General features: G+C 31.6%; 5 protein-coding genes, 1 non-coding gene and 1 pseudogene across 12 annotated transcripts in view; 3 read left to right on the forward strand and 4 right to left on the reverse strand.

Moving 5' to 3' along the window:
• Positions 1-581: 581 nt before the first annotated feature.
• On the reverse strand, positions 582-3518 carry LOC142556187 (protein-L-isoaspartate O-methyltransferase 1-like; annotated as a pseudogene).
• Positions 3519-3777: 259 nt separating this feature from the next.
• Positions 3778-3849, forward strand: TRNAT-UGU (transfer RNA threonine (anticodon UGU)). The gene has a single exon. It is a non-coding gene; the product is annotated as a tRNA-Thr (tRNA).
• A 632-nt stretch (positions 3850-4481) lies between these two features.
• On the forward strand, positions 4482-7240 carry LOC142556188 (pentatricopeptide repeat-containing protein At5g50280, chloroplastic). Its single transcript, XM_075667508.1, has 2 exons — positions 4482-5318; positions 5606-7240. The coding sequence occupies exons 1-2, from the start codon at positions 4528-4530 to the stop codon at positions 6915-6917; spliced, it is 2103 nt and encodes a 700-aa protein (XP_075523623.1). The 5' UTR covers positions 4482-4527; the 3' UTR covers positions 6918-7240.
• A 1240-nt stretch (positions 7241-8480) lies between these two features.
• On the reverse strand, positions 8481-15021 carry LOC142556189 (uncharacterized). Of its 6 annotated transcripts, none has more exons than XR_012822539.1 (12): positions 14837-15021; positions 14641-14737; positions 14441-14540; positions 13873-13959; positions 13249-13380; positions 11975-12125; positions 11724-11798; positions 11552-11611; positions 9196-9260; positions 8981-9071; positions 8608-8807; positions 8481-8567 (listed from the first exon to the last, which is right to left on the reverse strand). XR_012822539.1 is itself a non-coding variant. In XM_075667509.1 (11 exons), the coding sequence occupies exons 1-11, from the start codon at positions 14945-14947 to the stop codon at positions 8766-8768; spliced, it is 1077 nt and encodes a 358-aa protein (XP_075523624.1). In that variant the 5' UTR covers positions 14948-15020; the 3' UTR covers positions 8583-8765. The 6 variants fall into 6 exon arrangements, 2 of the variants coding, with proteins under 2 accessions (XP_075523624.1, XP_075523625.1); XR_012822536.1 differs by having other exon boundaries at positions 13873-14022; positions 14441-14543; positions 14837-15020; XR_012822538.1 differs by having other exon boundaries at positions 8482-8567; positions 14441-14543.
• A 568-nt stretch (positions 15022-15589) lies between these two features.
• LOC142556190 (putative arabinose 5-phosphate isomerase) lies at positions 15590-18018 on the reverse strand. Its single transcript, XM_075667512.1, has 3 exons — positions 17285-18018; positions 16430-16653; positions 15590-16043 (listed from the first exon to the last, which is right to left on the reverse strand). Exons 1-3 carry the CDS (start codon positions 17933-17935, stop codon positions 15887-15889), a joined length of 1032 nt encoding a protein of 343 aa, XP_075523627.1. The 5' UTR covers positions 17936-18018; the 3' UTR covers positions 15590-15886.
• A 14461-nt stretch (positions 18019-32479) lies between these two features.
• LOC142556191 (homeobox-leucine zipper protein HDG11-like) lies at positions 32480-36903 on the reverse strand. Of its 2 annotated transcripts, none has more exons than XM_075667514.1 (10): positions 36216-36903; positions 35883-36000; positions 35587-35775; positions 35014-35490; positions 34701-34802; positions 34374-34586; positions 34089-34272; positions 33696-33952; positions 33528-33617; positions 32480-33391 (listed from the first exon to the last, which is right to left on the reverse strand). In XM_075667514.1, the coding sequence occupies exons 1-10, from the start codon at positions 36335-36337 to the stop codon at positions 32975-32977; spliced, it is 2169 nt and encodes a 722-aa protein (XP_075523629.1). In that variant the 5' UTR covers positions 36338-36903; the 3' UTR covers positions 32480-32974. The 2 variants fall into 2 exon arrangements, with proteins under 2 accessions (XP_075523629.1, XP_075523628.1); XM_075667513.1 differs by having other exon boundaries at positions 34077-34272; positions 36216-36901.
• Positions 36904-61747: 24844 nt separating this feature from the next.
• Positions 61748-69381, forward strand: part of LOC142556192 (protein argonaute 1B-like) — an 8305-nt gene continuing 671 nt past the window's right edge. The window contains exons 1-20 of the mRNA XM_075667515.1: positions 61748-61927; positions 62807-63459; positions 63556-63764; positions 63855-64004; positions 64085-64218; positions 64364-64473; positions 64846-64952; positions 65511-65649; positions 65726-65842; positions 66120-66227; positions 66311-66382; positions 67316-67438; positions 67513-67678; positions 67790-68049; positions 68138-68280; positions 68413-68475; positions 68559-68622; positions 68731-68866; positions 68982-69055; positions 69347-69381. The exon at positions 69347-69381 is cut by the window's right edge and continues 60 nt beyond it. Of these exons, the coding sequence (XP_075523630.1) occupies positions 62815-63459; positions 63556-63764; positions 63855-64004; positions 64085-64218; positions 64364-64473; positions 64846-64952; positions 65511-65649; positions 65726-65842; positions 66120-66227; positions 66311-66382; positions 67316-67438; positions 67513-67678; positions 67790-68049; positions 68138-68280; positions 68413-68475; positions 68559-68622; positions 68731-68866; positions 68982-69055; positions 69347-69381 (2855 nt within the window). The 5' untranslated portion in view covers positions 61748-61927; positions 62807-62814. The remainder of the gene's footprint in view (positions 61928-62806; positions 63460-63555; positions 63765-63854; positions 64005-64084; positions 64219-64363; positions 64474-64845; positions 64953-65510; positions 65650-65725; positions 65843-66119; positions 66228-66310; positions 66383-67315; positions 67439-67512; positions 67679-67789; positions 68050-68137; positions 68281-68412; positions 68476-68558; positions 68623-68730; positions 68867-68981; positions 69056-69346) is intronic.

Here is a 69381-nt window from a genome sequence, read left to right on the forward strand (position 1 = left end):
TAGCACACTTCTAACAACCTGTTTTCTACAATAAGCCAACAACTAATACTATCAATCTTTCACAAAGCCAACAACTCAACACAGTAAGAAATTACGTGAAGAAGCGGTGGAATTGACAGAACAATAAATTCCATTATCGACTAGCACTACGATGCAGGTGTTAGGTGTCTTTTTGGCACGTTGGGATCACCTCAAAGCCAAAAAAAAGGAAGGAAGGAACACCTTTAATAACAAGGGACAGTTCAAGATTAAATAAAATTGACTGTAAGGGGCGTTACGATACCGAAAGTTTCATGTTTCAGTCAAAGAAGATTGTTTTGTTACCTACAAAGGAGTGTACCGGTTAAAAATCACAAGGCTTGTCAATGAAATACAACGAGTTTACTCTGACAGCCAATATCATTTGCTATAATCAACGACTAAAGTTTTCAAGCAATTCTCAGCTAACTCAAATCTTTAATTCTTTACTTCTAATGTAAGAATTTCATTTGAGAGCGAATCAGACTGCATCTCAGCGTTGTTAAAAATATATCTTTTGAATGATCAAAACAGAAAAAAGCAAAAAAGAATTAGCCATTCACTGACCCGAATAACAGATACCACGGTTTTCATTAAAGACACAAGCTGCTTATGTGTGTGTATGCACAAAAAACATTACAATTTACAGTGTTGCAACAAAGCATACAACACTTTTCTATACACACAACTAGGTAGAAGATTCAAACGAGTTTACCTTATTATTTACATTATTGGGACGCTCAGATATGAAAAATACCAACTAGTCCCCCCTCAATTGAGCTTCTCGGCTTGTCAGTGGCACATACCGTACAGAAGTTTCGCTTCCGGACGCTGAGTGAGCCGTCCATATTTTTGTCCACGACTTTCAAATCCTGGAAGACGTTCCCAACAGGGATCACCAATCTTCCTCCTGGCTTCAATTGTTCAATAAGTGCTTCTGGAATTTCAGATGCAGCTGCTCCAACGTGAATCGCATCGTATGGGGCAAACTGGGGCCAGCCCAGTCTTCCATCTGTCGGCAATGAAAATTGTGTAACTCGTGAACATATTTTTTTTGAGAAGAAAACTCAGTGAACATATTGAACATCTGGTAGAGCTAACATGATTTTTTTGGCACTGAATTGATTTCGGAAATAAGTTGACTAGATGACTTAATAATCTAGGTAGTGAGAAATCCAAAACCCAAAGCGGTAGACGGAGGGACAACTCAAATTTTGATTTTTCAATTAGGGGCTCGCTCCTGCTTGCTTCACCCTGCATAGATGTAGCATTTAACTCCAAAAGCAAATGGCCTCTACCGTGTAAAAAATCGGGTTTTTTTACCATGATGATCATCAAGTTCCTTTTCTTTCAAGCACATTTCATTCTTCAAATTGAAAGCTTTTGTTTAACATTCTAGTTAAATCTTTTATTAAGTGCTGCAAGATATGTTGCTTATAAAAATGACACATCAAGTTACCAGATGTCAGCTGTCTTCTAAATATGTTAGGCAACAAACACAGTCACAAAGCACATGAAACCATTTTCCTCAGAAAATGCCTAAAAACTAAACAAAACAACCCTTGAATGCACAATTGCCAATTTGCAATGGAAATGAAATAGCAATCAACAACATACCGCCAGCATGCAAGGATAAGATTCCTTCTTTCTGTAGCTGGGCAGCAGCACTCATTTGGATATTTACAATAGAGGAGTCAACCAGCTCAGGAATATGTTCCACTCCAACAGCACGACCTTGTGGCCCAACCATGACTGCAAAGCATGCAGTCAAATACCCAGTGCCTGCAAGCAAAGATGTTTCAGGACATGCAAATCTGAAAGTACTCAATTCCGGAAGCCAAAAATTGCATCGAATAAAAGATTCTTTTTGCCAAATTCGCCACAGGAAAAACATAATATATAATAGAAACAGAGTCAATAGACGAGTTTTTAAACCGTTATATTTTTATTATTGCCGGTGTAAATCAATTTAATTACATGGAATGGATGCGCTGCAATGTGATAGTCAGAGACCAGCTATACGAATACGAAACTTCCCAATATTTAAGGATAAGGTAATATATATTCACCTGAGCCCACATCCAAAGCGTGCATGCCAGGTTTCAAATTGTTTTCCAACAATTCAAGGCATGCGGCATGCATATGCGGGGCAGAAATAGTAACATTGTAACCTATCTGCACGGGACTGTCAACATATGGTGGTGTACCTTCAGGAACAAACAATGCCCGGTCTATACTTTTCATTACTTCAGCTATTTTCTTTGATTTTATCACTCCATATCTCTGCAAATGATCCAGCATTTCATTATTCTTATTGATACAACTTCCAGTCCAGATCCGCTGCTTAGAAACATAAAACAACATTGAGATAAGATGTGACCGGACCATCCTTCTCATTAATATCTGTCACCAAGTGAACAGGAAACTAAAAAAAAAATCACACTATAATTTTCTTAAGACATAATTCTAGAATTCAGTCAATCATTGAATGGAAAATAGCTACTCAAAGAACTCATTCAGCGATAAATTCTCAAATATAACCTCAGGAAAAAACACAGAAGCTAAACCATCTTCCTTACCAAGATAAGATTACCATTCTAACAAATCCTACAAAAGCCATTGCACACAATGAGGTATTTGGTCGAGAAAATATACTTTATCCTCGACATCGTGTCAGCAGATTAATTTTGTTCATTAGACCATATCACAAGGAACACTGCACCGGCCACCTAATATTTCCCGTGAATACCACCTGCAATATGATCTGAATCTGATGAAGCCAGGAAGGGTCATTCTCCCCTTTCTGAAGAGAGAGGATATGATAGAGCACCCTTCCACATCCCATTCAACTGATAAAGCTTCCATTCATATACTAGTTGAATTCAACTTTTTACTGCATAACCAAGACTAATTTTGAATCTCTTCACGGGTTAGTTATCCAACATAAACATTTCCTACGGCAGGAAAAAACTCAATCCAGCTTCAGTACAATCAATATATTCTAAATCAGATATTTCCATGAAAAGTTTTCAGTAGTGTCAGTCACTTCAAGCCAAAAAGCAGTGCCAACAAGGCAATATACATGATCCTACTGACAGAGAAATGAAAAAACTCCGGTAAAATTACGATGTCCCACGTTAAAAAACTGAGGCAAAATCCACTAGATAAAATAGTACCTCCATGCGGGAAAAGAGAGAGTTCCCCGTGAAGTGAGGATTGAGCAAGCGGCAGCCAGAGGATATGGTGGAGGTGTTGAGGACGGCGACCGGCGGCGGAGAGAGTTCACGTGTACGGCGGCGGTGGTGGAGGAGAGGAGTGAGGTAGAAGGAGGATAGCTTAATAGGCGCACGATAGCGGCAACCCCAAGCTATTATTAGCGAGTGTGACGTGGAATGCATATTTTGTCGCTCACCGCCTGCTTCCTGCCTCTCTGTCAAGCTTCCACTTGCTTCTGGCGCCGCCACACAACCGCGTGTGGAAGCCCAATTGTTGGTACTTGGGCCAGCTGCTCTCCAATATATTGGACACCATGCCTGATTTCTTAATTGGGCCAAGAAAATTTAAAATCATTTATCGAGTTGGCCCATGGCCTTTAGCCCAACACCACCAAGTTGGCTTTTCCCAGAGCATGTGGAAATTATTCACATTCCTATTTCTATATGTAGATCCCGAGTATAATCTCTACAAAATGGAGGATAACAACATAATAAAATAATTAAACATTTCTTAAATTTTAAATTAGGACAAAAGTTTGTATCAGCCCCTATAGCTCAGTGGTAGAGCGCCAGTCTTGTAAACTGGAGGTCTGTAGTTCGATCCTGCATGGGGGCAGATCGCTTTTCTGTATTTTCATTTTAATACTTAATTCACTAGCACTTAAATTTATTGTTTTAAATTTAAATGCTTTTGTATTTTATAGTATTTGAAACTTGAACTCGATCTGTGAGAAAATTAAATTGTAATCTTTGCATTGATTGGTTTGAAGCTTTTCGCCTCGAGTGTTGGAAGCTTCCTTGCGTTTGCTCAAAATAAAGGCTACATTTGATCAGAAGATCCGCCATAGACAAGTGTATCAGTGGCCACCTTCAAATCGTACGAACGCAGCTCAATCGCCCTTCTCAAAATCCCTTCCACGAATATCGCATGTAGCATTTTTTTCTCACATATTCAACTATGATCCGTACAATCGATGATTTACGAGTCAAAGTGAATTCACATTTCCGAACCAAAGTCATGTTCTTCAGATGAATCATATGCCAGATTTTAAACATATTGTTCATTGTATTAACTTTCCGGGTCGAAACCGTATTTTTTAGTAGATCAGTAATCTGGTACATAGATTATTGTCTATAGCTTAATTCATTCGGTCATTCAATCAGTATACATAGACCATGGCTCTAGGTCCAATCTCAAGAACCAATCAATTTAGATATTTAAACGAAAAAAGATAGAATTGCGGGTCGTTCTTATGCTGTATATATTTGTTTAATTCTTTTTACCTTCTGCATCATGGCTACTTCTTCTTTTCGCTCCTTCACTTCTTCGCTCTACTCTCCCAACCATAAAAAAATACCCCAACACTTCCAGATTCTGAAACTACCCGAAAGCTCAAGAAACAGATTGAAGTTTGACATCTCCTCTGCCGCCACCCAAACCCCTAACTCCTCCATTTTCCTCCCTTTTCTACAAAACCCAGGAATAAAACCCCAGCAAGATGATGATAATATTGAAAAAATAAACGACCCGATTCTCAAATTCTTTAAGTCCCGAACTTCAGACCCTGACCCGACTCCAGAAGGCAGAATTACCTTCCAGAAGAACCGGAAAAGTTCCTGGCACTTGTCCTCCGCATTTGATAACATCGATTCTGATTCCGATAGTGAAACCCATCAATTATCCGTTCCTCACAGTGAACAAACTTCACCAGAAGTGGAGGGGGTTGTCGGGGAAATTTTGGGTATTGCGAGGGCGTTACCGCTGAACGTTACGCTAGGAGAGGCACTGGAAAGATGTGATTTTGGTGGGAAAATAGGGCCAGAGGAGTGTGTGGAGGTAATAAGATTATTGGGTGAAGATGGTGATGTGATGGGTTGTTTGTATTTTTTTGAATGGATGGGAATGACTGAGCCTTGTTTAGTTTCTCCTCGGGCATGTTCGGTTTTCTTTCCTATACTTGGGAGAGCGGGGAAGGGGGACGAGTTGTTGACAGTGTTCAAGAACTTGCCTTTTGATCAAAACAAGCGATTTAGAGATGTACTTGTTTACAATGCTGCTATTTCGGGCCTTTTGTTTTGTGGAAGGTATCGAATTTTGACTGATTTAGGATAGTTGAAATTTGCCGTTCGTAGTTCTAGTGCTATTCAGCAGTTTTATCGATTGCTTTTCTTCATTCATTTTCTATTTTCTAGCAGCATCAATGTCTTATCTGCTCGTAATGTTCACATATGTGTAATCATCAAAGCATTTATGTGCATTTGAATTTAGACTTATTTAGGATGTAATCAATAAAAACATTTGTGTATATAAGGTTGATCATGCTTTTATGGCGAGGTAACGTGTTATTTATTATGTGCTGCCATTTTCAAAGGTATGAGGACGCATGGAAAGTGTTCGAGTCAATGGAAACAAGTAACATAAGACCTGATCCTGTGACTTGTTCTATAATGATTACAATCATGAGGAAGGATGGTTGTAGTGCCAAAAATACATGGGAATTCTTTGAAAAGATGAGTGGAAAGGGAGTCAAATGGAGTTTGGAAGTTCTCGGGGCTCTAATCAAATCATTCTGTGACGAGGGGCTAAAGAAAGAAGCTCTTATAGTCCAATCTGAAATGGAGAAAAAGGGTATTTTGCCTAATGCTATTGTTTATAATACAATAATGGATGCTTATAGTAAATCTAACCAGGTTGAAGAGGCGGAATGTCTTTTTGCTGAGATGAAGACAAAGGGAATAGCACCAACTGCTGCCACGTACAACATATTGATGGATGCCTATAGTAAAAGATCGCAACCTGAGATTGTTGAAAAATTACTTCAGGAGATGGAAGCTGGTGGGCTAGAGCCAAATGTGAGGTCATATACGTGCCTGATTAGTGCTTATGGGATGAAAATGAGCGACATGGCTGCGGATGCATTTTTGAGGATGAAGAAAATTGGTATAAAGCCCACCTCTCATTCTTATACAGCCCTTATCCATGCTTACGCAGTAGATGGATGGCATGAGAAATCTTTTATGGCTTTTGAAAATATGTTGAAGGATGGAATAAAACCTTCTGTCGAGACGTATACTGCTCTGTTGGATGCGTTTAGACGTGCTGGAGACACTGATAGTCTGATGAAAATTTGGAAGATGATGATTAAGGATAAAGTGGGAGGGACACAAGTTACTTTTAACACTCTTCTTGATGGATTTGCGAAGCAAGGTCATTATGTCGAAGCAAGAGATGTAATATGCGAGTTTGGAAAGCTTGGTTTTCAACCGACCGTGTTGACGTATAACATGCTGATAAATGCATATGCAAGGGGAATGCAAGAATCAAAGTTACCACAGCTGTTGAAAGAGATGTCTGCTCTTAGTCTGAAACCAGATTCTATTACTTATTCCACCATGATTTATGCCTATATTCGAGTCCGTGATTTCAAGAGGGCATTCTTTTATCATAAACAGATGGTAAAAAATGGTCAGGTACCTGATGCCAAATCATATCAGAAGCTCAGGGCAATTCTGGATGTGAAAGCTAAGATAAAGAATAGGAAGGATAAGAGCGCTCTAATGGGTATTATAAAAAGTAGCATGGGCTTGTTGAAAGAGAAGAAAAAAGGGAAGAAGGATGAATTTTGGAAGAGCAGAAAGAACCGGTCGAGAACTCCTGGCTCTGCTCAGGCTTCACGGCGATAATTTGTTAGAGTGCTTATAAATTCTTTGATGAGAGGATGTGGAATGCAGTGAAATAAGTCATGTCCTTCTAGCTACTGAGCATGTCTCTTGCACTGTACGCAGTTCATGTGAATTGGTAAAATTTAGATGTATTTGCATGTGAATGTTCTGGAACTTGCATAAATTCTTATTATGCCATAACACTAGCTACCAACTTTTTAGTATGTTGTGCATTCTTTCTATTTCTGCAGTTAATATCTTAACACAACTTTCAACCTCGAATTTACCTCAGCCATTGATAAAGGTATTCTTAGCTATTTTAGATGTAGTTTAGCTTCAAGCTACAGATTCCAATCGCATATTTACGTATTTCCACTTTTAGACATATGTAATGAACGCAAGAATTGTGCTTAAAGTTCTCTTTTACTGAAACAGACTAGCATTGTTATACTTACATCTCTTGAGGCACGAAAAATTTACGAAATGTCGAAAAATATAAATAATGATTGTCGAATACCTGAATTAGTTGTTGACTTGGATACAACAAACTGAGGACTAAAATTATAATTCATACAGATGGTAAAGTAAACTACTTTTTCACAACGTATAACGAGCGAGCACAACTAAACCTCAAGGATTGCAAAATCTTCTTTTACCTTTGGAACATTTCTTGGACTCCAATCTTGTTGTTTTCATCATGATCGTAAATTTTAGTCGAAAACCTCTCTTTTTCTATTGCCTTCTGCATGATCTCCATTTGAAATGCTCGGTTTCTGCATGATCTCCAAAATTTATATATGGTACTCGATCATCTAATATGTATAAAATTTAAAATATATGTAACGTATATTATAGTATTACAATTATATTACATATCAATAAATACAACTAAAATATATTTTGATATATCGATAAAAATATAATAAAATAAATATATATCACCGGAGTTAAAACGTATTGTTTTGAAACACATTGATTAAGTTTTATCTCTTCTCTAAATTTTGCTAACGGGCTCTTATGAAAGTTTACTAAATGTTATTTTGATAATTGGCTCCTTCACGACATAAAATTTTGAAACCGAACATTATATATACAAGTTTATGTGCATGGTTTTTGAATGATGAAAAGTATGCTTGATTTATAAATAAAGATAGTTGTAGGGTTGATTTATATTTGGTACTTATGGAATTTTTTGTGGGATAAAAGTGAAATTTGTTTGGAAGTCTCTGCTAATTGGGCAAATGGTGGATGGATTTGGGAAGGATTGCTAATATTACACTATTGTCACAAGTTTTGAAGTACTTTTTACATACAACATAAATTAGAACAACTAAATCTCAAAGACACAAAAATCACAACGAAAGTTATACATTGTTTTTTACATTACAAACTTACCCAAAAGATATTTTTTTAAAATTATAGTGCATTTATTTTGTAATTTAAAAAATAATTATAATTGTGCGTATAACTTTCATTGTACATATACTCGTAACTCAATAAATGCAAATGTTTGGGAGCTAGAGATGAAATTATTTCGATCGGGAGATTGTCTACGTGTCCTGATGTGATAGGTCGAGGTACTCCTTCACTTACTCTGATTTCCAATGTAATTATTCCAGATTTGCAGTTATATATTTCCTTCTCGTTCAAAAAAAAAAAAAAATACTACTACTCAAAAAATAAAAATAAAAACAAAAACTACTTGTATAACATTTCAAGCATTTTGTACATTCAGCAGTCATCTTCAAATTATGCCCATGACAATGGATATGCATATGCTCAATTCTTGTGCCATTACAACCACAATCAAAGATCAACCTTCTCCACGAAATAATAGGGGAGGAACGTCGGAGTAACACCGACCCCGTCTCACATCATTTCAGAAGTTTTATGGGAGCGGTAGATTCGAATCTGGAATAGGTAACAACATAAGTTCATAAAACAAAAAAATGTTGAAGAATCCTCGTATGGATAAATTAAGGGATGTTAAAAGCTTGGAGGTCTAGAATCAATAATGATTTCACAGCGATCTGAGATTGTGAAAACGACGAATTAAAAAAACAAGAAGCATCATTAGACATTACTTGAGCAAATGCGTATATGGCTCGCAAAATCCTGGAGTAATCAGTTCCAAGCATCTGAATGACAACATCTGCCAGAAGGGTACCCCACATCCTACACAAGTTGAAAACGGATGCAAGAGATGGACATAAAACAAAGAAAAATTGTATGCTGTATGATGAGATAATATTATGAAGAACCATGAAGGAAATAGATTTTCATAGAGCATGGATCATACAGTAGGCCAAGTAACTGAGCAATGCCTCTGATCCCCAAATACCGACTGGCTGCAACTTTAAGTCCCTGTTAAGCGCGCTCGGTATAAGAAAACACAATAATCAATCTTATTTTGCAGCTATAGATAATGGCATATCCATAAGATAGTAATTTAGAAATATATATATATATATATACTAGGAATGATCACGTGCGATGCACGTGGGTGATTAATAATGAAAAATATAATAACGAGATTTAGATAAATTTTAAAATCGTTTGAATAACATCTTGTTTATGAGTATTTATTCATCTAAATATATCAAACACAATAAATAAAAATACACAATGACGATGAATCAAATATATTCAATTATTTATATAACATTTTTCAATTTGCATGATTATAACATAATGACAGCTCTCTCAAATTAACAAATATATTTTTCAACCAGATATCATTCACAATGAAAAACAATAAAAATAAAGTTAAGAGAATAGTAAATTTTACTAAAACCAAAATTACAATGTATTTAAATGGAGTGCATATAGTGATTGTCAAATAAAATTCTCTTAATTAACTAAATTATCATAATGATGTTAAAATAAAACCCCTAAACTTGTTATTAAGTTAAATATCAATTGTATTTTTGCTAACTTTTAACTCCTTGCGAATTTTGTTTTTCTTTTTCTTTTTTTAGAATAGATATTACGCATCAACTCAATTACTCAAATATTTTAAACAGTATAGTAGCTCAATCGTCATGATTCGATCGATGTATCAAACAAAGACAATTATTGCACTCCAACAATATCAATAATTACACTAATTGCAATATATGAGAATCGATCTCATGACTTTGACTCTTATATATACCAATTGTAAGATCATGCATTTGCCGCTTTACCAAAAGTTATAAACGGGGTAATGATCCAACATTAACTAAAATCTTTTAAAATCGTAAAACAACTCAAACGTAACATTTGGATTGTTATACCTTACATAAACAATTATTGCACCTAACAAATATGATATAGTTGTTATTTTACATTCTAGAAATCATTTTTCTAAATCAAATTTATTCTCACTAATCAAATAATTTCATCGAACACAAAGTAGTTTTAATTACTAATAATAATTTAAACACAAATATTAATTGTTAGGATAACCACTCTATGTCAGCACCTATGCTTCATTAAGTTGCAATCATAGTAATAATTCACAATGAAATGGTAAACATAACTTAGTTAATTTAATAAATGAGTAATATTAAATAACAATTTTGTTATTTTGAAATGTGAAAAATAGTTTTATATATATAAATTCATCATATATAATGATAAATTAATTAATATGTAGAAAAAAGAAAAAATTGTTTTTTATGTATGTAATTTCATCACATACAATTAGAAATTAATTAATAGGTTGAAAAGAACAAACAAGATAACAAATCAATATATTATATATGATGATTTCGTAATAGAATAATGCTAATATAATCATACTTTGTATTATGTTTAGAACGCAATTGAAAATTGATAACAAAATATATAATAATAGAAATTTTAATTTTAAAAACATTATTATCTAAACAAACAAGATAACAAATCAATATATTATATATGATGATTTCGTAATAGAATAATGCTAATATAATCATACTTTGTATTGTGTTTAGAACGCAATTTAAAATTGATAACAAAATATATAATAATAGAAACTTTAATTTTAAAAATATTAAAATTATTGAGTAACTATTTATTTAATTATTACTTAAATCAATTTATAAAATAAAAGAAAAGATAAGATATAAATATTAAATATTCATTAGCAACCATGAAGAAATACACTAATTTTAGTAAAAAAAAATTAGTTAGCAACAAAGAAAAATTATGGGTAAATTGATAAATTCAATATGCATTAATATCCAAAGACATTTAAGATAGACAATAAATTATAAAAGAACTCATCAAAAAAATTATTGATTTAATTTGCTACATTAAATGAACAAGGATATATTGGAAAATTCACAATTAGAAGTCATATATTTATATGTATGTTAGATATATCTAAGCACCCGGGGTCGTTGATGAAGAATTATATTTCTACATTACATGAGCTGGTTTTCTAATGGCCAATACCATAGTTATAATGGGCGCGTAAAAAAAGTCTGGGTCAAAGGATGCCATACAAATTCTTTTCATCGAGGAGATTAGATTTAGGAAAAACACAAAATTCATTTCAAATATCATAATATTATCTCATGTAAAAAGAGCCACCAAGAAAGAAATGCCCCAGACCAAAGGACCAAAATGGGAAGTTACATTTAATTGAAGTAGCACTTGATCAACGATTTTAAAAAAATCAGAAATCGAACCTGTCTGGCAGCCAGCAACGCTATTCCAGATTCTAGGTTAATTGTTGCCAACTGCCCGCCCTGAAAAGAAAAAACTAAATGCAATATTCAGAACCTAAATCAAGGAAATCTTCAACTATTGCATCCCAGAAATGTAACTGGCAAACTAACAGAAAGAGCTCTCAATATGAACCTTTTTAATAACTTCTTTCTTTACTTGATATTTAGCAGCTTCCAAAAATAACTTTCCAGATAACCTCCCAGCCAACTGCGATAGCATGGAAACTGAGTCAGTGTTAAAAATATAAACACTGCATAAAAACAAATAAAACTATTTAAACAGTTTCTCTAAAGTAAGCATCCCACCACTCTGAAGACTAAAATGAGTCAATATATAACACACATTAACACAAAAATAAGAGAAAACAATGGAAACTACAAAACCTTTAATATCAACGAGCGGAGTTCTGTTGCACCTATTCCTAGAGCTGCAAGCTTCTGTAACTTCCATTGGTTGAGTCCCATTTCCAGATTATTTAAGCCATCAGAATTCGTTGGGCTACCGTTTGTGCTAGGAAAACTTCCCGGTCCTTCACTAGGGAAAGTAAGGATGCATAAAGTTGAGAAGTTGGGGATTTCAATTACAAGCGCACATATATTTTCCAATAAATGTACACATAAATATTTGTACACATGTAAAGATAATGTTGCAGCAAAACTTATATAGAACATTTGCATCAAGATTTCAGAATGAGAGAATAAGCACTGGTTCCAAAAGTTTTAAGGTACTGTCAGAAGTCATCAGGAGGAGAAGAACTAAGGAAAAGGGGCACGTAAGGCATGAAGGCGGAAGACAGGTGATGCTGGTTACTAGGTACTACAAAGTTAATTCTTCTCCAATATAGACATTGAAGCAATATTTTCTAAAAGTTTCACAGTTCCCATATAAACATCTGTAGAATGTTGCATATGACAGGCTACATGCTCACTTTTTGCTTGGACATAAAAGTAACAGGAAAAAAATGGATCTATCAGTTCACACAAAAATATACATGAAATAGAAAAAGAAGTGTATTGAAAAACTCAAACAGGAAGTTCCAGAGGGACAAAGTGGTATCAAGATTAGACTACCAAAATATCAACATGATAAAAAGCCAAATTACCCACAATGCAACCTAACAAGAAGTGAGAGAGAGAGTGGACAATTTGCATAATTCAAGACTAAAGAAGACAAAACATGGCGAAGCACTGCAGATTTTCAGTTAAACAGATGACATTCCCAATTTTATGAATGATACGATAAAGTATTAACGACAAGACTAGAGAGCTCATTGTGGGTTGAATAGGAGATCCTAACAACCTATTAAAAAAATTAAGATTACAGATGTTAAGGACATGCCTAAAATGAAAAGGTTGTCAAAAGCCTTAAAGGTTAACAGATTTATATAGATTTTCTCCATTTAAGACAGCTTTATGAGTAACTCGAACGAGGTCGATGTGTTAACTACTTTAATTTGCAGATTCCAAAATTTGCAAAGAATCAAAACCATAAAACAGAATAAGCATAACCATTTATAGTATACTGGTTCCGCAAAAACTAATCTACGATAACATATTACCTTCAGGGTTGATCAGTTAGCAAAACAATGAAGCACTGCTGATCCACACTGGGCACTGTGACTTCAGGACAAAAAAAAAAGAAAAGAGAAAAGTTGTACCTTGAGTATTCTTGAAAGAGATGAAGAAAAATTTCAACTTCTAGGTCTTCAGCTAACAATTTGGTTGAGCAAGGTATGTTTAATTTTTTCCTCAATTCAAGCAACACGTTTCTATATGATGGTCTCCAACCCCTGTCATCAAATAAAACCAACCAGATCTTAATTTGGCTCTTGAACCATAAATGTTAAATAGAAATAAATCTATTCACGAAACATGAAAGATAATGCTGCCCAGATCTAACCATCGGCTTTTCCTTTTAAAGAAGTGGGACTAAAGAAACAGCTTTGCTTTTAATAAGTTTCCCAAAGGGTTCTAGATATAATCAATGGAAGATTTAATTTTATTTCTTCATACTAGCACTAATAACATGAGAGGTGCTCAGCTAGGGGCACATTTGATGTAGAATGAGAATACAGAAGTGGAAGATAGATGGAAGAAGAGGAGAATGAAAGACAGAAAGAGAAAAGGGGACGAGGGGAAAAAAACTTTCGACAGAATAAAAGAGCTTAACTGTCGAGAAAACGGTTCAATTCAACTCCTCAGAAAAACTTTGTCCATACTTGATGGAAACAGTTTCATAAGCATCTCATTATAAATAAATACTAACAACTAGATGGTACAACCTCAGAGTTGACCTTGCATCAGCTGCAAGAAACAAAAACCTATCTTCGAGCATTGAAATAAAATTTTCCCTTTCGTCTGGGTCTTCACTGATCATAACATAGTCAACCTCAGCTTTTTTTGTGATTGATTTCAACAAAGGACTGAAATAACTGCGATGAAACACACAGAGGCCACAGAAATCGAATAAGGTAAGTATTGTTGCCATGGAAATTCTCAAACAGCCAAATTATGGTAATATACAAGCTACAATAGCATAAAAAAATATTATGCATCACCAAGCATGTTTAAAGAAAGACAACCAAGGGTAAGCATAAAAATAAGATACAACAAAATGATGTGACCATTAAATGTCTCCCAAATAGAATGTATCACATGCTAACATCCTGCGATTTCAACATACTCTTAAGGCAAAATGTTATTAAGGAAAATCAAAGTTGAAGTCTAAATCTTGTTACATTTCAGATAGTCAGGATCTTTAGGTCAAGAACATTATTGAACAGAATCTCTAAACACTGCGAGTATAAAACTAATGAAGTCTACAAGAGGAAAAAAAATAGGGATGATCACCTGGGTCCAAACAAAATTCTTTCAAGTTCATATAATTCGGAATCAGTGGCCAGTTCAAGTACAGAACGAAGCTCCGGATCGTAAGCATTTCTTGCACTAACTTCTGTCAGCAAATCAATCATGCACATAAGAAAATCCAACCAATAAGATTAATCTATAAGAAGATTGAGGTTATCAGCAGAGTTATATCGATTCGCAACCCATGTAGTGTGTTGAAATTGAAGCATGAGGACGCCTTAACAAGATTCTTAAAGTTGGCCCACGATTTGTATCACTCCTAAGTGACTTGAGAAAGAACTGAGAAAAATAACATCAAATCAATATCAAAAAGAAAATGAGTGCAGTGTGTTTGCATCGAGGAAAGAGGCATGAAAAAAATTTTGCTGAAAAGCTTACTGGCGAATTGAAAATGGAAGAAAGGTTGTGTTGAAGGGAGAGTAAGGATTGGTAGGTAGGCGGGAGAGAAGAGACTGGCGGCACAGTAGCCACCGTCGGCGGCAAAGACATTTGAAGGCACTCTCAACACACCATTCCCTCAGTCGGGGAGAGGGGTGGCAGAGAGCAGCAAGATGTCAAGGTCCAGTCCAGTTCATGATTTAATTAGGTGTCCTTTTCTAAAATTTTATTTTATTTGTGGTACATGTTTCTTTAACATCAAAATGTTATCTTCCTCTATTTTAAAAAAATAAAAAGTAGTATCTTTCAACTTTCAAAAAGAAAATGGTATCTTCCAAAATCTTTGCTAATTAATTATAAAATTTCCAAGATAAAATTTCCCTTTTTTAATTTGTACGTAATCAAAAATTACGAAGTCAATTTACATAAATATGTCCACAAATAAATTGAATAGCATGTAATCGAGTGCACATAAATTATAACTCAAGAAAGCAACAATATTTCAGACTATCTCCGGCTAATGTAACAGTTTACCAACCATGACTAATACAATAATTTACAAATCAGATCAATTATGAATATAAAAATAATTTTGGATATTATTTTTTGAACGTTTGAATCGGAAATGATGGAGAATTTCGATAAAACTAATATTTTTATCGTTGAGTCAGTGATCAGAAAAAACGGTAAAAAAAAAGATCACAGTTGATTGTCTTTAGGCAACCCAAATTAATGAAACTATGAACAAGAAAATAAATAAACACAGGTTGATGATATAAACATTTTTACATAGATGAGCGACTATAAGGAGTCATCTTCTTCCAAGTGTAGCTTACACAGCTCACATAGAGCAAATGATATGTACAAAATAACGAAATGCTGCAACATTCATATTAAAGAATTTCATTACACATAAGAACAGATTATCTAGAAATAACAAACTACCATAAAGCAAAGGGAAAAAAATTAAAAGACTGGAGAGTACATGGTCCAAAAATCACACGGGCATAGACAGACGACGTCGATCAAGACAAAATGGCCGTGCAGGAATCACAAGCCGGCAGAGACAAGACCGTGCAAAGTAACGATACCAATCAAGACATTATGGTCACTGATGACGGGCAAGAAATGCACAGGCGAGGGGGGAGACTCCATCTTCTGCATTGCTACTATGGCCATTGCATCTGGACTAATTGTCCTCGGGTTCCTGTAACACCGACTAAAGATGTTAATTCCATTCACAATAGATACACAACAGAAATGTTTCGAACCTTGAGGTTTATTAAAGATATGGATCTTGAGCTATGGGAAAGAACACCTTTTAAGTCACAGCCAATGGTTTGATGCTAGTATGAAAATACACAAATTTTAAAATACTTGGTCGCACAAAATATAAAGATACAGCGTGAAAATAACAAGCAGCTTAAGAATTAAAACCCTTTTTATCTACTGAGGTTTTTTATGATACCAATCTACGTCTATAGTCACCATATCAAAACTACTTCTTCCAACCTAAGTTCGCACAACTTAAGATCAACTCGTTGATAGTAGCATGATAAAATAGGAACCACAATGTGAAAAAAACTGTTTTACCTGTTGCACATCTCTCCCACTGTGAGCTTGAAGATTCCCTCACCACTGGCATTCAATGTGCGACGCAGATCTCCATCAGTAAACGTACCGAGCAGATGATAATCGTCATCTATAACAAGAAGGCATCCACAACCTTTGCTGCTTAGCTCAACCAGCTGATCCATTATCAGATCCCGTTCCCTGCATATTGGTAGCTCTTCTCTCTTCTTCATAAGATCCTTCACCTACAACACAAAGTGAGCAATTTAAGTAGGTACCAAAAATAAAATGATGTGTCTCATATCTTTAGAATAATTAGTTCTCTAGCGACTTTTTATCATACTTAAACTTTACACCTTCACTAAGAATATCCAATTTTCTCGAAAAAAAAAAACACATGTTCACCCAGATTAAGAAACAGCCCATAAAGCACAACATACGGCCAGAGAACTCGATCCAAGTTCCTTCATTTCACAAGATCAAACTAAATCAACCAACAAACACCTCAAGACATACTTGGAGTGCATTTGGATAGAAAGGTCATTATAAAAAATGCTTCTTGTTGTTTAGGTGAGATTAGGGAATTGGAAATTAGGCATTTTAGAAAAGCCTGGAAATAGAGCTTTCGGTGCTTGCGCTTTTCTTCAAAAAGATTTAAGCTTTTTGTTTAAAAAAGATATTGATTAACTGTCACATCCGCACTCGAAACTTTTAAAGATATTCTAATATACTGCGGTTAACAAATCATTATCCAATCAGTTAATTTCGTATCCAAGCTACAACCACTCCGCCGACAATTTTCATCCAAACCTACTTTCAACAGAACAGCTCCGCAATATGAAACCAAAAGAAAAGATAATAAGATAAAAAATTCACCTTGAAAATCAAAGTCTTCCCAATTCTTCCGGCAGGATGATTCGCCGCATACTCTTCTTTGCTCAAATTCCTGGCTCCCATCAAAGCAATCGCAACAGTATCCCCAAAAACCATCTGGATAGCCGTCGATGTAACGGGCGCTAGATCGAACGGGCACAATTCACGCTGCAGAGGTAAATGCACGTTCAGATCACACAATCCTACGAGCCCATTTGGCCTCACCGACGTAACAGATATCAAGTACACTCCCTTGGCCTTAACGCAAGGCACGAGCTTCAACAACTCCTCAGAATTCCCGCTTTTGCTGAAGAGGACCAATAAATCTTGGGAGGATAAAATGCCGATATCCCCGTGAAGCGCGTCCACGGGGGATAAAAACCCGGATCTGATCCCGAGAGAAATCAAGGTCTGCGAGATCTTTTGTGCAACAAAGCCGGATTTCCCAACCCCGGAGAAGAAAATGGTGCCCTTGGAATCAAGAAGAGTTTGCGTGAATGTGAGGGTTTGGGATAGATCGAGGTTTTGAAAGAAATGGTTGAGGTAATTTTGCTGGGATTTGAAGAGATTAAGCAAATGGGCTTGGTCCAATGTGGTTAGCTTCTCTCTATTCTGGTCTTCAAGGTTGGAAAATGGCGGAGAAAGAGACCCCATTTTCGCTCTCTGTGACGCCAATTCTTCGCTTCGGACAAGAGAGGAAAGTGGTTACTCACACGGTTTCGCGGGAGTTGGTTTTGTGGGAGTTGGTTAATTTTTAATTATATACTAGTTCAGAGTTCATTTGATTTATATTTAAATGAATAAATAGGGACTATACTGTAATTTTGATATATAAATTAAAAAAATAAAAAGAATAAAAAAATGACTTAGTGAGAATTGAACCTATAACCTTAAAATTCAAAAAACAATGACTCTATCGGCTGAACCTACATATAACTTGCATTAAAATTTGAACATTTTATTAATATATATAATTATTAAAACAGACCATGACACCAAAATTAGTTACTCTAAATATCTCACACTTAATAAAATAGTATAGATGTGTATATATATATGTTATTTTAAATAATACGAAATATATTTTTAGAGTAAAGTCTTAAAACGGAGATAATAGCGATTTAATATATATATATATATATATATATATATATATAAACTCGATTACAATTTGTTAATAACTCTTTTATTGTATCTAACGAGTCTGGCTCGAATTCGATTTTTTTTTCGAATTCATTAAACAAGCTAGTAAAATAAGTTCATTTTCAATTTCATTGAGTATTTTTAATCAAAAGACAACTAATATATGAAAAGTTAAAGAGTGACTTCTCATTTTACGAGCCTGATATTTTTAAGCTCGAGCTCTGTTCCACAAAATTATCGAACTCAAGCTCGATTCGATAACCTTAATGAATGATATGAACAAATTCTTTAATCGAACTGAAATTCGAATAGCTCGCGGACAGCTTAATTCGTTATATCCCTAGAGATATAGTTTGGAGCCTTGTTTTTTTTTTTTTTATTGTTTTGACACAAAAATGTATTTATATCATAATAAAATTGTATTTATGAGAAATGATCCAACTTGAGTTTAAAATATATTGTAAGACATCAAGCTATTTTAAATTTCCCAATCCTGCGTATTTTCTAATCCATAACTATGTAAATAAAAACAATATGTAAAGTATTAAAAACCAATAAATTGATTTGAATATATGATTAACAAAACCAATAACTTGGATTTGTTTTCGAACCAAGATCGAAAAGTGGTAGTTGATCACTGGCTAAACCGATTGACTCAGCTGCCAGAAGCCTCTCAACCCACGTCAGTCAACCCCTAATCCACTATGTACTTGTAAAAATTGAAATGTACTTGTAAAAATTGTACCTAAAAAAACACAGAGAAAAATATTTCTTTTAAATTATTATTGTGTGATTAATGAGTTATTGATTTTGGTAGGGAAGGCGAAGGCCAGCAGCATATATTATGTGAGTTCATGTTTTTTTAAGAATTTCGGTTGGATTCATATGCCTAGCTGATTCTCTCTCAGAGCTTTGATGCTTCAGAACTCGGGCACCTCCATGTTATAATCTCTAGATTTTTTACAATAAAATTATTTAATACAAGTTGTGGTTTTGGAAACTAGACCTCTATAATTTATATATATAAAATTTCCAACCTCTCCCATCATCATGAAAATTTTAGTAATATGGAATGGGCTCGAGATAGTTGAGAAGGAGCCCAGATTTAAACATGTTTACTCCACTAAATTGGGAACCGGGCCCTTTTCAAACACAAATATATAAAACATAGTTAATTTTCATCACACAATTTGATGTGGGCCAGTGAGCGAAGATGCCTCCCGTTATCCCCAACCTTAGAATAGTGCAAACACAGCCACCGCCACCGGCTTCTGGCTCGGTTGGCATGTTGTGTTGTTTCGCCTTCGAGACTTACTCCACCTCCATTTGTAATTTTTTTTTAAAAAGTGTAAACATACGAACAAATAGCATGAATATGTCGATTATTGACTCGGTGCAGATCAAGTATGATATATCATATCTAATATTTATTAATATTATTTGATTTCCAAATTATTTTATTCTAAATTTTATGGTGCATTTGAATCGAGTTAAATAACTTTTTATTTTTTTTTATATAAACACAGCTTCATCTCCTGCTTATTTACACTATAGTTGCACTAATCACAATAAATCTCCAATATTTATGATTAGTACTACAATTATAATGTCAATAAGGAGGAGGAGATATATTTAAAATTCTTTTGTTTAAGTTATTTAAACAACAAAAATACATTCAAAAGCACCAACAAACCCTTCCTATTTGATAAAAAGGATCTCATGATCTTGAATCGATTTTATCTGAGATCGCAAATCCCAAGTTTGTTTATGAAGAGCGGATCTAATTGTATTATTGTTTAGAATTGATTTTTTTATGTGTAATACTGTTAAGATTAGAACTTGAGCTTAAGTCAATCCCAAAAGCTAGCTCAAGGAGGGTGGATTGTACAGGACCATATATACAACTCTCAGTAATTTTATCAAACCGATGTGGGACAACTAACACACCATCTCACGCCTAGGAATGAACATCTGGAGCATAAAGTTTACAAATGACACAACTATGTGCAGAACGGGTGACCCAACTATAGGCAGTCCAACACATATCGATCGAACATGTGCTCTCATACCATGTTAAGATTAAATTTGGATCTAACTCAACTCCAAAATCTAGCTCAAGACGGGAGGATTGTCCAGGACCATATATACAACTCCCATTATTTTATTCAACCAATATGAGACAACTAACAAATACTAATTGATATAGCCTCATTGGTTAGTGTTTTTTCAACTCTCTCAAATGAAATATATTCCAAACATATATGACATGGTTCGACAGTGATATTTTTATATATTTTTTCAGACTTTGTAAGGCCAAATATTCATGGGTGACCGATAGCAAATGGTTCAATTCAAATACACAAGAGTAATTTTAGCCTTAAAAAAATAGTTTGTCCATACCGACTGAAATTTCTTTTCTAAAAAGATGAATGTGAACTTTAAATATGTCCCCTCATGAATTGTTAACCTATACCTAGCACTCAAAATCTATAAAATAAAAAATTACCATGCACTGATTATATATATTATGTTTATCATGTTTTTTTTTGTTTCAGCCTGGAAATCATCTACATGTGCAGCTACTACATATTTGTTTGATAGATATTACCCTGGATATGTTGGACACGTACACAAAACCGCAGCAATAGAAACAGTAAGTCGAGGCAAGGAATTTCCTTTCTCCGCAAGACGAAATTGTCCGTATCAAAGTGCTATACGTTGCAAGCATTCGTCCCCAAGATACAACGACTTCAATCAAGAGAATGCAGCACTACAAACTCTTGAACACAGCGAACACCAAAATATGTAGAGCTTTGAAGTATTTTTCGAAAATGATGCAGCAATATGAGAAGAGGAGATGAAGCAAAAAATTCAGCAGCCTTGGAAGATGGTTGGATAGATGATCATGGGTTGCGTTGAAGAGACACGTTTCTCCAGACCGGATGCTTAGAAGAGACACAATTTTAGTCAAGGGATACAATGGTTGAGCCAAAACCAGCCAAGAACAGATGCGTGATTACCAAGGGACGCGCATGTTTTTTTCTGAAACAGTGCAGCGCACGCAGCCGCGCGACAACACGCGCGGCAGCGCGCAAGGTACTGTATCTTGTGTGCTGCGCGGACAGTAAGGTGCCCTGTTCTGTCTCCGCGCGCCCAGCTCTGTCCGAGTGCACCATGCACCCTGTTGTGCATTCTTGTTGAGTAAAATTTAAATTCCAAATAAATTTGGTCTAAAAAGATTAACATTGGTCAAAGACCTCACCTCACCGCGCCTAGCTTGGGCGGGCGCGTGCGCATGTGTTTAATACACCGAGACATAGCTTACTAGCGACTTCTTCCCGTCTAAAAACTTCTGGTACCCCTTGGGGCCCAAACCCCTTGCTTAAACTAGAAGTTTATAAGGGAGACTTCATATTGTTATTTTCTCAATGTGGGACAACAACTACCACTCCCTTTTCTATTTACAACTCTTCTTAGTCATTTATCCAACACTATTTAACTACTTTGTTAAGATAATGACATGGCATGCACTAGAGTCTGCAGAATACCGTTAGTGGTCTCTTTCAGTCATAGATCTTGCTTCTACGTACCTTTTACCCAACCTATAACTATTATGTGTTGCATGCAAATTATATAATATGAATCTTTTATTAATTCACACAATATTTACATACTTTTTCATATACTAGATAAATGCACGTACGTTGCACGTTGAGAAATAGAGATAATTTGTCTATGATAATTTTATTTAAATGTGTTTAAATTATTTTTGAAATAAGAATAACTTTTAATAGATAAATATTTAATTATTTAGTTACAAATGAAATGATCATCACATTTTCTTGTCTTTGATTTGAAGACCTCTTGAAATTTTTTGTGTCCATCGATTTTTATCTTCTTATCTTTTTTTTGTACTCGGCAATTGGTTCTTCATCTCGAATCTATATTTCATCTTCGTCTTCATGGATCTTCATGTTTTTGTTGATATTTATTTCATTTGATTTTTCTACCTTTGGTGGTACATAGCTTTGTTTAGTTGGCTTGATAATCTTTCGAGATCTCCGTTTCTTGATATTGACATTTGTTGTTGGATAATTGACATGTATCTCAATAGATTCTGCCACAATTTTTAACACTTCATCACGTTTTTCCAATGAATTATCTAACTTGAACAAGAATGTGTGGAGCTTGGAGCTTGGTTGATTTAACGAATCTTTATATGGGTTATTTGGTAAATTCTGCATTGAAAATTTTTATTGTTAGATGCAATATTTATGTAGATATAAAATCATTTGTTTGTTTTATCTTATACTTGGTCATGAATTTGAATAAAATTTTCAATAGAACATCCAACAAAAGACGCTGCAACTTTTCCAAATAATGTTATTATTGCCATCTCATTCTCATCTTCAATTGTGATTGTTATTCTATACTTGTAACATAATGAAGTAAAGTAATGAACACCTTTTTTTTAGTGTGATCTAAAACTTGGGTTGGGTATTGGTAATTAGTTTTACATAAAAACGATTTGATTTCATTTTTATTCCTCTTTTTCTATCCATTTGATGTATATAAGAGTAATTATTACACATAAAATTAATTTAAACTCATTTTGATTCTTTTGAAGTGTTTTCTTGTGGTACCAAACAATTATTTGTGTTTGTCATGCATAGGATTTTACAATTTGGAAAATTGACAGTCACGTCAATGCAATCCTCATTATATTCACCATATGCTTAATATAGGGCTTTGCATGGTAAATCATAATTATAAGAAATAAATAATGCGTCGTAGGTAACAAATATAAATTTTGACATAAAGATTAAGCAACATTCGAACTAAAAGATAAATCTTTCACTATCATTCAGATTTGTTAGGTTAAACATGCGAGAAGTGAAGGTAGTATTGGGATTAGTGAACTTCTATGAAGTTTTAGTGAGTTAAGCTGCAGACATTGTGTCGTTTATTTTAAATTTCATTAAAGTTATTTAAAAAAGCTGTAAATTTCATTCCAAAAATGAAATTTCATTTTTCTTCAATTATTATAAAATTCATTAATACCTGAAAACGAACAAAAAAAGACATGTATTTATTAATATTATTTAACGAAAATAAGGAAATATATGTAAATTCACACAATTTTATTAGAGTTTTCAAATTTATTAATCGTGTATTATTTACGTTATTTATGGATGTTAATTTACTCAAATTTAAAATAAAAATTTCATAAAAACTCCTACGAGGCTATTTCACGAGAACATGTCTCATGTCCTACACTAATCATGAAAAATCATTGTTTTTCACTCTGAAAATTGACTGGTTGGCTATCTGAAGGATATATTCATGAGATCGGCTCACATAAGTCCAATTCAAAAATTGGTGAACTATAAAAATTCATTAAAAAAAAGAGAAGTCAAACAAAAAGAATTATTTTTAAAATAAGGATATAATTCATTCTGTGAAAATATATTGTAAATTTTATTATTCTTCTATTCATTTTAAATTATATTACAGATATATTTTTTAAAACAAATAAAGTATAAATTCCATTTCAAAAAATGATGGCTAAATTTCATTTTGCTCAATTTTATTTAGAATTAATTGATAGTTGGGAAAAAAACAAACAATAGAATATGTATTTATTATTATTATTTTAAATTTTATTAAAGATATTTTTTTTAAATGATGTGTAAATTTCATTTCAAAAAATGAATGTTTAATTTAAATTTAATTCTAAAAACTGGTGGTTAAATTTTATTTTTCTTCAATTTATTTTAAAATATATTAAATAATAGATGGAAAAAAACAAACAAGCGAAGATAAGTATATTAATTATTATTATTTATGTTATTCATAGATGTTAATTTATTTAAGTTAAAATAAAATTGACACAGAAACTCCTATGAGGTTGTTTCACGAGTGAATTTTGTGAAATATGTCTCATATCTGACTTGAATCGTGAAAAAAATTATTTTTCACCCCTGAAATAACTGGGTCAGCCCCTCTCAGGACTATATAACAATGAAACTGTTTCACATAAAACCTAATAAAAATTGGAGAATTATAAAATTTTGAACAATAATGTAAACTTCATTTTTATTCGATTTATTTTAAAATTTCTTAATTAATAAAAAATAGAAATCAAACAAAAATGCAAATTTCATTATTCTTTTATTTACTTTAAATTTCATTAAAGATATATATATATATATATATATATATATATATTTAAAAATATATTGTAAATTTTATTTCAAAAAATGAAAGATAAATTTAAATTTTATTTCAAAAAATGGTGGCTAAATTTCATTTTTCTTCAATTTATTTTAGAAGTCATTATTAGCTGATAGAAAATAAAAAAAATATTTATTAATATTATCGTTTTGAATTTCAATAAAGATATGTTTTTTTTTAATGGAGTACAAATTTCATCAAAAAAAAATGGAGATTCAAAAAATGAAAGATAAATTTAAATTTTATTCCAAAAAAGGGTGGTTAAATTTCATTTTTCTTTAATTTATTTTAGAAGTCATTAATAGCTGATAGAAAATAAACAAAAAAATATTTATTAATATTATCGTTTCGAATTTCATTAAAGATATGTTTTTTTTTTAAATGGAGTACAAATTTCATCACAAAAAATGAAGACTAAAATTCATTTCTCTTCAATTTATTTTAAATTCCATTAATTAATAGATGAAAAACAAGAAAAACAAAAAAAAATAAAAAATGGAGTGCAAATTTTTACTGAAGAATGAAGGCTGATGCTAAATTTTATTTTTCTTCAATTTTGTTTAGATTCCATTAATTAATAAATGAAAACAGAACAAACAAAGCGATATATATTAATGAATATTATTTAATGAAGATAAGAACATATATGTATATTCACAATTCAAACTCATATATTTATAGTAGTAATAAATATTATTTAATAAAGATAAGGACATATATGTAAATTCACAATTCAAACTCATATATTTATAATAATAATAATAATAATAATAATAATAGATAGATAGATAATAGATTGAATTTCATTATAGATATAAATTTTTTTAAAAAAAATAGATTGCAAATTCCATCACAAAAGAAGAATGCTAAATTTTATTTTACTTCAATTTAGTTTAGATTTCATTAATTAATAGATGAAAACGTGCGGAAAAAATAAGGTTCTCGGGTTATCGTGCGCACATCCAGCTCCGGCTACTTAGTCTTCGGCACCTTCGATATACTGATCAATATGCTCACATGCATCAATCACAGCTAGTGAGTCTAAAGACTCAACACCTGTAACTTAATAACAAATACATATATATAACATGCAACAATGACAATTACTGTACTCAACATACATTTCATGATCTTAGCATAAGGGTAAACATGTCGTAAAATAGCATAACATGTCAAAACATCACATCATAACATCATATACTTGTTCATTTTCTTTAATCAAATTCAACTCGTTAGTTGTGACTTTCGTATTAGTTATATCGTATCAGTTCTATCGTGAAATTTTAAAAATAGAGGACAAATTTCATTATAACAAAAAATAACGCTAAATTCCATTCATCTTCAGTTTATTTTAAATTTCATTAATTAATAGATGAAAAACATGGCAAACAAAAAAAATTAAAAATGGATTGTGTAAATTAAAAAAAAAATTAAACATGTATTAATTATTATTATTAAATGAAGGTAAGGACATTTATGTGAATATATTGGAAAAGACTAAAATTCATTTCTCTTCAATTTATTTTAAATTTCATTAATTAATTGATTAAAAACATGAAAAACAAAAAAAAAATAAAAAATGGAGTGTGTAAATTCACCAAAAAAAAATAAACATGTATTAATTATTATTATTAAATGAAGGTCAGGACATTTATGTAAATTCACAATTCACATTCATATATAGATATAGATATATATAGATTTTCTTTAATCGAATTCAACTCGTTAGTCGTGACTTTCGTATTAGCTATATCGTATCAGTTCTATCGTAAAATTTTAAAAATAGAGTGCGAATTTCATTACAACAAAAAATAAGGCTAAATTTCATTCATCTTCAGTTTATTTTAAATTTCATTAATTAATAGATTGAAAAATACTAAAATTCATTTCTATTCAATTTATTTTAAATTTCATTAATTAATAGATGAAAAACATAGAAAACAAAAAAATAATAATTAAAAATGGAGTGTGTAAATTCACATTAATTAATAGATTGGAAAAGACTAAATTTAATTTCTCTTCAATTTATTTTAAATTTCATTAATTAATAGATGAAAAACATGGAAAACCAAAAAATAAAAATAAGAAATGGAGTGTGTAAATTCACAAAAAAAATAAATAAATAAACATGTATTAATTATTATTATTAAATGAAGGTAAGGACATTTATGTAAATTCACATTCATATATAGATATAGATATATATATATATATATATTTTCTTTAATCGAATTTAACTTGTTAGTTGTGACTTTTGTATTAGCTATATCGTATCAGTTATATCGTAAAATTTAAAAAATAGAGTGCAAATTTCATTACAACAAAAAATAATGCTAAATTTCATTCATATTCAGTTTATTTTAAATTTCATTAATTAATAGAATGGAAAATACTAAAATTCATTTCTCGTCAATTTATTTTAAATTTCATTAATTAATTAATAGAAGAAAAACATGGAAAACAAAATAAAAATAAAAATGGAGTGTGTAAATTCACATTAATTAATAGATTGAAAAAGACTAAAATTCATTTATCTTCAATTTATTTTAAATTTCATTAATTAATATATGAAAAACATGGAAACCAAAAAAAAAAAATGGAGTGTGTAAATTCACAAAAAAATAAAAAAATTAAAAATAGAATGTGTAAATTCACATTAATTAATAGATTAGAAAAGACTAAAATTCATTTCTCTTCAATTTATTTTAAATTTTATTAATTAATAGATGAAGAACATGAAAACTAAAAAAAAATTAAAAATGAAGTGTGTAAATTCACAAAAAATAAAAAAATCACATTAATTAATAGATTGGAAAAGACTAAAATTCATTTATCTTCAATTTAAATTTCATTAATTAATTGATGAAAAACATGGAAACCAAAAAAAATTAAAAATTAAAAATGGAGTGTGTAAATTCACAAAAAAATAAAAAAAATAAACATGTATTAATTATTATTATTAAATGAATGTAAGGACATTGATGTAAATTCACAATTCACATTTTCACATTAATTAATAGATTGAAAAAGACTAAAATTCATTTCTCTTCAATTTATTTTAAATATCATTAATTAATATATGAAAAACATGGAAACCAAAAAAAAATGGAGTGTGTAAATTCACAAAAAAAAAATAAAAAAATTAAAAATAGAATGTGTAAATTCACATTAATTAATAGATTAGAAAAGACTAAAATTCATTTCTCTTCAATTTATTTTAAATTTCATTAATTAATAGATGAAAAACATGGAAACCAAAAAAAAAATTAAAAATGGAGTGTGTAAATTCACAAAAAATAAAAAAAAAAATCACATTAATTAATAGATTGGAAAAGACTAAAATTCATTTATCTTCAATTTAAATTTCATTAATTAATAGATGAAAAACATGGAAACCAAAAAAAAATTAAAAATTAAAAATGGAGTGTGTAAATTCACAAAAAAATAAAAAAAATAAACATGTATTAATTATTATTATTAAATGAATGTAAGGAGATTGATATAAATTCACAATTCACACTCATTATAAACATGTATTAATGATAATTATTAAATGAATGTAAGGACATTGATGTAAATTCACAATTCACACTCATATATTTATATAGACTAGGTAAAGACACGTGCGACGCACGTGAAAATACATTTCTATTATCAATAATTGTTGTTAAAGAAATGAGATCAGAAGAGATTAATTTACAAAAAATTATATATTAATGATTTCATGCTATATTAGTCGATAGAAAATGAGTAATGCTACATGTACAACCAAATTTGTACAATAATTCTTACAATTCAAAAAAATCAATACAGAAATTTCATTTATCAAAATCTCATGATAAATTAAATATTAAAATCTCATTAGATAATAATAAAATCTCACGATATAATTGTTGTAAATATCGCAGTACGATATATTGGTTGTACCTTTAGCATTATCCGTAGGAAATTCAATGTAATATAATTTGTACTACATGTATTATAAAATGAGTGCAAAAGATATTTGTTTAAATATTTTATGTGTTATAAATCTAAGGTTATTCTTGAATGGAAGGATTTCAATACATTCAAATGTATTTTTGTTATTTAGAGAAGTAACATCATAAACTTCAAATCCACTCATTTCATGTTTATATAGTAGTATTTCATGTTAATTATGATATTATTTAAGTACACCCAATAATAATGTTATTTCAGTATTCTACAAGTTATATTTATTTTTTGTAAATATTTTAACTTAATCTACAAGCAAATAAAATCAATGAATTTTGGTTATTCTATCTTCTAGACAACTGACAAAATATGATTTAATTAATATTTTATTATATTTATCAAAAAGTGTTCAACTCTTAATGATATAACATATTTATGCAATATGTTATTTAAATACAAAAATTCAAAATTACGATAACATATTTTTTTTATATTTCATACTATATTATTGGAAGTATTAAATTTGTATATATTAATTTTTTTCCGAGAAACTACTTGCATATATAACTCATTCAAAAGATTATAGATTTACAAAATAAAACAAATTATATTCAATTTAATATTTTGTGAAAAATATATGTTCACTAAGCAAATAAAAACAAATAAATTTGACCTTTCTTATTATCAATTATAACTCATAAGGAGAAATATTGAGCAATAATGAATAATTTTTGTAAAGATTTATTCATAATAATTTTAAAAATTTACCTTCAAAGATATGTCATTTCAGATTACATAAATCTATAATTGATTTACTTATATCCATCCTTTATAAAAATACATCTTCGTCAATTGCAAGATCATCAAAGAAGTAATTGTTATAGTTTCTGATCTTTACAAAGACGAAAAATAGTTAAAATTAGTAAAACTGTATGTATTCAATCATATATTGTTAAATTTTAATAATAAACTAACGCTTTGAAAAATATTAGTTGGATTTTATTATAAAGAAAAATAGATAGAATAAATACTCACGAAATATTTATAAGGTCATCTTGTTGGTCCCACGTGCGGAATTTGAGATAATAAATCCTGAAAATAAAGAATAAACTGGACACCAAGATTTACGTAGAAACCCCTAAAAATTATTAGGGTAAAAACCACGGGCAAGATGAAAAGAATTCCACTATAATATTTTACGGTGCACAACTCACTCACTGTGTTTTCAAAGAGAACACACACTCTCTTAAGTTGATCATATGAATCTGGTAGACTTTAAAGAAGCTCCGCACGTTCATTTTCCCTTATTTTATGCCCCATGGAAGTGAGTTGGGCAAATAGAGTATTTAGTGTGTTGATATGGTCGGTCATCGATGAGGATTCCGCCATCCGAAGAGTATAAAGCCTTCTCTTTAGGAAAATCATGTTGTGTAGTGACTTGACCTCGTACATCTTTGTTAGAGTATCCCATATAACTTTGGCTGTTTTTATCTCAGAGATACTTGACAAAACTTCGTCGGCTATAACTAAGTGTAAATTAGCAATATCATTATCATTCATCTTGTTCCACTTTCCATCGTCCGTAATTTCCACCAGTCTATTTCCAATAGCCGCCAAACAATTCTCCTTTCTTAAAACTGCTTGTATATTTATTTTTCACAGCATAAAATTGCTTCCGTTGAATTTTGCTATCTCGTACCTGCCCGCCATTATGTCTACAACAATTTAGTAGAATGAACAAAATAATCCCGCCGTAATAAAAAAAATCTCAAAAAATCTTTTCTGATGTGGAAGATCGGTCTAGGCTGCAACCACAGAGCATACTCAGAATTTTAAGAAATTTTAAAACAAGGCTCTGATACCACTTGTTGGTCCCACGTGCGGAATTTGAGATAATAAATCCAGAAAATAAAGAATAAACTGGACACCGAGATTTACGTGGAAAACCCATAAAAATTATTAGGGTAAAAACCACGGGCAAGATGAAAAGAATTCTACTATAATATTTTACGATGTACAACTCACTCACTGTGCTTCCAAAGAGAACACACACTCTCCTCTTAATACATGAGAACAAACACCTCACAAATATTATAGAACTAATAGGAGAAATAAGAAATTACAAGAAGAAGCTTGTGAATGGGATGGGATACATTGAAATGTCGAATGATGCATCTATTTATAGATGCATCATTCCAGTATGAACATTCGCAATTTCTGAAATTCAGTTACCGAACGAAACGTGTTCAAATCGGATTCAAAAAAGGCTGCAACAAATTTCACATTAATGCAAAAATAGAGGATATTTAATATCATGTCCTTACACAAATTATGTTTTTTGTGGAAAAAATTCACTATATTTACAACCAAATTAAACAAAAGAATTTTAGTATTTCAATATTGTACAAACTAATTTTTTTGGAAAAAAATTATTTTCGCTTCATCTATAAACAAATAAAACCCATGATTTTTTGTATTTCAATATTCTCAAATTAATATTTTGCGGAAAAAAATATGTTCAATTCATCTACAAGAAAATAAAAACCAAAGAATTTTGGAGTTTTCATCTTTTTGGCAACTTGATCCTTGCTTAGCATAGGTAGATTGATAATCTTGACATCATCATAATAATTGATTTTACAAAAACTTCCTCACCAAATTAAAGATAAACTTCTTGCATATATAAAATCATTCAAAAGATTATAAATCTACAAAATAAAATAAATCACATTCAAACAAATATTTTTTGTGAAAAACATTTGTTCACTTCATTTACAAGTAAATAAAAACCAAATAACTATGACTTTGTCTATGGAGAAGTAGTGAGTATTGCTAATGAATAAATTTTATAAAAATTTATTTATCATAATTTTAAAAATGTACATTCAAAGATATATCTTTTAATGTTTCAAAAATTATAACTGATTTGTCAATATATATCTCTCATAAAAATAATCATTCGTTAATTGCAAGAATCTCTCATAAAATAATTGTTATAGTTTCTAGCCTTTTAATACAAATATATTATTCAATCTTATATCGTTAAATTTTCAAAATAAACCAAGGCTTTGAACAATATTAGTTGACTTTCTTTTTGATAAAGAAATATAGATAAAATAAATATCAATGAAATATTTATTAGGATTATCTATATTTATATCTGATCATTCTTGTATCATTTTGTAAATGTAATTAAATATCGAACCTTCTTCATGACACCAACCTTGTCAAAACAAAAACAAAATTAGTTTAATTATTTGGCTTCATTAGTTTAATTCTTCATTTTAAAATAATTAATCTCAATGAACGTAAAATAAAATATATTTAACATCATATCGTTATACAAATTAAGTTTTTGTGGAAAAAATATTTTCACTTTATTTACAAGAAAATAAAACAAAAGAATTTTGTTATTTTAATCTTACAAATTAACTTTTTTGTGAAAAAATCTACAAATTAAGTTTTTTGTGAAAAAATTCTTTTTCACTTCATCTATAAACAAATAAAACCAATATATTTTGGTATTTCAATATTTTCAATTTAATATTTTTTGTGAAAAAAGTTTGTTCAATTCATCTAAAAGAAAATAAAAATCAAAGAATTTTAAAGTTTCAGTTTTTTTGGGAACTTGATCATTATCTAACATAAATGTAGTTTGACAATTTTGTCCTTATCATAATAACTGATTTGACAAAAACATTCTCACTAAATTTTTCCTGTATATACAAACTAAGGACAAAGTTGACAATACACAATAGAAAAACTTTGACCTTGATTCATACTTTTATAATATGTATAGATATTGATAGATAGTTCTGTTATTATATATTGCCGTAATTCATGCATTCATCAATTCATAATCAAGGAAAATAAATAGAATATATTATGATATAGCAAATTAAATCCTCAAAACAAATTCCATGCATGAAACACAAGTCAATACCCGAACCATACATACATCATTTCTCGCTCATGCTAAACTAGTCAACACAAGAACAAAACTGTCACTAACCCTAATCAAAGGGAAAGAAAATGGAGAAATGTAGATAACGGTTCGTTCTTGACTCTTGTTTCAACTTATATTAATGAAGGGTTTTTTCTTTTGGGGAAAATAATGGCATCTCTGTTAAAAGTTGTCCTGAACTGTAATGAGGCTGGCATATAAATACAGCAGCACTGAGGCGCATCAATAAGTCAGCTCCACCAGCTATTGATGGTGTGAGAAATGAGCATTCAAGTTCCTCAACTAACCAAAAGATTTAATGGTTTCTGGCTTCATTCAATACCATTTTCCTCAACTAATTAACCCAAGGTTGGATGGCTCGGAAAGATCTGTCTTTCTTGATATGGGGACAGAATTAAAGAAATGCATGTTAACGAATATCAGGGAGTGCTGCAGTTCAAGGCGGCTTTAATCTGGTGGACTGTGTTGCCAATGAGGTTATTAATTGTTGCAACGGATTCGGCGGTCATTCCTGAGGATTGCAAGCCACTCACGAGTATTTGAAACATTACTGTTAGGAGTGAACCTGAGGATTCGGTAGCAATGACGGATGTGGAGCTAGTCGAAGCCCCGTCACATCCACCTCCTCCCTCTGTGGAATGGAGGTGATTAGGCTGGCCACTACTGGGGGATATTGTGAAACCGGACGGGAGTAACGGGATGTAGGAAGGGTCGTCCCCGCTCATTGCTATTTCGATGGCTGGCATGTCAACAGGGCAGTACACGATGAGCAAGCCAGAAGCATCTATGCAGCTTTCTTGGAGGATTAACATATTGTTTTGGCCAGCGTTGAATGCCTGGTTTCAGAATTCGGAGTTAGATATGCCAAAGTCTTGAATGCTTTTTGGGAAAACAATGGTGCATTTTGGTCATAAATTAACGTCGAACTAAAATGTTGAAAGGAAGAGGAATGGTCGAAGAAATGAAATATACCCGAAGAACGGATATGCAGTTCCCGGGATGAGAACCATTTGCAATGTGAGCAACCTCTTGAACCGGATTTTGATTTGAGAGAACATCCCACTATAATTTTAAAATTAACTATGTGAATCCATGATTTAAATATTTCCAATGTTATCAGCTCGAGTTGTGCGTAGTTACCTGAGGTCGAGTTCTCTCGTCCCTAAGAAAATTGAAGACGTTCAGTGGAGGGACTGGAAGCCAGAGAGTAGCGGCTGCACAGAGCACGACACCGCTGGCCTGGCCAGGATCAGTGCTCTTATGAGATGTGGCTCGGACTTCAAACTCATTTAATCTTGATATCGTGGTCCATTGTTGGCCATTCGAAGGGTTGAAGCTCGAACAGAAGCTTTTCATCATTCTTTGTGCAAGTTTCATTATGCTTCTTTTGCCTTCAGCTGATGGAATAATCACTATCAATACACGACATTGTTACCACTAATAAAAAAGTGAAACAACCAAAGGCACGTTGTATTTTGCTTCATAAATCAAGACACGCAGATAAAGTTTCTCCTGATTTACCCCTTCCGTCACCCCCTCCGCCAAGATCTGTAGTTGAACTCCCAGTAACCATTAAACAAGCAAATCTTTCACTAATCCTTTGAAGAGCAGAAAGCCATCTTTCAGCTTCAAAAACCACTCCCCTCTGAATAAGGTCTCTATAAAGTCCATGAACTGGAACTTTATCTTCTATCTCCCAATGTTCCATCCAATAAACCTTCAATAATGCATCAAACTCAGCTAAAAATCTCAATTATATATCATCAATTATTAGAACAAGGAATCATGTAACCGTATCTAAATCGGTTTAAATTTAACCTTAGAGTAACCATTTGGCATCTCTTGTATCAAGCATCCAGAAGGAAGCTTGTGAGCTTTACACGAAGAAGTGAATCGGCTCTCTTCTTGAGGAAGATCATAAGAAACATCGACTATAGCCCAAGTGCCTTGCTCGATCTGCTGACAGAAGCGAAGAAAATAGAGTTGTCTAATTGGTAGCAATGCTGTAAGCACTTGCAATTCTTCATACATCTGTGATATGAAGCAAGTAATCCGAGAATCAGATACACGACTACACAAGAAACATACAATCTTAACAAGAAAATTTAAGGGGGGAGAGAATCACGATTATATATTTATCAATACCAATTGCAATGTGCCACTTTGGCTTCCAAGAATTCCAGATGATATCACGCATATAGTCCTTGCACTCGAAACAATAGTCGGAAACATTTCTACCCACTTATCCTGTCAATACTCGTACAAATTACACCACTGAACCAGGAACTTCAATGTGACAGGCGGATACAAAGGAAGGCGAGGGAAGTGGTTGTCCCAAAAAAAAAGTCCATAATTTTGTGCATTTATAATTTTTCTAAAAATGTAAGTTTTGCCCCTCATCCTCCCAATTTGATTCAGCATCTGTTCACATGTAGAAAAGCATGAAAAATAAACTAACCGCATCCATAAACTTGTCGACCAAAGCCAAACCATTCATTATCACAACACCAGAAGCTCTCGACGCTTCCATTCGTATCTCTGGATTTCTTATGTGACTATTAGGCGTTGGGAAGAAACTCTTGTACTTTTCGGAATCAAGATTCTCCCTACCATCTATTGAGGACTTAGCCCAAGGAGGCTCATTGCTCTGCAAGAGCCTAATCAATTCATTCATGGCATTAGCTGCCATTTCTGTCATGACAGATCTATCCATATCCGAAATGCTCACTGAAGGGAAGACTAAACTTGGAATTACACTTGATGAATTTCCAGAAAGAAGATCAAGATCAAGGGAAGGGCCTGGAACAAAACCTCCATGACCTCCAAAACTTGCCATGGATAAACCCAATGAAGATACATGATTAGGCAGCGACGACGGGAGTTGTGAAATAGGCCGCCCGATATATTTTGATGCAATACTTGAGATTCGGTCCAGCTATAAATGATACAAACGCATAGAAAAAGGTCACTAAAATTGGATATCATGCAATTAATCTAATGAAAATTACTCATGAAATGAAACATTCTAGACCTCTTCTTTCAAATAGGCGTTTTCCAATCGCAGTGTTTGCTCATCAAAGTATGAATCTTCAGAAACTGGAGGGGCTCCACAAGAGGGGCAGATCACATTCTTGAGGGCTTCTCTGATTGTTATATTTTCACATCTAATCTTATCATTTTCTGCTCTAAGCGCACAGTTATCTGATCTTTCATGTTGTGTCTAAACAAAATAACAATTAAAAAGAGAATTAGTTACAAAGGAATAATTATTTCGATCTATTAAAATTAAAAATACATAAAAGGATGAAAAAATAAAAAACTAATTACCTTCATCTGAGTCCTTCGATTTTGAAACCAAAATTTGATCTGCCTAGGATGCAAACCCAACTCTCTGCTCAACTGATTCTTCATCTTGTCGTCTGGATGGGGACATTCTTTAAACATTCTAAACACAAAATTAAACCTCAGCATCATCGAAATCTATAGTTTTGTTCAAGAATAAAGAAATAAGCTTCTTTTCTCCCCTCTTTTCTAATAAAATCCTTGTAAAAATATATTCTATCAGCAAACTATTTGTGCGTGCGTGTGTGTGCACATGCAGTTGAGTTTGCAAATATACACAGTGCAAGGAGGAGGAGGAAGCAGAGAAGAGAGGCGTACGATTCAAGTGTCTGAATTTGATGAGCCGTGTGGCGATGGTAATGCTTTCTTCTCCGATGAGAATCGGAGCCATCCGGGTGGTCGCCACCACTTGAGCCACCGCCATCGCCGCCAAACTCCATTGACGATCCCTTCACCTCACCAGGAGGAAAAATCTCCGACCCGAGAATTTGGAAATTGCGATAAAAATAATATTAAAAGCATTCACACAGCAGCAGTGCTCGTAAAGAATAAGCTCCAGCGGATTACAAGATATTCCCATAATATAACTGTAATAACTACACTTACTATATTTTAATAACAGCAATCATAATTTAAGGTACGTCTGATCTTCTTTTCTCAAAAAAGAAAAATATTGTATGCAGTAGGTACATGTATCAAAACTTTTATCATTTATACCAAAGAAAATCAAGGGTGCTTGCAATTTATCTTCAAGATTCAACCGAAAGAAAGATAAAAATTATATGGGATCTGATATCAGAAAAAGATATGGATTCTTTGGTGGAGATTAGCAATGGTTAAGGCACCGGCCATGATTTCATTTTTGGTATAGCGTAGATTCAGTAACGCTCGCACCAGAAGATAAGAATAATCTTACTCACACACGCGCACACACTTGTATGTGCGCATGCGCATATATATATATATAAGAGGGGTGCAATTGGGTGGAGAAAAGTTGAGGTTGGGTTGGGGGAGATGAAATGGAGTGTTGGGATGGTGGAAGAGGAAGGTGTGGGTAATTAAGAGAAGCAAACAAGTGAATGCAAAATAACAAGAGACCAGACCCATAATATATATATATATATATATATATATTTTAGTTATACTAGCAAGAAGCAAAAATTTGTTTTTTTAAAAAATTAATTTGAATCTTTTTTTTATTTATATTGTGTTGGTAGAATAAGATTGACAAAACACGCTTTTAGTAAAACACATTTTTCCTACTTTTAGTTTAGTATAAATAGTTCATTTTCTTCCTTTGGATACAATTTTGGAAGCTCATTTCTCGCCGTAAGCCGAACAATGAAACCTTTCCATTTTCTGAGAAAAGTTCTTATGAGTCTTAACATATTGGTTTAGTCTTTTGTCATATTAGACGAATAAATTAATTAAGAACTTATATACCTTACTTTCGAAATTGTTTTTCAAATTAAAATTCAAGCAATTGATTTTATGTTATATAATAAATTATAATGAGCATAATATATAGAACGAATTGAACTGAAACAAATTTTGAAAATATATATATATCTAAGCATCACATATAAGTTATAATAACCTAAAAATCAACTAAATTATGGATTTTATAAATACATAAATAATAATTTATATAAGTGAAGCACATTAAGGACAAATAATTATCAATTTAAAATATTTGTGACTAACTCATCAAAATATTATCAAACTAAATAAATAATAATATTGATAACAAAATATAACATATAAAATTCAATTTAAATATTATTTAACTTCATATAGAACTTTTTTATCTTTTTCTTTAGAATTATATATCATAGATAAATTAATTTTCATATATATTAGTTAATAAATAATTTTTTAAAAGTATATAATTTATATTTTTTATTAAGCTATCAATTACAATTATATATATATATATATATATATATATATATATATATATATATGTATTTGTATGTGTTTAGTGATTGTATATTGTTGGGATCAGAAAAGAATTTAGATGGGGTGAATAAACTCTTTTAAAAATATATGCTATTAAAAATTGTCTTCAATCTTTTTAGGCGGTTGAAAGATTTCCTCAAACGGTTAGAAGATGAACCACGTGAAAAGTGTGGAAGACGATTCAATATTTCTAATGATATTTTCAACCAGTTGACAATTTAAACAACAAGATATAATTTAAAATGTAAAAACTTGTGAAAAGTACAGACACGGGAATTTTATGGATGTTCGAAGAAAAACGCTCATAACCCCTTCTTCCTCTGTAGGAAGGATTCTACTAAAACACTTGTCTGATATATATATTTTTTTAAAAAATTGTTACTAAAATATTTTAATTTTTTATTTTAGCTAACTCTTTTAATTTTTCTATCAGATTCATATTTTATGATATTATTAGTATATTAACATTCATGATTATTGATATAAATTATACTAAATAATTTATTAAATTATTTACTTTCAATTCTTAGTTAAAAAATTATAAATATATTATAATTAAATTTCATATTATTATATACTTATCATGTTATTGTACTATTGCATATATAATTATTTTTTTTTATATTTTCTTGTGATACTATGATTTATTATTTAATTAGAAATAACACTAAAATATAATTACAAAATTGCATTAAAATCATAAAATAACATGTAGAAAAAAAATTAAAAGAATAAAATATTTAAAGTTAGTATAAAGATGAAATAGTAGAAAATTTACAATGAAAAACATTGTTATTCTTTTTACACTTTTATGAGTATAATAGTTAAATATATATTCTTTTAATTTTTTAATGATTTTTTAAAATTAAAAAATATATTTTTTTAATATTTTTTCTAAGAATTATGTAGCAAGAAAATGTTATTTCTATAATGTATTTTTATTATCAAATATCAATTCAATTTTTATGTAATATTATTTTCAAAGTTTCTTATGTTGAAGTTTTCTATTAAAAAATAAAAAAAAACACTATTATGATCTTCATGTATTTAATGATTGTGTAGAAAATTTTTCATGCAATTAATCTAACAACACACAATTTATGAGAATAGTAGAAAATTTATAATGAAAAACTTTGTTATTCTTTTTACACTTTTATAAGTATAATAGTTAAATATATATTCTTTTAATATTTTTAATAAAAAAATATATTTTTATTAAAAAAAGCTATTCTTTTAATATTTTTTTTAAGAATTATGTATGAAGAAAATATTATTTCTCTAATGTATTTTTCATTATCGAATATCTATTCAATTTTTATGTAATATTATTTTCAAAATTTCTTATTTTACAATTTTCTATTAAAGATTTTTTAAATTGCAAAATTATGATAACTGATTTTAGAAGTGAAACTAAGAAAAGATTTAGTCTGATTTTGATTCTACTGTTCTTGAGAACAATAGTCAGGTTTAGCTTTTGACATTTAATGTCTAAATATTAATCAATCTTAGTAGATATTTTAAATATCACCAAATTTTTGTGTAATGAATTTATAAATTTGTTGTATGTATAATCTTTTTCAAAAGTGCTACTAAAATCTTTACTTTTCTTTTACTATAGTCAAACTCTCCAAATTTTTCTTAGAGCTTCATATTTTATGAGATTATTAACATATTGACATTCATAATTATTGATATAAATTCTTCTAATAAAGTTATTAAACTATTTACTTTCAATTTTTTGTTTAAAAATCCATAAAATATGTTAGTATTAAACTTCAAATTATCATATTATTTTATATTTATCATGTTATTCTACTATTGGACATATAGTTAAATTTTTTTTATATATCTTCTTGTAATACTATAATTTATTTATTATTTAATTAGAAATTGCACTAAAATATAATTACAAAATTATAATAAAAGCATTAAAAAAATATACAGAGAAAATTAAAAGAATAAAACATTTAAATGTAGTATAAAAATCAATTATTTGATAAATTTAATATAGGAGTTACATTTTATTATTGAAATAGTATAAATTACTAAAATCAATATATGTTGTAATGACAATTTATTAACATTTGTTACAATTTTACATATGTATCCTTATATGATTTTTTGAATTCATATTAATAAAGAAGACATTTGTGTCTCTTCACAATTGGAAAACAAATTAGTGATCCATACTTTTATAAGTATATAGATCATATTAATAAAGAAGATATTTGTGTCTTTTCACAATTGGAAAACAAATGAGTGATCCACACTTTTATAGGTATATAGATTTTCACAATTGGAAAACAAATGAGTGATCCACACTTTTATAGGTATATAGATATAGATATAGATATAGATTTTCCACCAATGCCCATGCAATTAATACAAACAATGCATAGTTTTTGGGCAATGTGATAAAATCACAATGCAAAAACTTTGCTCATAATCCGTACTTTTATAGGTACTAGAAAAATGCACGTGCGTTGCACGTAAAAACCTAAACTGCTGAAAATATATGTACGAAATTTTGATAATATTTAAATGAATTAAAACATGGCTAATAACATTTATCAACTGAAACAAACTAAGCCATAAAAAATAAAAAATCATGATCATAGACGGTATATGAATCAGTGAAATTATCTTATCCACTTGACACACTTTCCAATATGCTTCTTAGTTGATTTTGACAACTCAACAACTCTTTGTCGTAGTTTGTTATAATATGCATATAACTATTTTGGTATGCTCAGCAAGTATCTGATCGTCTTTAACATCTATTATGTTATTTACAATCTTTATCCGGGATCTGACATACTCGTAGTTTGCTTCTTTATCACGACATTTTTTCGGTTTTCTACATTGTTTTTATCTGATAATCTTATTTTTCCGAATATTTTTTTGTTGTTAAATGATTTTTCAGCTTTTGACAATCATCAACTATAACTCTTAAGAAAGAATGCTTTTACTCGTGATAAATTTTCACTTGTGACTAAAAGTATGTATAACATATATATTCTTCAACAACATAACCAATGAATGGTGTTGCACCTTCTTCAAATATTGTGATATCATTTTATATATTTAGTATCGATATTATCAACATATAGCTATAAGGTTAATAAATTTTTAACAACTATTTCTCAATCACTGTGAGAAAAATACTTGAAATCTCTTCAAATGGTTAGATCTTAGAATTGTGTCCTCATTTAATTTGACGCAATTCAAGAAAGTCATCTTGATCGTCATTTTTTGGAAGCTTTGAAATAATGATTGTGTGCATCATGTCATGAGGATGATATAGTTTCAATCTCATTTGTTGCGTTTAGAACATAATATTATATTATTCATTGAAACAAAACAAATTTTCTTCTACCGAGTTTATATTTTGTTTTATAATATTTTATATCTTGTGGAACGACATACAAAATTAATTATTGTATTTTAAAAATCTTGAGAAGAGATACGAATAATGTAATTAAGATATGCATATGAGATATCATTCAAATATATGTCAAAATATTTGTCTTATTCAATATCTCATCTAATAATATAACAATTTAGATTTCATGAGCATTTTATGATAGTCAAAATTAATTTGATGAAATATTGTAGAATTTTATTTGAATTTCAATATTTGGCTAAGTGAATTTATTTGACGAGGAGTTTTCTATGCTACCACCATATATGTTATGAATTAGCTGGTTATACACTTTGACTAAAAAAAGAGACAAAAACAATCTCGTAGTCACATCGAAATATATCGAGATAATATTGGAGGAAATAAAGTGAAACTGGCTTAATGTCTCAATAAAATGCACATAATTGATCTATTATATTGTGTCAACAAAGTTTTAGAATTATTCTCATACTATTATAAATAGAATGAGAATTATGCACAATTTGTTTTTCATGTATTTTTTTTTCTGAATGAAGAATTTTTTTCTTTTTGAAAAACTATTTTATTGAGAAATATTAACATTTTATATGACATCCATATGTCGCACAACCATGAAGTAGCAACATAATCATTATATAACACTTAACGTACACATACAATTCTTCAATTTCTTCTTCATTGTGCTTCGTTGAAATTTAAATCTGAATCATTCTTGATCTTAACATTTTGCTTTAAATATGATTTAATATATATGTATATGTTTCATATTACTTAGTTGGACCTAATTTCAAATATCTATAAAAAATGTGCTTGAATTATATCATATAGAAATTAGGACATAGTATGTAGGACCGAACGCTTGCCGCTTTACCAAAAGTTATAGCTAGTAGTAATGATGCAAATCAAATCTTTTAAATCGCACATCTGCTCAAGCACCACGGTTCGTCCGTTCTACCAAGCAGGGACAATTATTGCACCCAACAATCTCCCTCCCAATAATTGAACTCCTTGCAATCAATGGGAATCGAACCCGTGACCTTGGCTCTGATACCAATTGTAGGACCGAGCGCTTGCCTCTTTACCAAAAGCTATAGCTAGTAGTAATGGTGCAACTCAAATCTTTTAAACCGCACAGTAGCTCAAGCACCACGGTTCGACCGCTCTACCAAGCAAGGACAATTATTGCACCCAACATAGTAATTGTGGGGACCCGGACGCTAATCATCTTTTAAATCGTCATTGGGACTAATCCGATCAATTATAATAAACAGGGTCTAAATTTTTTTTTTTTAAAACGCGGAAGGTAATGGAATCAAACTCCTATACATATCAGTATAAAAGTATAAATCTGATAAAACATACAAACATACACACTCAGGTTCAACAACTACTATCAAGTGTTTAAACCCTATCTCTAGTCCAAGTCCGTAGTCTCCACTCTAATCTCGATCTGTCTTCACCTCTGTGACCCTGTACCTGCCCCACCTATTGTCAATTACACATACAAACAAGACAACAGCCGGATAACTCCGGTGAGATATAAATATCCCAGTATAAACAATGTATTAAATGCATTCATATAAAACATATATAAAAGCATAACAAACATCAACACATGTATCTAATCTGACTACATGAATCAATGACTCGTGAACTAATCTTATCTTATCTCAAATCTAGGGATCACAATCTAATTTAGACTTTGGTATTCTGTATCGAGTGTCTACGATAGACGTCGATCTACATCTAAAGCTTTTCGATACACCAGTAAGTCTAGAGTCTTATCGGTTCTGAGAAAGACTCGGCGGTTCTGCCCTAGCTAGGCTGATCTGCCCTAGACTCGGACTCTGACTTTGTTCTAAGTCAATACATTAACATATCAATCTGATACTCTGCAAATATCAATGCAATAAATAAAGTATGTGATTTAGGGAAACTCAAGTCGAACCTAACTCGAGTTGTGCAATCCCGAATCAACATTTATTTATACCTTTCTTGCTGTCGATCTGATACAATCAAAGTCTTGATTCAAAGTCTGTCACGGTTCAATCTGGCAATGACAATATCAATATTCTGTATCAATATTCTAATCAAATCACAACATCTCTGTTTTATCAAATTCTGACAGTACAATAGTACAATCTTGCGATACTGATAATACTATATCAGTCTATATCAATTCCAAACGTTTACAATCAACCACCGTACAATCTGATATCAATTCTAGTCAATCTCATTCTGAAAATCATAATAATTCCATATGATATCCGTTTCTCAGTCTGACTTCGATTCTACGCTGTCTAACATGTCAAGAATATCATATATGACGTGTATTCAATTCTAACATCATCATAATTTCAAAACATGTCAAAACGTAGTAAAACTTACGTCCAGTTGTAGCCTACGTCGATAGGAACACAGTACCGAAGTCAGATTCAAAATCAGACGGACGGATTTCTCGCAAAAGGCGTAAGGATTTTCAACACTTTCACGGCAACTTCTCTCGATTATCTTTTGAGGATTTCTGAAGAATTGAAGCTTGATATGTATATTTATATATTGCATGCAACCATAAGATACGTGGCATGATTTTTCATAAACCACGTCTCGCGCTCGGGCGGACATAAAGTTCCGCCCGGGCGCGCAACTCTCGGCCCTCCTGCGTAATTCAGTTGCGCTCGGGCGGACAAGGACTTCCGCCCGGGCGCGAAGTGTTCGACTTTCTTGCTCACTCATTGGCGCTCGGGCGGACAAAGACTTCCGCCCGGGCGCAACACTTCCGGCCTACATCTTAGCTTTTCATATTTCTTTGTCCAATCTGGTCTCGGAATGGCCCGGCTATAATTACATTAAAACATAATTAATAATCTCATATTAATAGAATCGAAATCTCGGGCATTACAGTAATACACAACATTATTATTTTTTATTTAACATGTCTCTTTTTTTTCATCCACTATGTTTTTCTTAACTTTTTTGTTCGAACTTCGACGCATTTCGTAGACTATATGTATGAAAAACCAAGAAATTATATAATTCACAGAAACCATTTATTATTCTCTTCGTAGAACAGAAGACCCAAAATACGTGGCTTTGATTGGTGTACTCTCATATTTATTTTTATATAAACAACAAGGCACATCATATAATATCAGAAAAATCAATTGCCGCCAACAATACTAACCAAAACAAATAAAAAAAATCATAACACAAAGAACCTCGATCAGAAAAAAATGATAACTCAAAGTTTAAAAATAATTTATTTAGTACAATAACAAAGAAATTGAAGTATATACGAGCAATAAAAAACATAAATCACTCTCAAATTAAATATTAACTCATATTATTCACAATTTGTATAAATTTTCCAATATTTTTTTCAAATAAAGAGAAGACGCCTTATTAATGTCATTGTTTTATAGATATTCATTCCACTTCTTTAAAAAAACACAAATGAAAAATGGTGCCTTGAAATCATAATAAAACCATTTAGAAAAGCAGCCGTAAAAATATAATACAAAGTCACACGATTTTTCTTAAACCATAGAAAAATATTATACTATTGACAAAATATATCTAGCAACAACAAAGCACGCGTTAACTTGTGATATAATTAAAATTTAGAATCACGCATAATCATTGAATTAAAACAAAATCGCATGCCAAAAATCTACTTGATATTATATATTTTAATAATTTATCCATATTTGTCGTTCATCAGAGTACTCTTAGACCTACCAAATTTTGTAGTTCACCTATTATTTTCATAATAAATAATATTACAAAAATAATATAAGCAAGAACATAAAAATTCAAATTAAAATGCCTTCTATCAATCTAAGTAAAAAAAAATTGATTAGAGAATATAATAATGTCGTAAAAAAATTAAATATTGATTTATAGACAGAAGTTTGGAAATACATTTACCCCAATAAATAAAAAATATTATCTCTTGATATTCTGAGACATAAGGTAAAAACGAAGAAATATTTCAATTTTTTAATATTTTGTAAGTCACTTCAAACTAAGTAATCTAAGCAAACATAGAACATGCATTATGTGTTTAAAAATTAACAAAATATCTCAACAATAAAAAATTAAAAAATAACCATTTTTGTTGGATATTTGATTTTGTTTCTCTTTTCTTTGTGCAAACAAACAAATCACATAAACAATCCAAACATAATTACATGATCAATACAAATGACATATAACAATCAAACATGTTAACGCTAGGGTAAAAAAACTCCTCTCATTGCAAGAACACAAAATGATCAAATGGAGCATATTATTTAGTAATATTTATTTAGCAGCATTTATAAAAAAACTGACTTTTCGTGGTTGACTCTAATGAAAAATTGAAAATCTATGAAACGATTGAGGCAGGGATGGTTTATCCTATTCTTTTTATTCACTTTATTTATTAAAACAATATTTTATTATTGAAATATTACTCAACCCTATCCCTATGTTAAAAAAATTACATATAAACATATAATATAAAATGAGGAAAAATAAAAATATATTAATGATTATTATTAAATGAATAGATGAAAAACAAACAAAAAAATAAACATGTATTTATGATAGTGATTTTCTGTGAATTTGATGTCAATGTAAATATTAAAGTAATTAATTTTAAATTTAAAAATAAAAATGTATTAATGAAATGATTATTATTAAAAGAATATATGAAAAATTAAAGGTAAGGATATTTATGTAAATTCACAATTCACATTCATATATATAGATTAGTATATATATAGATATAGATATAGATTAAACCTCGACATATAAATTTATAATTTCTTATTTTCTGTTTTGTTAAATATAAATTTTTTTTGTATTATTTGTAAAAAACTAAGATTATGAAAAATATAATTAATACATAAATTGTAAAAATAAGTTCGAAACCTCTGTTAGCATAATTTTTTGTATTATTTATTTTAATAAAAGAATGTATAACACTATTACTATTATTTGTAAGGTATTTTCACAAAATCAATTAATTATGTAAATTATTATTATTAAATAAAGGTAAGGATATTTATGTAAATTCACAATTCATATTCATATATATAGATTAGTATATATATAGATATAGATATAGATTAAACCTCGACATATAAATTTATAATTTCTTATTTTCTGTTTTGTTAAATATAAATTTTTTTTGTATTATTTGTAAAAAACTAAGATTATGAAAAATATAATTAATACATAAATTGTAAAAATAAGTTCGAAACCTCTGTTAGCATAATTTTTTGTATTATTTATTTTAATAAAAGAATGTATAACACTATTACTATTATTTGTAAGGTATTTTCACAAAACCAATTAATTATGTAAATTATTATTATTAAATAAAGGTAAGGATATTTATGTAAATTCACAATTCACATTCATATATATAGATTAGTATATATATAGATATAGATATAGATTAAACCTCGACATATAAATTTATAATTTCTTATTTTCTGTTTTGTTAAATATAAATTTTTTTTGTATTATTTGTAAAAAACTAAGATTATGAAAAATATAATTAATACATAAATTGTAAAAATAAGTTCGAAAGCTCTGTTAACATAATTTTTTGTATTATTTATTTTAATAAAAGAATGTATAACACTATTACTATTATTTGTAAGGTATTTTCACAAAACCAATTAATTATGTAAATTATTATTATTAAATAAAGGTAATGATATTTATGTAAATTCACAATTCACATTCATATATATAGATTAGTATATATATAGATATAGATATAGATTAAATCTCGACATATAAATTTATGATTTCTTATTTTTTGTTTTGTTAAATATAAATTTTTTTTGTATTATTTGTAAAAAACTAAAATTATGAAAAATATAATTAATACATAAATTGTAAAAATAAGTTCGAAACCTCTGTTAGCATAATTTTTGGATTTATTTATTTTAATAAAAAATGTATAACACTATTACTATTATTTGTAAGGTATTTTCACAAAACCAATTAATTTTATAAATAATATTATTACATATTGATTCGAATCATTAGTTGTTGAACAAATACTTTGATATTATTTGTAGTCATGCCATGAAAGTGAGTGAAAGAGTAATAAATACAAATACTTTGATATTATTTGTAGGCATGCCATGAAAGTGAGTGAAAGAGTAATAAATAATAATAATGATATTTATGTAAATTCACAATTCACATTCATATATATAGATTAGTATATATATAGATATAGATATAGATTAAATCTCGATATATAAATTTATAATTTCTTATTTTCTGTTTTGTTAAATATAAATTTTTTTTGTATTATTTGTAAAAAACTAAAATTATGAAAAATATAATTAATACATAAATTGTAAAAATAAGTTCGAAACCTCTGTTAGCATAATTTTTTGTATTATTTATTTTAATAAAAGAATGTATAACACTATTACTATTATTTGTAAGGTATTTTCACAAAACCAATTAATTTTATAAATAATATTATTACATATTGATTCGAATCATTAGTTGTTGAACAAATACTTTGATATTATTTGTAGTCGTGCCATGAAAGTGAGTGAAAGAGTAATAAATACAAATACTTTGATATTATTTGTAAGCATGCCATGAAAGTGAGTGAAAGAGTAATAAATAATAATTAGTCAATGGATTAATAATAATTAACTAATTACATAAAAGGAAGACAAAGTGTCATTAGAGTACAATTTTAATGAGGATAATAGAGGAAATTCACAATTCAATCCGTATATTTATATAGACTAGACAAATGCACGTGCGTTGCACGTTGAGAAATATAGATAATCTGTATATGATAACATTATTTAAATATGTTTAAATTATTTTGAAAGAAGAATAACTTTTAATAGATAAATATTTAATTATTTGATTACAAATGAAATCATCACATTTTCTTGTCTTTGATTTGAAGACCTCCTGAAATGATTTTGCACCCGTCGGTTTTTATCTTTTTAGCTCTTCTTTTGTACTCGACAATTGGTTCGTCATTTTGAATCTCTATTTCATCTTCATCTTCATGGAACTTCATGTTTCTGTTTATGTTGAATTCATTTGATATTTCTACCTTTGGTGGTACATTGCTTTGTTTAGTTGACTTGATAATCTTCCGAGATCTTCGTTTCCTGATTGACATTTGTTGTTGGATATTTGTCATGTATCTCATTAGCTTCAGCCACAATCTTTAACACTCCATCACGTTTTTCCACTGAATTATCCAACTTGAACAAGAATGTGTGGAGCTTGGAGCTTGGTTGATTTATAAAATTTTTATACGGGTTATTTGGTAAATTCTGCATTGCATATTTTTATTGTTAGATATTCTATTTATGTAGATATAAAATCATTTGTTAGTTTTATCTTATACCTGGTTATGAATTTGAATGAAATCTTCAACAGAACATCCAACAAAATATGTTGCAACTTTTCCAAATAATGTTATTCTTGCCGTCTCATTCCCATCTTCAATTGTGATTGTTATTCTGTACCTGTAACATAAAGAAGTAAAGTAGTGATCATCTCTTTTTGTTAGTGTATGTGGTCTAAAACTTGAGTTGGGTATTTGTATTTTTTATTACCTTGGAATGATGGTAATTGGATAGTTTATGCAATTAGTACAACTTACTTTGTTGGTTTTTGTAGCAGCTTGGAAACAATGATCACATGCTTCATACCATGGAGTAGCTTTGTTTTCGATTTTCTTTATCTTGCTCCGTATCAAATAGTGGTTGTTCTATGTAAATACGCGTGAAACTAAATCTGGGCGATCTTGAGCAACTTGACCAACAAAAAGATTGTCTTTAATTTCTTTTCATTCTGGATTACAAGTCATCGTAATAAACAAATCTGGCTTCCCAAGCGCTCTTACCAAAGCAATCGCATCAAGATACCTCTTACGCATATCTCTAGGCCCTCCAATAAATGATGCAGGAAGAACAACACGGTGTCCGATTTCACTTCCACGAGTTTCTCCATTAACAACACTATCAACTATTCCTTGATACATTTCGGCTCGGATCTCTGATTGATTTCGTCGATGGTAGTCAAGTCGTGTTGTTTCCAACTTGATGTACATATCAACAACAAACTGTTGCAACAATCTTCCACCATACAACAAAACAGACATATCAATATCTCGAATCTGCAACTTATAACAGTAATACTCCCTACACGACACTATCCCATCATTTTTCCCATGGACGACTGCAATGCAAAGTGGGGAAAAAATCAATATCCCATTAAAAAAATAACAGAGAAACAATATATTAAGATATTAAAAGATGAAAATAAATACAAAAATATATATCAAGAAAAGAAAAAGCAAAGAAATCTCACCGCTGGTGAAACACGCGACAACCTCGGAAAAAGAAGAAACATTTGAATTTGGCATAACATCAATGACAACATCTCCAAAGGCTAAATCATTACTAATTTTAGGGATATGCTGATGCCAACCACCTATCACCATACGGGAAAAATAACGGATACTGCAATGGATCATAACATCCAAAATAATGCATTATTTGATGCATTAGCCCATCATTTCCGTGCAGGAATATATCTCGATCATAAGGAATATTCACACTATCATTACCTTCCAACCAAATAGCTGCAACTTGATCTGCAGATGGAGAATTATAACACCTTTGATCAACAAGCACATTCTTACAAATATGCAATCTTAGGCCTCTACTCGTAGGATATTGATTTATCCTTTTTAGAAGCTGAGCATATGGGTTAACCTTTAATAAATCCATTAACAACAACATGATGCCCTCATCGACATCTGAATCATCAAAAACTAGATATTCTGTTATGCAACTCATTATCGCTATCCCAGAAATAGAGTTAGAAATATTTGGGTCCGTCCTTTAATGGGACAAGAGGAGGCAATGAATGAAACACTTGGCCCGATACACGAAATGTATACACGCCTTGATTCGACGAAGCTAAATTCTTATCAAGTCGAGCAACGAAAGAAGTGAACGCAAATAGACTGTTATAAAGGCGGATTTTTCGACGGAACAAAAGAGCAGAAGGAGTCGACATGTCTTTAAACAAGTCGATAAGAATTGTCGGAGCAACCGGTAAAGCCAGCCTAATCTTGCCAGAAGCACAGCAGAACGATGGAGGTTCGTAAGAAAACCTCCGAGCACCACAAAAAATACAACATGACATGGGCGCAAGTACATGTAAGTAGTCCAGGTCCACATCATTGACTGTCGAGAAGAAGATAATTTAATCAAGAGTCGAAGAATAGGTAGAATTGATATGCATACATCTTTTACATTGGTCCAATCCCTTATTTTCATAAAATAAAAATCTCGCAAAATCAGTTTGCATTTTTTAAATTGTTTTATTCACTTATATTTTTTTTATCTAATAAATAAGTTTTAAACCTCGACATATAAATTTATAATTTTTTATTTTCTGTTTTGTTAAATATAAACATTTTTGTATTATTTGTAAAAAACTAAGATTATGAAAAATATAATTAATACATAAATTGTAAAAATATGTCCGAAACCTCTGTTAGCATAATTTTTTGTATTATTTATTTTAATAAAAGAATGTATAACACTATTACTATTATTTGTAAGGTATTTTCACAAAACCAATTAATTTTATAAATAATATTATTACATATTGATTCGAATCATTAGTTGTTGAACAAATACTTTGATATATTGCAAAATAAATATTTCATATCTCGGCTATTGAATTTAAAAGTTTAGTAATTAGTAAATATGTGCTTCTATAGATCCAGTCATTTTTTTCATTTCAATTTAAAATTGACATAAATATGGAATAAATGAAATATAAATGTTTCATTTTACAATTTACAAAAGCCAAATGTTTTTTAATAATTAATATTATTATATATGGATTCGAATCATTAATTGTTGAAGAAATATTTTGATATATTGCAAAATAAAAATTTCATATATCAGCTATTGAATTTAAAAGTTTAGTAATTAGTAATTATGTGTTTCTGTAGATGCAGACATTTTTTTTTTCTCATTTCAATTTAAAAGTGATAAAATTATGGAATAAATGAATTCTAAATTTTTCATTTTACAGTTAACAAAATCCAAAAGTTTTTTTATCCGATACTTTTATGAATATAATATATTTTATGGCAGGAAAAATAAGTCTATTCAAATAAAGATAACCAATGAATATAACTTAAAAGTCACACGAAGCACCGAAAATAGCGAATGAAATGAACAACATTAATAGATGACCAACAAGATCCAAACAGAATAAAACTTAGAGACCACAAAAGTACACAACGAGAAGAACAAAAAAATATCTATATAAATAGACGAGGAACAAGAGTGAACTCACAATGGGGCAGACAACCGAAACCAAGTTGCGGCAGAAGACGTGGATGGGCTGCAAGGAGAAAAAATCAAACAGAGAAAGAAACATCTGCCATGCAAGAAATAGAAGACCGAACGTGACGGGGGGAAAAAGAAACAAAGAAACAAAGAAACGATAGACGGAGCAGGGATTAAAGATTCTCACTCGAAGGAGATGTAACTGGAACACGAGAAAACTCATGCTCGTGGGTATTCCTAGTAGAAGCAGAAAACATAACTGTAGCAAACTACAGAAAAACCCATAGAGACAAGCATAGACACAGAAGGAAATTACCTTGTTACAAAACTGGAGACAAGACTCGATCTTCTTCCACGAGCCATCAAAATTGTAGACAGAAAATGTTAGCGAAATAGAACACCAAAGTGCATGAAAATGAGTAAAGAGGCAGTAGTCATGCCATGAAAGTGAGTGAAAGAGTAATGAATAATTTAGTCAATGGATTAATGATTAACTAATTACATAATAGGAAGACAAAGGGTCATTAAAGTACAATTTTAATAAGGATAAGGACAATAGAGTAAATTAGTCAATGGATTAATAATTAACTAATTACATAAGAGGAAGACAAAGTGTCATTAAAGTACAATTTTTAATAAGGATAAGGACAATAGAGTAAATTCACAATTCAATCTGTATATTTATATAGATATAGATATATTTTAACTATAATATATTAACTAAAATAAAATTAATAACGAAAACTCATGAATATTTCAAAGCAACTTTTTGTGCAACCCCGCTTTATTTATTCAATATTGTAAATAACATAAATAAAATTTTGATGTAGACTTTCAACATTGAAATAAAGGACTTAAATTTTTTGCACACACATATATATATATTATCTTTATATAATATCAACATATAATATCAATATATATAACTTGCTCATTATGATATTTGAGTGGTTGAAATAGGTAAACACTTTGCCTTTGTCAAATATTCATGGGTTGAATTCCTTCTATAAACAATTTCTCATGTAAGTTTTTCGCACAGAGTTTGTACAATGTTTTTTTAGTGTGATTTGCAAGTTACCGTGTTAGTTTAATGCACATCAAACGATATCAACTACGAGTTTTATGTCATAAAATAATATATATAACTCGGACAACTATTCAATTTGTATTTAACTGCTTTAATTTGATTGTATATTTGGACTTTATTCAACTTGTTTAAATGTATTAATTGTAAATTTAATAATATATCATATTATATATGTCGAATAATATCATTAATGGATTGATAATCATGACCCAAAGAGCACATAGATAATTAAGTCGATATAATTTATTTTATTTAAAAATGGATCGATAATTATGACTCAAAGAACCCATATATAATTAACTCGATATGATTTATTTCATTCAATTTTATTTAATTAAATGATATTTCAATTTCCACTTAATTAGATGTAGGATTTTTGTCCATGATCATTATCACGTGTCCTTTATTTTCACATGGTGAAAACATTTAATATTATAATTACATAAACGTACATGATATTGAAATATTAATTTGGTTCAAGGAGAAAAAATCATCGTTTTCATTTTTTTTAAAAAAATAATTATGGCTTTTACTTGATATTATTATTATTATTAATATTGTTATCTGTAGCGTAGAGTTTACAAATGACCCAATTATGGGCAGAACGGGTGGCCTAATTATAGGCAGTACAACACATAACGGTGGAATCCGGGCTCTGATACCATGTTAAGATTGAACTTGGACCTAACTCAACCCCAAAAACTAGCTCAAGAGGGGAGGATTGTCCAAGCCCATATATACAACTCCCGGATTATTTATCCAATCGATGTGGGACAATTAACAAATATTGAAAAAAAAGTGAAACGAATAAATATATAAATTAGGAATTGCATGAAACAACAATGATTGTGCAGAAAAAATTTATTATCGGTAGATTCAAAATATTAACTCACAAAAAGTGTACAGTTTGGAGCTGGTGAGGTCGTATTTAATGGTATGGCCCGCCGGCGCCGGAGCCACACTCCGCTACCTTTCACCATACATGGAGCAGGACAAATTCCTCATTTTCTTATTATTCTACTAAGTGATATAATATATATATATATATATATATATATATATATATATATATATTGTGTATATGTGGGTGTGCCCGTGTGTCAACAAAGAAATATTTAATTTACCCCAAAATTAAATTCAAAGTATTATGTACTGGAAATTACACTACATGTATATCTTAAGGTCGATATTTAATAAAAGATGTGAAGTCCACCGAAAAATCAACGAACTTCACATATATTGATAAACGTACACTATTAGATGAAGTTTTATGGTCTCGTTATCACATATGAGATAATGAATATTTCTTTGTAATAAAGACATATATTAATCAACGGAGTGTATTTATTTTTTTAATATCGATTGATTTCTCGATCCAAATTAACACTATATCAATTTTTGTAACGATCTCCTTTAAAAAAACATGTTGTAATGATATTTTTGAGAGTATAACTGTCAATATTTGTAGCAATGACCGTATTGTCATATTTGGGTGTCTAAAAAATATATTATATATGTTTATTTGTTTTTCCGGAAACATTATTTGATGGATATTTTTATTTGGGAGCATATATTAAAAATAAATAAATAAATAAATAAAAACTGCTCTAAATTAGAAATAATACATCCCTATATTTCTATCCCGATTTGTAGTTTTAAATTTTTAATAAAATAAATAATTTTTAATCTATTATCATATTCATATTTTCCCAAAATTTCACCAGCATATAGGCCTTGTACCTATTTTTTATTGATAAAAAATCACTAATCAAATTTTTTTTATATAAGTGCACTTGACATACCCAGACGAGACCGACATCCGACTTAATTTATAAAAATATTATTTTTATGTTAAAATTATTATTTTTCAATTAGATAAAGAATTGGCCGATCTGTATAAATAGTTAAGATCTGTGATATCGTCTCATAAAAATATAAGATCTACTCTTAGGCTAACGCAAGTAATATGCAAAACAAGTTAATCAATATAAATCGTACTGAGTAAATCATATTGGATAGACTCGTAAAAAAATGTTGAGATGAAAAATTTAATTTATGATGATGAGTTAAATACTCAATTTCTCTGTCAAATCGACTCCCCCAGCTAGCTATATTTTATTTGGCCTTTTAGCCTACCTATGACCGAACTATCTGTGTGTGAATCTATAAGGCTATAAGCTAGCATTTTTATTCGTGGTTTCAAAAAGTCGGCCTACAAAAACATCAACCAACCGATTTTATTTTATTTTATTCTGTACGAGTATACACATTATTTATTTAAATATATGATTTTAGATATTGAAATCCTATTCAGCAACAAAAAACCATGTCTGATAGAATGGTTCTCGTTTCTGGAGTCATCTGTACTATATTATTAAGTTTGAGGACATGATAATAACTACCTAGAGAGGACACCATCTTTTTCTTCCAATTTTACCCTTATATGATACTAATATTACACTTTTGTTTTTTGTTTTTGTTTTTCCAATTTCAACACACAATCTTCCAATTTTACCCTTATATGATATTAATATTATACTTTTGTTTTTTTTTTTCAATTTCAACACACACTTTTGTTTTTATTTTTTATTTCATCAATTCAAATATCAATTTAGTCCCTCCATAATTTGTCAAATTTCACTTTAGTCCATCGATAATGATAAAAAAGATTGTACACACACGAATAGCGTGTGCAGAATAACTAGTGTAATATAAGTTTCTTGTACAAAGAAAACTTTTTCTTATTGCAAATCAATTTAACTCGTCTGCCCATAAAATTCACAACTACGTTGCCGGTTGATGATTATTTGGTGAGCCGGAAGACTAAGCACGACTTAGTCTCTTCTTCTATCTCCATTCCGACATATGAAAACCATTTTTATCAACAAGACCACCTCGGCATAATATTTTACTTCCTTTTATGTATGTTTTCGTTCTTAGCCTCTCACATTTAGCATCCATGATCAGTTCATCCAACAGTTAAAAAATTTTCACCTGTAATTGGCATGCAATTGAAAATGTAATAGGAATTTGCCAAGTAGTTTTATTGTTTATACATTCGCGGATAACTCGGGATTCATTCACATGTGTTCCTCATTCAAAATATACATAAATGGTATTTATGAAACTTTCTTTTCTGACAAATAAAAATAAAAAGTTATTCGGCAAAAAGAAGTAAAATATTATCCATTTGGTGTGGAGCTGATACTTAGACCAATAAAAATTAAAAAATATATAACAAAGTTTGTTTAGCTACATCATGTTATAACAATGCAACTTAAATATTTTAGCCTATTACCGTATGACATAAGCAGTCGTCACATATAATAATAGGACAATTGCTACTTCCGCAGACCCAACGATTCCCTACCTCAACTGCTTCGGCTACTTATGTGATTCACCCTTAAATTTAATCGATCATAGGATTGAAAATCTACTTGTGTACCAAACTTATAGAATGTTATTAACATCCTTTAATCTAGGACTAGCCCAAATGTCATATTTTGATCACTGTGACACAGTCACACAAGAGGCAACTACACGGCAAAAAAGGAGAATATCTCTGCTTCCATGGACCCAAAATCCCCTGTTAACTCAGCGGGGAGCTGGATCCGTGTGGTCGTGGATGCATCAAGATGTCAAACAATAACAACCATGTGTGAATATAAATAACCTCACACTTCACATCCTTACCATCCATGTAGACAAGCAGCAAAACATGTAGCACATACATAAAAAGGAGCATAAGTACAAGGTTATTATGCCGTTCGTAGTAAAGGTTGGAAATTTGAAGCAGATCATTTAAGATAAAGAAGCCCCAAGATTTACGAGGGAATAAATGAAATCGTTTCTAAAGTATGAACGCCAACCTGGAGGCCAAACAGATACAAACATGAGCCCACCACATGACCAGCCAACATGAAAGTGAGATGATTTATAATGAAATTTGCCCAGGCTAACTCAAATATTAAACCACTTGAAGACTGGCCAGCTAGCAGAGGTAAGAATCTGTAAAGCCTAGGGATGTACTGAACAAGAATGGATGCCCGTAAGAGATTTTTAGCTTCATTGGCATCAGATGTTCGATGGAATCTGGTAAGACCATCAATACAATGATCTACACAAAGGAAAAATCAGAGTCAACCTAGGAGTGAAATTTGTAACCGCTGAATATACCCGCTGAATATACTAAAGGAATCCAAGAAAGAGAATGATAGCAATCCTATTCCTGGGGATATGAATGAAATAATCACAGAAAGAGACTCCAAGCAAGAGTCAATTTGTAAATATTTCTTAAATTTTCATACTACAGATGAATTAGCATAAGGGAGATTGGAGTAGCATTCAAGTAACGTATACTTGATTTTGATAGCCCCACGGACATTCTTTGTTTTGATTAACACTTGACATGAAAACTATAAAAGTAAAAGTGAAGAGATCACAATACTATGATGGACAAAACCACAACAAGAGAACATCCACTTACCTGTGGAAGAGGCAGAACAACAAAGAGATCAATGATAAAATATCCAAACAAATAATTCAATGCAATATTTTTAGGGTCATCAACTAAATCTTCAGCTCCCGCGACTCTAGACTCCGGAGCAACATAAGCCAGCCTAAAATGTGATTGTGGTTGACACTGTATTGGCCCATACAAATATTCATCAACTTCGTTGGCTACAAACTTTTAAGGTTTACCCCATTAAACATGACTATCAATCTGATGTAGAGGCACAACCCTATGCAGATAATGATTTAGTTTGTAAATCTTATCGTAAGTCTCAAAGTAGGAAACAAGAAGAGAGAAAAATATGCTATCAACTTTGTGCCACATTCTTTTGGTTGAATATGTAGGAAGTTCTTACGTTCCGTAAGTTAAGTCATGTCTTGGCACAATCCATGAGCCATCGCGTTGACTAACTAAATGGCCGGAGTTGATAAGAACGCGCACATTGTTTATCACTTCAGTTTTTGGTGGAGGCGTGGAGCTCTCAAGTTATTTCTTCTCTTGCCTATTTTTTCCTTCTTATGATTAGCATATTTTCAACTTGCAACCGAATTTAAATGCTAGAGAATTCAACTCTTCCCGGTCTGGTACTTCGCTAGCAAGACAGCAAACAATCATAAGATTCAACTTTGGCCTCATATCCCAAGATTTCACATTTACAATTTTACGCTAAAAATCATAACAAGATATTGGTCACCACTCCAGCTGATAGTGAAAGACAAAAAAATCCCAGAAGAAAATAAATGCAACAAAGTAAGCAAACCATGGGTAATCAAAGCAAGCAAATTCTGTCAACTGTCACCACTCCAGCTGCAGCTGCCATGAAAAAAACCGGCCTTTTGCAGACGAAGAAAGAGGCATTAAAAATTTTCATGAAAAATATATACATATGTTGAAAGTGCGTTGAATGGTTTCACCGGTGAAGATTGACGGATGTGTAAATGGTAGAAAATTCGCAAAAATAAAGACTTAAAAGACAGCTGACTTAATCTTGGATCAGTTCGTGCTTAATTCCTCTGCTTTTTCGTTAGTATTAAAATCAGAATGATCGATGACAGATTGAATTCTTCTTGAGGAGTTATCATATATATTATGAGCATGAATCATGATCTTACACAAATTTCGTGTTATTTAAATTGCTGGCCCAAATGTATCTTGTCTTTACCAAAAATGAGTTGCTATAATATCTATGTTCTTGATAATTATACGAAATGTATGTTTATCCATTTTTTTAAAAAAATATTCAATATATAAAAGATAATTATTTTTAGACTATTTGGCGATACATCAAATAGTTTATTACCTAAATTAAAATAACCCCAAAAATAGAAGTGTATTACAAATATTTAATATCAGAACCATATCAATATTATCTTACACTCGATGGTGTATATATATATTTGGCAAATATATTTCTCTATTTTTCATCTTTATTATTATTATTATTATAGTGTTTCTAGTCGATAATACATTACTATTATAATGTGCACTAATTTTGAATTGATGGAATACTTATCACAGTTCAAACAAATATATTCATGTTTTCTTTCAATTTCTAAAATTGAATTAATTAATTATTTAATATACTTTGATATCACAGATTCTATTTGAATGATTATTTCAACTAATTATATAAAGGCCATATTTAATACTTGTTAGTTTTAATTAATAATATATAAATTGTTTGCATAAAAATCACTTCACACAAAAATTATTAATAAAACTAATTTTATGTTACCGGTAAACAAAGATTACCACTAGTTTAAAGTAAATTTCATGGGTATCATCGTTAATGGGTTTTTTTTTTAAAAATAATGTAATTTTAAAAAAAATTCAAAAATAATGTAAAAAAAAAACATTTTCAAAACTACGGCAATCCGCGCTTACGGAGCGCTCCGTAAGCACGGACGCTGGTCCACGCAATCGACGATATATTTTAGCGACGGAATATATATATAAATCGTCGCCAAAATTAACTTAGCAACAGTTTTCAAAACCTTCGCTAAAATTAAATCCGCGACGGTTGAAACAACCGTTGCTCATTTTAGCGACGGTTTAAAACCGTCGCTATATTTGAATCAGCGACGGTTAACAACCGTCGCTCATTTTAGCGCCGTCGCTAAATGCCAAAATACTGTTTCTCCCGGATAATCTTGAACTTTCAACGACTTGCAACTTTGTAGCGTGCAATGTATGCTGCGGAAAGAGAATTTGCGCGCTGCAAAAAGTCATTTTTGTTGTAGTGAAGATAGAGAAAAAACAGGGATGGCTGACATATTCCGTCGTTTACGTGGACCGGCGTCCGTGCTTATGAAGCGGTTTTGATATATATTACGTCGCTAAAATATTCTGTCGCTTACGTGGACCAGCGTCCGTGCTTACGAAGCGCGGACTGATTCAGGGATGGGTGACTTTGGTTTGTTTGGTCAACAGGATTTTCAGACTCCGTCTTGGTCGAACATACACAGTTTTACAAATTTGCTTAATGTTGGTCCGCAGCATCTTGTACATGATATTCGACCACAGAATGATGTTGAGAAAAATGAACAACATTCAATTGAGATCGAATAATTCTTACGACATCTCCACAGTCCCAGGAAGCACCAATTTTGGTTCCATGATCATTTCAAGATGGGCATCATAACATGCGCAGCCTCTTTTGCTCGATAAGCCATGAAAAACTTATTTTTTGATGAACTTATTGTCTGTTTTTTTCTCTAACTTCACTACAACAAAAATGACTTTTCGCAGCGCGCAAATTCTCTTTCCGCAGCGTACATTGCACGCTCCAAAGTTGCAAGCCGTAGATGTGCAACAGTATTTTGGCATTTAGCGACTGTTTTTAACTGTCGTTGATTCAAATATAGCGACGATCTGCAAACCGTTGCTAAGTTAATTTTAGCGACGGGTTGGATATATATTCCGTCGCTAAAATATACAGTCGATTACGTGGACCAGCGTCTGTGCTTACGAAGCGCGGACGCTGCTCCACGTAAACAGCGTCGCGCTCCGTACGCGGATTGCCGTAATTTTGAAAAAGTTTTTTTTTACATTATTTTTGAATTTTTTTTTAAAATTACATTATTTTTTAAAAAAACCCCATCGTTAATTAGTAATAATAATTAAATAAAAATAAAAGGGTAGAAGTGTAAATTAAGCGGTGGGCTTTGGTGTTTCCCTTATCCCTATCAAAGTAGTGTGGTTCCCACCAATCAACATCTTCAGATATTCCACATGGATGTTGACCCAGTCAACGTCCCTGACCACCACGTCAGCTTTTTTGCTCGGAATAATTGCAGGCAAAATAGTTAAATAATAAAATTATATATCTTAATTAATATTTTTTATTTTAATAATATAAATTAAAATCGGAAAATTATTAAAAAAACATATATATAATATATATTTTTATTTCTACCATCTGAACTAAACTGAAAAAATTATTGTTAAAAAATATATATTATGGAAAAATAAAAATAAAAATAAAAATGATAATTATTTTTAAATAAATTTAAAAATAATTATTAATTTTTACTTCTTTAAAATAAACACAGAAAAAAAGTTAGAATAACGAGAGTAATTTAGGTAAAAGCGAATTAGGAATGTCCGTCGTTTAGTTAATAGTTATAGAATTTTTTTTATATTTTTTATAATGAGCATATAAAATATATATTTATATATCTGAATCTATTGTAAATTTTGCCAATTAATTAATTTTATGCCAGGGGAATATCCTACGTAAGAGGTGTCTGTCTTTTATGATAACAGAAGTAAATTATGATAGACGTATTAATTAGAACGAGATTATTTTAAAAAAATGACACAAATCAAATATGATGTCATGTTTATAAAAAAATTAAATCTCCTTGACTATATATTTCGTCCAATCGTCGCTACTCATTTAATATCAGCAATATAAAAAAAGTTAAATATAATCAATATTTTATTTTATTTTATTTTAAACACAATAATCAATATTTTATAGATTCTAATTATTGTTACTTATCATTGTATTGATAAATGATTAATAGTAGTTCTTTTTTTTCATGGTTCGGATCGGTGCAAAAACACACATAAAATTGATATATGAGATAATATAATAAAAGTTTTTGTGAATGATTAAAAGATAATTTGACAAAAACATTTGGCCGTTGAAATTGAAATTGAATAAGCGATGTTAATTGCTTCTAATATTTTTAATAAGTACGACTAACATTTTTCTCCTCTAAATCTTTTTTTTTATTTTATTTTAAACAAGATACATGTTTTTGAGTAAATGAGAAATATTTATTATAAAGAGAGACAACAAAATATTTATTACGATTAAATATTGAAGCCGACATATATATACATAGTACAAAACAAAACAAAAGTGATGTTAGAAAACAAGAGAGTCGTGGAAGGCCTCGCCGGGTGGAGCCCACAAGAAGACAATGGACTGAGTTGTCATTTCAGAGCGGGCCCGATATGATGATACGTACGACTGTATTATGTGGGTGGCATTTACGTGGTTTCCTCATACTTTAGTGTCAATATTCCGATAGTCTCTGTCCTTTTTTATCCTGCCCCCTTCACCTTCACAGCCCCCCTATTAATTGGCAGTCTGTAGCTGCGGTGTGAGCAACAGCCTCTTTCTAGTGTTGTGTTTTGGTGTAGAGAGAATTTTCCCAACCTTTTTTCTTAACGACTGCGAAGGGTGGATATAAGGTAACGAATTTGATGATGATTTAGGATTTCTTCATGTCGAGATGTTGTTTTTTGCTTTCGCTTTTCTCGGTGGTGAGTTCTTTTTGTTTGTTTTTTTGTTTTATGGATAGATCTAAAGGATCTGAGTTTCTTTTGTTTACTTTGGATGATGCTGTTTTTTTCGTGGTTTGATGGGTTTCTCTGATGATGATGATTTTATCTTTGCTTTTTACTGTTAGTTTTATCTGTCGGATTGTTGGGTTTAATCATATTTCAGGAGAAAACGTATGGTTTATTCCTAGTTTATAACTATCTTCATATTCCTTTATGGATTACTATTGAGGACTAGCTTTGCTATGTCACGACTGCTGGTCGTGCAGAATTTGTCTTTTTGCTGATAGCATAGTCGGGACGAGCTGAGAAGTTATCATGTTGGTGATCATCACCTATGGCTAGCTTGTTTGTTTGGATGAACTAATGTGATTGATGTTTCGGTAAATCTTCTAAAATGTATGTTATAGGGGTTTTTCTTATGAGAACATGTGCCAAGGATTTCAATGACGTTGTCTCAGGCATGTGTTTCAATTTATGACGTAGTGACATTGCAGAGGCGTGTCATGCTCATGTATTCACCTCTAATTTGGATTTACTCGTTCATCCAGCTTGATTTTACCAGATAAGTTAGCTTTTGAAACCAGGCTAGTTAATATTTGAAGATGGTGTAATGTACTTAGGTTGTGGTTCTATACATTGGAATTGGTTTGTAGCAGTCTGTTTGAAGGCGTGAATTTGCTATGCTTATGGATCTTTGCAAGTGCCGTTTTTTTGTTGGATTTCGGTTTTTAGCGTGCTTCCTCCTGATTATGATTTTAATTATTTCAATCCATTTCTTTGATTTAGTTGCTATCATGGCGAGAAGGAGGCAAACTGATATTCCTGGTTTTGGTGAGAGCTCCGAGTCTCAGGAATCTGGTGGAGGACGTGGTGGTGGCCGACGTCCTCCGCAGATGGCTGCTGGACACCGTGGAGGAGCAAGAGGTTGGGCACCCCAACGAGGAGTGTATGGTGGAAGAGGTGGCAGAATGCCTCCACAGCAGTATCATGGTGGGCCTACTGATTATCCGCAAGGCCGTGGTGGTCAACAGTATCAGCGAGGAGGGCCACCTTCTCAGCGCCATGGTGGATTTCCAGGTGGTCGTGGGTCTGGGGCACCTTCTGGGCCACCGCCTCCCGAGCTGCATCAAGCTACCCATTCTCCTTTTCATGCTGTTATGATGGCTCAGCCGACTCCATATCTGGGGGGCCCTGAGGCACAAACAGGACCTAGCTCTTATTCTCAGTCACCGGAGTTGACTTCTTCAGAATTGGCTTCCCAGTTTCAGCCTCTTTCTATCGAGCCAGAAGTGGCCCAAAGCCAAGAAATGCAGCCCGCTTCAAGCAAGTCTATGAGATTTCCTCTAAGGCCTGGGAAGGGTATTTATGGTGCTAGTTGTGTTGTGAAGGCCAACCACTTTTTTGCTGAGCTTCCTGACAAAGACTTGCATCAATATGATGTTAGTTGTTTACGTCAAGATTTTCTTAACTTCCTCTTGAGATTAAGTTCCACCAGTTAACATGATCTATATTTTGTGGAATCTCCTTCTAAATAGGTATCAATTACACCTGAAGTCACATCCCGTGGTGTCAATCGCGCTGTGATGGAGCAGCTAGTGAAGCTGTACCAGGAATCCCATCTGGGAAAGAGACTTCCTGCTTATGATGGAAGAAAGAGTCTCTATACTGCTGGGCCACTGCCTTTTGTTTCGAAGGAATTCAAAATCAACCTCATTGATGAAGAAGATGGTCCGGGTGGTCCAAGGCAACATCGTTAATCCTTGACTGCCCTTTACTTGCATGAGATCTTATTTTAGCAACTTTGTCTATATCCGAGTTCTGATCTTGTGTGCAGGCGAGAGAGGGAGTTCAAGGTGCTGATCAAGTTTGCAGCACGTGCTGACTTGCATCATCTAGGCATGTTCTTACAGGGAAGGCAAGCTGATGCACCCCAAGAAGCTCTTCAGGTTTTGGACATTGTTCTGCGTGAACTTCCCACTAGTCGGTAAGTGTTAATGCCCTTATTATTTTGGTAACTTTTTAATTTTTTAATATCCTTTGGATTAAATTTTCTATGATTTGCAGGTATTCTCCAGTTGGCCGCTCATTTTATTCCCCTGATTTAGGCAGAAGGCATCCGTTGGGTGAAGGGCTAGAAAGTTGGCGGGGTTTTTACCAAAGTATTCGCCCTACTCAAATGGGATTGTCCCTGAACATCGGTGAACAAATCTATACCTAGTTGCTCAAATTCATTTTTTTGTCAGTTCGATATTTTTTTCCACGGTCAGGAATAATGTACACCTTCACTTATTAATGGCAATGAGCCAAGACATCTCTTCTTGATCATTGTATTTGACGGAGCAGATATGTCATCTACTGCTTTCATCGAGCCACTTCCTGTGATTGACTTTGTCACCCAGCTTCTGTATCGAGATGTCTCTGCTAGACCATTGTCTGATGCTGACCGTGTGAAGGTTAGATCTGCATATATTTCACTTATATGATTGTATGCTTCCTCACATGCTCATGGCTTTGATATTCTGTATCCCATTTTTAGAGTTTCATTGACATAAAAATTTTACGCCAGAACTTTTTTATTGTAAACTCTTAGTTTTAGTGCTCAGGGTTTTGAGGTTAAACTCTTGAACATTTTCTACATGATTTGGCTGCCTTCGAGTAATGTCAGTGAAGCTTTATTCACGTGTTTGTTATTTTTATATCCATGTACCTGTTTTACAAATTTATGTGCTATTATGTGATAGATGATATTATGTACTCTGTCGATAGATAATTTTTGATTCTGGGTCTATTCATGTATTTCAACTCATTGTTTGAGTTGTTAACAGATAAAAAAGGCTCTTAGAGGAGTTAAGGTGGAGGTCACTCATCGTGGAAATATGCGCAGGAAATACCGCATATCTGGTTTGACATCACAGGCAACGCGGGAACTAACGTAAGGATCATGTTCTGTTTGAATGTAAATTGATGCTGCATATACTTCTGTTTGAATGTCCGAGCAGAAATCCATATGACTTTGGTTCTCTCTGATGTTGTAGTTACTCTGTTGTTCTCATTTGAAACTATCATCTACTACCTATGTTGCATAAGCATGGATATGATCTGCGAAAATGCCCTCAATTTTTTTAAAATTTCAGAAAATCTACTTTCACGCCAGACATAGCTGCAGTTGAAATTGTTGGATATGATATTCATGTCCTCATTTTCTCTTTTTAATATAATTTTTGGGTACCAAAAATTAGACACCATATGCATTTAGGAGCATCTGTGTATTGTAACTGTACATATTCATGTCCTCATTCTCTCTTTTTAATGTATCATAACTTGTTGTTTTGAACCATAAAAACTTTTGTGATTTTTTTTAAAGAAATGTGTTTATCAGTATGTTAGCTTAACTTCCTCTATAGTAGTGCTAAATGCATTGAACTTTGAAGTTTGTTCGATGCTTGGAATTACTCAATTGTTACCTGAAAATGGCTTGTGCTGGTATTAGATTTCCTGTCGATGAAAGAGGCACAATGAAATCTGTGGTAGAATACTTCCGAGAGACCTATGGATTTGTCATTCAACACACGCAATGGCCTTGTCTGCAAGTTGGAAATACTCAGAGGCCAAATTATTTGCCCATGGAGGTCAGTTTATTTTCTTTTTTATCTGTTTATTTCAAATAATCTTGAGATTATTGTACTAAAGAAATGTATTATCTAGGTTTGCAAGATTGTGGAGGGCCAGAGGTACTCAAAGAGGTTAAATGAGAGGCAGATTACTGAGCTCCTGAAAGTCACTTGCCAACGTCCAAATGAGAGAGAGAATGACATACTTCGGGTGGGTCTTACACTGACCTCATGTTTGTTACAATTTGAATAATTGTTTTGCGGTCCCTGTTATTTGGGTTTGAAGCATCTGTGCTCTTAGAAAGACGACATGTGATATAATATTCTGTGATGATTCTTACATAATTTGTATGGGTCTTTGCAATTTATATATTACATTCTTTCTAATGATATATGCTTTCGCATTTGTTACTCTGCGTTTATAGGTTTTTGATTTGCCGTAATTCTTAATATTCTGCAACTAATGCTCATCTTTCTTTATTTGTCAGACTGTACGCCATAATGCATATGCTGAAGACCCTTATGCCAAAGAATTTGGGATTAAAATTAGTGAGAAGCTCGCTCAAGTGGAAGCTCGCGTTTTGCCTGCACCTTGGGTAAGCAGAAAATTCTATTTTTGCTCATAGTTTGAATTGTTTAGGTCTTTGTTTTTCTAATTGTTTTTTTTTACTTTTTGTAGCTCAAGTATCATGATTCTGGACGGGAGAAAGACTGTCTTCCCCAAGTTGGGCAGTGGAACATGATGAACAAGGTTCATGCCATTTCATTGTATTGTTCATATGAAGTGTGCTATATCTTTCAATGCTTCAAGTAACAATGACATTGATGGGGATGGCAGTTCGGTTTCGGGTTTCGGTACCTGATCCTCCCATTCACCCGATCAGGTCGGGTAATTTCCGAAAATGTCAGCTTCAGATAATACCCGACCCCGACTATTTTAAATCGGGTCAGGTCCGTTACTATTTACCAACCGAATAACCCGATTTGCCTTTTTTTAAAAAAAAGTATAGGGCTTTCAATGTTGGGCTTAGTGATCGAGCATTTTATACCAACCAACCAGAGCTTGGGAATCACTAAAATGAGGCTTTCATGAATGTATATATAGCCTCTGCCATGAAATTCGGAAGTGTATTTATGTTTGTTGTGTTCAATTAGGCATCTGATATACTGTCACCAATCACCATGCAGCATAGAGCTGTTTGGGGAAGGGTGTGATTGTGAGAACCAATTGATTGAATTGATTTTAATGGTATCAAGAAACAATTCCCAGTTACAAGATTTTTGTTCCAACTTGAACTGTCAAAAAGGGACTTCAATTCCTTGATTGAGCCAAACAATTGATTGAATCGAACCAATCCATGTCCCTTGCCACAATTCTCATTAAAAAAACTGACCCTATCGGGTCGTGTCTGGGTGCAAAAAATGCTACCCAACATAATTGGGCCCCGACCCGAACTTACACAGAACCGAAAAATCCGACCCATGCCCACCCCTGGACATTGATCTCAGATTGTCAGCGCGCATTGTTTTCTAGGATATTTCCTGCTGAGATGCTTATTAGTTGTAGTTGATCTAAGATTTGTTTTAATGGTGCATTTTGATATTCTATTTTGTACTGCATATTTATCTTGTATACCAACAATACAACAATAGCTAAGACCACCTCATTTTTGTCTCTGTGCAGAGAATGGTTAATGGTGGTACAGTGAACTGTTGGATTGGTATTAACTTTGCCCGAAATGTGCAAGAGAGTGTAGCGCACAGTTTCTGTCACGAGCTCGCGCAAATGTGCACTACTTCTGGCATGGTATCCATGGATTTTATTACGCTTTGTAGGTTAAATATTAGAACCCTTCTGATTTTTGTGTTTTCTTCTTGCAGGCTTTCAATCCGGAACCCGTCTTACCTGTTTTGAATGCCCGCCCAGATCAGGTAGAAAGGGTTCTAAAAGCTAGGTATCATGATGTCATGACTAAACTGCAGCCTTATGGGAAGGAACTTGATTTGCTGATTGTTATATTGCCGGATAATAATGGTTCTCTTTATGGTAAAATTTTGATGGGTTTCCAAAATATGTACTTGGATCCGTTTTCTTGGACACAATGAAGGTGGATTATGTCTCTATTTTCTTCCTAATCTTGACTTCTTATTTTTCAAGGTGACCTGAAACGTATATGCGAAACGGATCTTGGAATTGTTTCTCAATGCTGTCTACAGAAGCATGTCTATAAGATGAGCAAGCAGTACCTTGCCAATGTGTCTCTGAAGATAAACGTGAAAGTCGGAGGGAGGAACACGGTGTTGGTTGATGCAATTTCAAGACGTCTACCCCTTGTCAGTGATCAGCCTACAATTATTTTTGGTGCTGATGTCACTCATCCCCATCCTGGCGAGGATTCCAGTCCTTCGATTGCAGCTGTAAGATGCTTCTTCTTTTTCCTGCTACTAATTAAGATGGATTGCTTCTCATTTTGGATGTTTTAGCATATATTCAATTATATTGCAGGTTGTTGCTTCCCAGGATTGGCCCGAAGTCACAAAATATGCGGGCTTGGTATGCGCACAGGCCCATAGGCAAGAACTCATTCAAGACTTGTATAAAACCTGGCAGGATCCCGTCAAAGGGACTGTCCATGGTGGAATGATCAAGTACGATATTCATGTCTTATTTGTGCCAACCTCAGAAGAATGTCAACAGTTTCTGTTTTTTTTTTTCATTTTTTAACATCGCTTGGGAACATTACTAATTCGTGGTCCAATCATTATGCTGCTATGCATCAGGGAACTACTTGTTTCATTTCGCAGAGCCACTGGGCAGAAACCACAGAGAATTATTTTTTACAGGTAATGGAGCAGTACTTGTCTCTTTCCATTTTTTTGTATCCTCTTTTTCTAGTTCCCATAGAAGCGACTTCCATGTCCTACAGGGATGGTGTCAGTGAAGGGCAGTTTTATCAAGTATTGCTTTATGAACTTGATGCAATCCGCAAGGTATTTATTTTCTTTTAGAGTTTAGTTTTCTCTTTTACATATCTGACACTCTCTGTATATCTAGACACACATTAACTGTGAGAGTTAGTTAACTCGTTGATTCTTCAGGCATGTGCATCTTTGGAGCCAACCTATCAGCCCACTGTTACCTTTGTCGTAGTACAGAAACGACATCATACAAGATTGTTTGCCAATAACTACCACGACAGACATTCAGTAGATAGAAGTGGAAACATACTCCCTGGTACCAAGTTTTTAACATGATCCTGGCCTCTGATTAAATTTGTATTAGATAATTTAGATTTATGAAAGGCACTTGTTATTCGATTTTCCTGACTTATATGTGTTACTTTGTGCAGGCACTGTAGTAGATTCAAAGATCTGCCACCCTACTGAGTTCGACTTCTACCTGTGCAGCCATGCTGGGATCCAGGTATCTTCAAACCTTTAGGCCACGTTTGGCTCGAATGATGGGATTATTGAATTATTAGCAAGTGATAGAAAAGATATATAAAGAAATGTAAAATATGGTGGTAAAATAGTATTCGTTTGATAAGATCTTTGTTGATAATTGGTATGATTGATAGAGCGAGTTCAGTAAAAAAAATGGACCAAACATGGGTTTAGGGCCAAAATCGTCCCCTTATCTACCATACCAAACAAAACCTTACTTTCTTCGGAAGTTCTTTTATTTGTTTCTTACATGTATCCTGTGCCTTCACAGGGTACTAGCCGCCCAGCTCATTATCATGTGCTGTG

This window comes from Primulina tabacum, chromosome 9 (assembly GCF_025594145.1).
Source record: "Primulina tabacum isolate GXHZ01 chromosome 9, ASM2559414v2, whole genome shotgun sequence".
Classification (NCBI taxonomy): Eukaryota; Viridiplantae; Streptophyta; class Magnoliopsida; order Lamiales; family Gesneriaceae; genus Primulina; species Primulina tabacum.

Excerpts from the sequence above, each read along its gene's own strand:
- LOC142556188 (XM_075667508.1), top strand. The coding sequence starts at position 4,528 with ATGGCTACTTCTTCTTTTCGCTCCTTCACTTCTTCGCTCTACTCTCCC. Across the intron at positions 5,319-5,605 it reads GGCCTTTTGTTTTGTGGAAG|GTATGAGGACGCATGGAAAG; the intron begins GTATCGAATTTT and ends CCATTTTCAAAG.
- LOC142556189 (XM_075667509.1), bottom strand. The coding sequence starts at position 14,947 with ATGTCTTTGCCGCCGACGGTGGCTACTGTGCCGCCAGTCTCTTCTCTC. Across the intron at positions 14,738-14,836 it reads CTTCCATTTTCAATTCGCCA|TTCTTTCTCAAGTCACTTAG; the intron begins GTAAGCTTTTCA and ends TATTTTTCTCAG. Across the intron at positions 12,126-13,248 it reads CTCTTTCAAGAATACTCAAG|TGAAGGACCGGGAAGTTTTC; the intron begins GTACAACTTTTC and ends TACTTTCCCTAG.
- LOC142556190 (XM_075667512.1), bottom strand. The coding sequence starts at position 17,935 with ATGGGGTCTCTTTCTCCGCCATTTTCCAACCTTGAAGACCAGAATAGA. Across the intron at positions 16,654-17,284 it reads GGAAGACTTTGATTTTCAAG|GTGAAGGATCTTATGAAGAA; the intron begins GTGAATTTTTTA and ends TTTGTGTTGTAG. Across the intron at positions 16,044-16,429 it reads GTGGGAGAGATGTGCAACAG|GAACCCGAGGACAATTAGTC; the intron begins GTAAAACAGTTT and ends TCGGTGTTACAG.
- LOC142556191 (XM_075667513.1), bottom strand. The coding sequence starts at position 36,337 with ATGGAGTTTGGCGGCGATGGCGGTGGCTCAAGTGGTGGCGACCACCCG. Across the intron at positions 34,803-35,013 it reads TCGACAAGTTTATGGATGCG|GATAAGTGGGTAGAAATGTT; the intron begins GTTAGTTTATTT and ends GAGTATTGACAG. Across the intron at positions 34,587-34,700 it reads AAAGTGGCACATTGCAATTG|ATGTATGAAGAATTGCAAGT; the intron begins GTATTGATAAAT and ends TTCATATCACAG.